This window comes from Mesoplodon bidens (assembly GCF_964165515.1).
Source record: "Mesoplodon bidens genome assembly, chromosome: 13".
Taxonomy (NCBI): Eukaryota; Metazoa; Chordata; class Mammalia; order Artiodactyla; family Ziphiidae; genus Mesoplodon; species Mesoplodon bidens.
Genome location: NC_138169.1, coordinates 87557414 through 87629502, shown reverse-complemented (window position 1 = coordinate 87629502; position 72089 = coordinate 87557414). Strand labels below are relative to the sequence as shown.

Genomic DNA, 72089 nt, shown 5'->3' with positions numbered 1-72089 from the left:
GTGCTCTGCAATGGGAGAGGCCACAGCAGTGAGGGGCCCATGTACTGCAAAAAAAAAAAAAAAAAAAGTGTTTTCTTAAATATAAACTTCTTTTCTTCAAAAAATAATTTCCTCAGCTGCTTTTGCTTGGAATTTAAATTTTTCTGTTTATGCCCTTGTCATGATTATCCTATTATTTACTCGTTCTCATTTGTACCCCTGGTTAAAGGGGAGCCATCCTGTGGAATAAAAATAGAGGTATCTCCTCTGCTATCTCTCCTCTGTCCAGATGCTCATTTCAAATCTCAGCTCTGCCTGGAACCAGAAAGTGACCTTCCTCAACTTTCTGAATTTTCCTATTCCCAGGGGTTTTCTCAGGGAAATTGGGATTGTGACACAGCACGTAGCACATAGAGCTGTTATGAGAATGAAATAAGATACGTAAACTGCTTTCAGAAAGCACCTGGCACCAGCCAACCCCAGTGGCTGCGGCACAGCATCAGCAGAGAGAGGCCAAACGACAGAGGATCACCTGGAAATTAAGTTTCCAGAGACCTGGAGTGAAATGCCCTGCAGATGCATGAGAAGGTCCACCCAGTCTAGTGGGGACACCGGGGGCGGGGGGTTCAGGGGAGACGGTGACGGCCACCGGGCCTCTCACGGAAAAGGGCAGCAAAGATGTCCCAAGGAATCCAGGCGCGGGGAGCAGGGGGACAGACCTGCCTCCTACGCCCACCGTTCTGGCCGTGGTAGAGAGTGTGGTCCTGCTGAGGACACGGCTGGCAGGAGGCAGTCAGGTTGAAGGCTGTTTGCCCATTTGTTAGATAATTATTGATCATCTGCTTTGTGATAGGATGGACAGAGCAGGAGACAGGAGAGACTCCCTCCCACGGGCCGTTTCCATGGATTGTGATAAATTCTCCAAAGGAAAAGTACAAGTTGTCACAAGACCACGAAACAGAGGGACGCTGCTGAGAAGACATCAGGAAACCATTCCCTGCGGAAATCATCTTTCACCTGAGACCTGCATTTCTGTGGTCCGTCCAGGGGTGTGGGCTGGAGAGGGGCTGGTCCCTGCAAGAGAAGAGGGGTGCAGGGTCCTAGGCAGGAAGAGTAACACGTGAAGAATAGCACGTGCAAAGGACAAGAGGAGTGGGATTTGAGAAAGGGGGAAGCAGTGAAGGAAGAAGGACAGTCCCAGGGAGCGTTGAGGAGCTGATGGCCTCTGCAGGGACCAAGGTTCCACCACGCACGGCCCTCCGAGGAGCCGTGAGCTAGTATGTCAGTCTGGCTCTCCCCTGGCAGTTTTCCGCAGGCTTCTGGTCTCCACGGACAAGATGTTAATAATAGGATGAACTGCAGGGCCAGGGGAGGGTGAGCATGGGAACTTGGCACTTTCTGCACAATTTGTCAGTAAAAGCAAAACAGCTCTGAAAAATAAAGTCTATTAGAAATTTTAAAAAATTTTAAATGCAGGTTAACAATAAAAAAAAATTTAAAGTGCATTTTACGTTCTGTCTTGGGAATTTTAACTTCCATTTTGATGCCTCCCACCTAAATCAGGACTCCATGGAGGAAACAGGATGGAATGTGAGAATGAGAGAAAATAAATTTTGTTTTGAGCGCGTCAAGTTTAGTTTCCATGACTATGTGAAACAATCCACAATAATGGTTTAATTCCCATTTGCCTCTCACACTTCCAGCAATTCTCTCTGATCAGGGCACCAATGTGACTCAGCAAAATGATATATTGTAGTAGAACCACACTATTTCATTATATTGAAAGAACCAATAAATGCTAAGCAATGTTAATCCATTTATCACATAAGTTATAAAGTATATATGAATCCCATCTTATGGCATCCTTTATAAGTAAGCTCGATAACTCACAAAAGCCCTTGGATATTTTTAGAATAAGATCTACTGGTCTGGCATTTAAAATTGTCTAAGTCCCTGAATTATTACGCAAACATCATCTTTGCTTTGGCAACGTGGATAGCCAGATTTATGGATTAATCCTTGCAGAGTTTTGGATTTTCACCAAATAATTGGATGAAGCAGAAACAAATCCAGGACTCAGTCAGCATATTTAAGGAAATGTTTAAACATAGAATGCCTGTAAGAGGGGGAAAGCGGCTCTTTTTTTTTTAAGAGATATGGTGTTCAGTATAGCTGGCACAGTTGATTCTGACACAAATGGAAAAGCATTATGTTCCTGTCTCCACTGTATACCTGCATGGAAGTGCACTATCCAGTTAGTGCAAGTACAAATGAAAAGACTTAATGACTTTTCTGGTCATAAATACTGTTAGGTGATTTATAATATCTCTGTGTATTATAGAATTACATGATGACCCAATGCAGCCCAGATCACCAAGCCATCTTTCTGCCACTGCTGCGGCTCACTGCTCATTTTGATTAATTTAATTGGAGACAGCCTAAGTCAATTGGTCTATAAGGGCAATTAGTTCTCAGATTAATTATTTTTTCAGGGAAGAGCTAAATCTAATAAACTAGAACATTTTAGGAAATAAGACTTCGCTTGGATTAATTAAAACCTGATTAGCTGTGAGTTGCAACTTTTCTTATACTACCTCTCTTTTACCAATTCATGGTGGCCTGACCTGGAGTTTGCTGTTTTCAAAGACAGGTGGTGATTTGAGGAGTAGGCTGTGAATTAGTGACCATACGACTATCCTGGGAGTGCTTTTCTCCTAGGACTCTGGTTTAGGGCTTCGAGGACACACATGCTGCTTTCAGAAATCATTTTCTGATTCTGCAACAAGGAACATCGACCCGGTGCCTTTACCCAATAAGAAAATAGTGCACTGTCTTAGAAGTAATAATAATAGGACGAGCATTGAATACTCTTAAGGGGGATGGGAATATATTAGTTCATCCAGGGCTTCATTGTTTATATAATAATTGCCACATCAATTTTAAAATGAAATTTAGTGCAATTATAGAAATTTTATAATAAGCTGTAATAAAGCAAAAAGCATTAGAATATAATTCTAAAGACAGGAAAGATTTACGTTTAATACATTCATAAAATAAATACACAAGAGGACAGAAATTATTTAAACAGTACCAAACCTCAAGGTATTTTACAGAATTCTCTGTGTCATCATGGAATTTTACATAAGTCCAGTTGATTCTGCCAGCAGACCAGACAGTTTTGCCCTTTCCCAGTAGACACATATTAAATCCCCAGTGATGGATAATCATCTTTAAAATGGGTGATGCTCACTACAGAAGATGACAGAAGAGCTTCAGTGGGTCAAAACTAATGTGTCCCTTTTGGGCAATCAACTAAAAGTGTCATGCCTAACCAGTCGTATTTTGAGGATTTAGATGGAGGTATCTGCAGTGATTATTATATCCAAAGAGTAGGTCTCAGTTAACTGAGACTGAGCAAAAGTTGTTCAAATGAATAATTATTGGTACTAAGTAAAGTGCTACATGCAGATAACAATGTTAAAAATACATTTTAAGAGCCTTAAATAACCCTTATTTTTAACATCAAAGGGCCTGTAGAGAAAGAAAACATAACAGCTACACTTGGGTAGAAAAGCATGGCCTCTAAAACAGACAAGTCTGTTTGCTAAGAGAAAAAAAAAATTGATTTTCAACTCCTTACTAAACAAAATTTAGTTCTTAATTTACTAAATCTGAAGACCTAAGGCAAGTGACCCAGGAAGGCCTGTTGATATAACAGAGCCCAGAAAGCCAGGACAGAACCTTTACTTGAGACCCAAATTGTCCCTGAACTTTCCAAGTGGGACAGGGCGACCACATGAATGCTTACTTATTTATTTTTAAATTTTTAAATTTTTTAATATTTATTTATTTATTTATTGGCTGTGTTGGGTCTTCATTGCTGGTAGAGCAACGGTAGAGCCAAACGGATATAAACAAACCCACAGTTGTACCTGGGGACTTCCGCAACCCCCCACCCCTCAGTAACTGATAGAACTACCGGACAAAAATTCAATGAGTGCTGAAAAGATATGAACAACACATCAACCAACAGGACCCATCAAAACCTCAACTTGTGCAACTGTCTGGAGGGGACACCTCCAGATCCCCAGGTCTGGAGGCCCCAGGCATTATGATTGCAGCCCCACAAAACTGTATCCTTCTACCCACTTTTTAATTTAATTTAATTTTATTTTTATTTATTGGCTGAGTTGGATCTTTTTTGCTGTGCGCGGGCTTTCTCTAGCTGTGGCGAGCAGGGGCTACTCTTTGTTGCAGTGCACGGACTTCTCATTGCAGTGGATTTTCTTGTTGCGGAGCGTGGGGTCTAGGTGCACAAGCTTCAGTAGTTGTGGTGCTTAGGCTTCAGCAGTTGTGGCTCGCGGGCTCTAGAGTACAGGCTCAGTAGTTGTGGCTCACAAGCTCTAGAGTGCAGGCTCAGTAGTCATGGCACACAGGCTTAGTTGCTCCACCGCATGTGGGATCTTCCTGGACCAGGGCTCGAACCTGGGTCCCCTGCATTGGCAGGTGGATTCTCAACCACTGCGTCACCAGGGAAGCCCCCATCTACCTACTTTAAAAGCTGCTGCCGGGCTTCCCTGGTGGCGCAGTGGTTGAGAGTCCGCCTGCCGATGCAGGGGACACAGGTTCGTGCCCTGGTCTGTGAAGATCCCACATGCCACGGAGCGGCTGGGCCCGTGAGCCATGGTCACTGAGCCTGCGCGTCCAGAGCCTGTGCTCTTCAATGGGAGAGGCCACAACAGTGAGAGGTCCGTGTACCGCAAAAAAAAAAAAAAAAAAAAAAAAAAATCGAAATAAGTCCAAAATAATTTATTAAACATTCATTTGTACCCAACATGATCTGACTAGAGTTAAATTAGTAACTGTCCAGCTTTGGACATTTGTAGTCTAATACAAATGATGATGAAAAAAATGATGAATAGGAAACATAGTTAAGTAATAAGCTTAGTTCATAAATAAGCCAAATGCATATTATGGTACTAGTTCAAAGTTTAGACCAAAGAATGGATTCAGAAGACCTCACGGAGAAGACAGTCTAAGAGCCTAGCAAACTGACACAATTCAGTCCCATTCTGAAATGCTTGAAGACCGCAACTCTAATTAAAGCACAGTGTGGATAATTAATGACTTGCTGTCTCTCTTCACTTCTACACTGTAAGCTTAATTAACGAGTGCAAGAATCTGATCGCTCTCGTTATTTTCTGTATCTGCAGAAGGCAGCCCGATGTGCCATGCAGAGCACGCACCAGGCAGAAGCAGAAAGGATGGAACATAAGAAGCACAGCACAGGTGCCTCAGGTGCAATGGGAGTCCATCCAAGAGAAAGCTGGCTCAGCTTCTCTCCAACATCAGACCCAGCTTCTCCCCTCCCTGTCAAACTAGGGCCCTGACAGCACCTGTGCAAATGATTACTCTGTGTGCATTTACTCAGCAGATGTGTGCCACGTCCAACACAGGCCATACAGCGCTCGCCAGTGTCCCCACGCACCCTGGCCCAGAGCCCTTGCCGCCATCCCCAAAGCATCCGAACTGCAGCCCCAGCGGGAGCCTCCTGCCCTTTGTTAATCTGGGGAGAAGTCCGGATATCACACTTGCTGGCACTCTCCATCGCGCAGACACATGCAGCCCCTCAGCCAGAGTTAAGGATGTGAAGCTCTTTACCTCTGACCAGACCTCATGTCTCTATTTCTGTGCCCATGAATATTGGGAACTCCCCCTTAACTAAACCCCCAGCCTCTTATCCTTCTATGGATCTATACTTTCTCATTCCTGGTTCTTCTCAAAATCAACACACACACCCCAGTGACACCTCCCAGTATCATCCTTACATTGTAAACAAATGCCACTTTTGTCCTCGAACTTTTGCAGAAGAATCTCTCCATTTCTTGCCTTGACTGAAACCTGGCATTTACCTGAAGCCTTGCTTCCTTACAGCCCTTGGACATGGAAGCTTCTAATCCTTCCAGACCCTACATCCCCCAAGGTCAGAGAGGACTATGGGAGAAGGAGGGAGCTGGCATGTTCCCAACCTCCCAGCCACCCCAAGCCCACCTCAGACTCACTTCATTCATGCCCGATCCACTGGAGACTGAAACCCCCTTCTGTACCCAACTCCTGTAATGAATGGGGACATCTCAGGGGTCTGTGAAGCCTCACGATTCCCAGATTATGTTAGTTTAAAGAATTTCATCTCCATCAGACTTTACTAGTCCCATTGCCCAAACCTGGGTCATCCTTCCCCTGCCAATATGCCCCAAAATGCTAAGCTCCAATGCTTATTCTCGACTATAACTTTGTTTTCTTGTAACCCTCTCTGATCTTCATTACTTATGAAGTCTCCAGCACCTTGAGCCTTCTGTTTTTCTCAGACTCTCAGCCCACAACTGTCACTCCATCTTCCTAACTCAGTCTCCTCAATCATCTTAACTGCTCTTAAACGTGCTAAAATAACCCAATTTCTTCACCACACCTGCCCAGGAAAAAAATGATCCCCAATTAATGTTGAAACTTACCCTTTATGGATTCTACAACTAGATATTCAGTAAAACAAACAAACGAACAAAAAAAAACCACACCTGCATCAAAATGTTGTCAATAAACACAGAGAGACGGACCCCACAATATTCCTGGCACCGTAGGTACTATGAAAAACCTGGTGACAAAAAACATAATCCACAACCTCATAAAACTTATAGTTGGGGGACAAGATAACTATAAAGCAAATAATTATAAAATATGAATTCAATGACTATAAGTCAAAGTGCTACAGATGAGAACCTGGTAGTACGTTGGAACTGTATCACTTTGTTTTCAAACTTAACTTCAAGGTCAGGAAGGTTTGCTTTATGAGTAACTTTTTAAGTTGAGAACTGAAGATGTATTAAAAGTAAACCAGGCAAATATACGACAAACCCACAGCAAATATCAATCTCAATGGTGAAAAACTGAAAGCATTTCCTCTAAGATCAGGAACAAGACAAGGATGTCCACTCTCACCACTATTATTCAACATAGTTTTGGAAGTCCTAGCCACGGCAATCAGAGAAGAAAAAGAAATAAAAGGAATACAAACTGGAAGAGAAGAAGTAAAATTGTCACTGTTTGCAGATGACATGATACTATACAGAGAGAATCCTAAAGACGCCACCAGAAAACTACTAGAGCTAATCAATGAATTTGGTAAAGTTGCAGGATACAAAATTAATGCACAGAAATCTCTTACATTCCTATACACTAATGATGAAAAATTTGAAAGAGAAATTAAAGAAACACTCCCATTTACTATTGCAACAAAAAGAATAAAATACCTAGGAATAAACCTACCTAAGGAGACAAAAGACCTGTATGCAGAAAACTATAAGACACTGATGAAAGAAATTAAAGATAATACCAACAGATGGAGAGATATACCGTGTTCTTGGATTAGAAGAATCAATATTGTGAAAATGACTGTACTACCCAAAGCAATCTACAGATTCAATACAATCCCTATCAAATGACCAATGGAATTTTTTACGGAGCTAAAAAAAAAAATCTTAAAATTTGTATGGAGACACAAAAGACCCCGAATAACCAAAGCAGTCTTGAGGGAAAAAAACAGAGCTGGAGGAATCAGAATCCCTGACTTCAGACTGTGCTACAAAGCTACAATCAAGACAATATGGTACTGGCACAAAAATGGAAACATAGATCAATGGAACAAGATAGAAAGCCCAGAGATAAACCCATGCACCTATTGTCAACTAATCTATGACAAAGGAGGCAAGGATATACAATGAAGAAAAGACAGTCTCTTCAATAAGTGGTGCTGGGAAAACTGGACAGCTACATGAAAAAGAATGAAATTAGAACACTCCCTAACACCATACACAAAAATAAACTTATAATGGATTAGAGACCTAAATGTAAGACCAGACACTATAAAACTCTTAGAGGAAAACATAGGCAGAACACTCTTTGACATAAATCACAGCAAGATCTTTTTAGATCCACCTCCTAGAGAAATGGAAATAAAAACAAAAATAAACAAATGGGACCTAATGAAACCTCAAAGTTTTTGCACAGCAAAGGAAACCATAAACAAGATGAAAAGACAACCCTCAGAATGGGAGAAAATATTTGCAAACAAATCACCGGACAAAGGATTAATCTCCAAAATATATAAACAGCTCATGCAACTCAATATTAAAAAAACAAACAACCCAATACAAAAATGGGCAGAAGAACTTAATAGACATTTCTCCAAAGAAGACATACAGATGGCCAAGAAGCATATGAAAAGCTGCTCAACATCACTCATTATTAGAGAAATGCAAATCAAAACTACAATGAGGTATCACCTCACACCAGTTAGAATGGGCATCATCAGAAAATCTACAAACAACAAATGCTGGAGAGGGTGTGGAGAAAAGGGAACCCTCCTACACTGTTGGTGAGAATGTAAATTGATACAGCCACTATGGAGAACAGTATGGAGGTTCCTTAAAAAACTAAATATAGAATTACCATATGACCCAGCAATCCCACTACTGGGCATATTCCCAGAGAAAACCATAATTCAAAAAGACACATGCACCCCAATGTTCATTGCAGCACTATTTACAATAGCCAGGACATGGAAGCAACCTAAGTGTCCATTGACAGGCGAATGGATAAAGAAGAAGTGGTACATATATACAATGGAATATTACTCAGCCATAAAAGGGAACGAAATTGGGTCATTCATAGAGATGTGGATGGATCTAGAGACTGTCATACAGAGTGAAGTAAGTCAGAAAGAGAAAAACAAATATCATATATTAACACATATATGTGTAACCTAGAAAAATGGTACAGATGAACCAGTCTGCAGGGCAGAAATAGAGACACAGATGTAGAGAACAAACGTATTGACACCAAGGGGGGAAAGTGGTGTGTGTGTGGGGGGGGGTTGGTGTGATGAATTGGGCGATTGGGATTGACATGTATACACTGATGTGTATAAAATTGATGACTAATAAAAAAAAAAGACTGAAACAAGCAAAAACCTTAAAAAAACAAAAAAAAAGTTAACCAGGCAAAAATAAGATAGAATAGCTTTTCAGTCATAGGGAAGAGGATGCATGAAGATCCAGGGTGGAGAAACGCAAGGCAAGTGCAACCAGGTGAACACAGCACAGCACGTAGCTAGTCAGGCAGGTAGTCAGTTCCAAGGATGCTCACAGGAGGAGCCGGGTGAAGGGTAAATCAGTGACTGGACCTGGGCTCACCGCGGAGTCCCGGGTGTGGGAGAGATTGCAAGAGGAATGATGATCACGCTTATTTTCAGAGTCAGTGAATTCTCCAAACGGAGATGTCACGTCGAGAAAGCAGGTGGAGTAAGGGGCTCAGGAGAGGGGGGCAAAGTAGAGACGTGGACACCCGGGTGCTACGGAGCAAGTAGACTGGATGGGGAAGTGCAGGAGGGTAGAGAAGGCGACCACTGCTGGGGAGGAGATGTCACGTGACAAGGAAGCAACTGGAGAGGCGGAGCACAGCCCACAGCCATTGGCTCACATCACGCCATCCAGAGCCTTGGAAGAGGGGGGCGTGAGGGAAGCAAAGGAGGACAGTCCAGGAGGGAAGGGATCTGCTCACAGGACAACGCAAGCACATTTCTACCTAAAATACTAAAAGTATTGAACACCTTGATGGTGCAGTGGAGGGATGAAGGAAGATACAGAATGGAGTAAACATAGAAGAGAGAGAGAGAAGGAGGGAGAGAGAGGAAGAGACATGAGGAAATGACGCAGATGACAGACAATATTTTGGTTTGAAGAAATGGCAAAAGACAAAAGATAAAAAGCATGAGAGCCGAGAAGACGAGAAAAGTAAAAGGAGGACTTTGTTTAAATACAGGAAGCGCTTAAATGTGGACGAAGAGCTAACAGAAAAGGAGAGGAGACGGAGGTCCCTAAGATGAAATGCCCTCGGAATGGAGGGAGGGATCACTTCCCCACCCTGAACAAAGCAGAAAAGATGCAGAGATGCTTATAGATATTTCGGAAAGAGGCCGAGGTATCTCTTATGTGATATTTTTAATTTATTAATGAAACAGGAGACGGATTCCTCTGCTAAGCGTGACGGGGAAGGTTTGAGTGAGGGTTACGGAGTCTGGAGGGGGCTCAGGAGGGACACAGAGCCCGGACGTGAGGACAGCGGCCTTTCTTAGATTCTGGTTGAATTCAATTCCATAAACAAGGAGAGAGAGCTCTGTGACTCTGGAAACTGTTAACCTGGAAATGGAGTGTATCTTGGCCTTGGAGGAACGCACTCGGCTTGCACGGCAAAGTCACGGGGAAAGATGTTCATCTAAGAAGCCGTCCTCCTAGAGCACCTTCACATTAAATGCACCCATTTGGGTCAGAACACTGGGCACCCACATCCTTGCTCACCTTTCTCAGGCCCTCAGCACCGCTGTCATCTGTCATCTTGGCTTCTCAAACGCTGTGAATCACTTTTATGTCTTGCTCCAGACCATCACGGGAAAGGGACTATGATCTCAACCCTCCTGGCTTCGCGTCTCAACTAGGAGGAGAAATTAGGGTTTCTTTGTGGGCAGAGTCCTTTGTGTTTTCATTAATAATGTCCTGGGGCGATTAGTGGAAACATCACGCCCGCATTGAGTGTTTGCGGCTGAAATCCAAGAATAGCAATCACAAGCCTCTTTGGTCCACACTCCTGGCTCCCACTAATTGGTATTTATCAGACGAGAGCATCTTTTTCTGACTGATTCTGAGAACTGCGGCATCGCGTCTGCTCTCCTGCCAGGCGCCCATCGCCCACGGGCTCCCCCTGCAGCCTGTGATTCCTGGACCCGAACCAACCACGGTCCTCCTGCTCCTCGTGGGAGACGGACCCCTCACATACCGTGGCTATGCTGAGAGCTGTCCTCACCCATCCCCCCACGTAGTTGTGTTAAGTCATCAGGGCTCAGAGGCTAATGACATCACGGGGCATTTGCAGCACTGGGGGTAACAAGGCACATGCAAATACGTCAGATCACAACACAAAGATCTATGAATGAATAAAAGTCACCTTTTTCTTTTTTTTTTTTTAAAGAGAAAGACAAGAGCAGGAGACTTTCTGTACCTTTTTAGTTATCACTCCTGCAGAGAACAGACAGGAAAGTCTATAGACAAACAGTGACTCTCTGGTCATTTAATTCACCCATGACGTTTGACAGCCAGAGGGTCTCCCAGGCTTGGATTAGCCTCCAGCCTCTATCCCTAATACCCCCTCCCACAGACTGTGCTCCAAATTAAATGGCTCAAGGCTGAGAAGGGGCGGGGGATTCAAGCCACACCTTCCCCTGGACCAGTGGAGGAAGGGGGAGGGGACCTCCGCTCTCCACAGGCTGCAGGGATGGGAGGACACAAAATGAGGGGACCAGTGACAGTCCTGGAGCCCAGAGCCCTAGACCTGGCACTGGGCGCTAAGGTGGAGGAGGCTGCCCTAGAGGAGAAGGTGCAGGGCAAACGATGAACCCGCAGAAACCTCACTGCGGGCAGCTCTGAGCCAGGGGTCGTGTACGTGCAGCCCCGGGAACCTCGCCACAACCCCACGGGGTGGTTACTGTCCCTGTCACCTTTTACAAACCACAGCAGTGAAGCCACATCATCACTGGTAAATGGTGAAAACAGGACTCAACCTCGCAGCCGGGCTGCACCTGCATCCCTACATGCTGCACTGTGCCAGCTTCCTGTCCCCAGGTGATATGTGTGATATATGTGGATCTACTGGTCCCAGAGCCCAGTGCTGTTTTCTGGGGACCCCGGATCCACAAGGGCCTTTTCTGCCTGGAACCCCTGGGCTGACACATCAAAGGCATACAAAGTATTTTCCACTCACACAGTAAGGAGACCCCAAGACAAAGAGCTTCGGGGGGGTGAGTGACGTGGAGGAGAAACACATGCTTCAGCCCTTCCCCAGCCCCCAGCCCCCAGGCTTCGCCCCTAGTCGGGCCCACCTTAGCTCATAATCGGCTTTCTAGGTAAGACGGCAAAGAACCTGGAGTCAAGTGGGAGAACACTGTCCGAGCATCACACCAACAGCACTGGAGAGACTGCACAGAAGGCAAATCCCTACGACAAAAAAAAAAAAATTAAAATAAAATAGGGCATTTCACAGGGAACTCAGAGCTTTTATGACAAAATCCCACCTTCACGCCTCCACCCACAGTGACTGGCTCTTTACTGTCGCATTTAGAGCTTCTCTGCGAAGTTACAAGGGCAGCCGTGAACGCCCTCCATCCAGAAGTTGCTGTGTCCATCAACCTTCCCTGCTTGGGGAGGAGACCGGCATACGTGGCCAACTGAAAATTGTCACTCACCACCTGCGTCTACAAGGGTGAAGTCACCAGCCACTGCCGTCACTGACATTCAACATCCCCTGAGAGGAGTTCAGAGCTGAGATCAGGAATGAGGCCCTCTGTGCTCTGTGAAAACCGGCAGAGCAGGGCTGCAGATAGTTAGGTGTTTCCAGAAGAGTTTATGACCCCAGTTTCTTGCATTTTCTGGTATCTAGAGAAGCACTAAAATCCTTCACAGAGACGCCTGCTCCTCGTGACTGGCAGCGATATTCTGCCAAAATGTGAGCTTGACCTCACGTCCCCCCTTCACTAAAATCACATCTATACGGACCTTCCCCCGACGTCTTCAGAGCAGTTCCTCAGAGCCATCTGAGACGCTGTCTCCAGGGCTATAGTCCTCATTTTGCCCCCAACGAAACTTAACTCATAAATTCTCATGTGGTGCTTTTTTTTTCAGTCAACAGATCAAAGTGCTAGTAAGTGGTGCACCAGAGATCTGAATACTGACATTTCTGACTTCTAACTGCAATACTTTACTGCCTTTGCCTCATCCTCCAAAACGAAACGATGTATAAGAGGATGTGTGCATACGGCACACGGAAGAGTTTCCCAGCCTCAGCACCACAGACACGGTGGCTGGATAATGGTAAGTGGTTGGGCCGTTCTGCTCATTGCAGCATGTTGAGCAGAGTCCCTGGGTCCCACCCACTCCCTGCAGTAGCACTGCCTTCTCCCAGCCATAACAATCAAGAACGTCTCCAGACCTTGACGTTCAGATGCCCCTATATGGCTGAAAACATGGGAACCAGCAACACTAGAGAGAATATCGGCCTCTAAGAGAAACCGGACCTTCACCCTCACACCTCTCAGGGCAGCGATGTGGATCGTGGGTTAGAAGAATGGCCATGTGAAGCTGTCCATTATTACAGTGATCTGGGGAAAACCATGATGCTCCACGGCATGTCCTGCTCTGTGATTTTCCCTTCCCACTGAGTCTTTTTAGTACATTCTAAGTTCAATCAACCGGTGTGATGTTGGCCACCCCGGGGCCTGCCTCTGTGGAAGGGAGTGTTGACCTCCTCCCCCTAGGAAGCCCCATGACAGCCGTGTGGACGTGAAGGGGACAGCCTTCTGGTGAAAATGGCATTAGTCTCACTGCCTTAGGTCTTAGGGAGAAATAGTTTGTCTTTCCGTCAATCCCAAAGTGGTTCAATATAAAAGAATTACAATCACCTTCTAGTAAATAAAATGCGTGTGCGTAGTTATCCCGTGGCTGCTGCTGATTTCCCTGGAGAAACAATTCTTCTCAGGAAGACATCCAGGCCGCCCACACATGCTGCCTGTGAGCGCGAAGAGAACTGAACCAGTAACAGGTCAAAAGGGCCAACCGGCAGAGAAAACACAGCATTTTTATCCGTGTCTGGTCTTCTGGGCAGATATCATGCAAGAATCAAGGGGCTGGCAGTAGCGAAGACCATTCATTGGAGACTGAGTGGTTTGGTGGTCCAGCCATCTCTCTAGAAAGCTCTGCCCTGGATATGATTAATAAATATGTGAATATGCTTAATATTAACATCATAGTATATGAATGATTAAATCCTGGAGTCCAGTTTAATGGTCATGCCATACTCTAGGTACAGGATGGGAAAAAAAAAGGATGTTGTCGGCAGGCCTGGAGATTAACCATGATAGGATGTTTTTTCCTGTGGGAGATAACAGCCAAAATCACACAGTTCACTTGCTCAGGGGCTTTTAGATCCCAGCTCACATGCAGATCATGTGCTGCCTGCCAGTCATTTTCTGGAAATTGTAAGCACTTCAAATTTGGCCTAAATGATGGGCAGATAATTGATATAATTAGAAAAGTAATGCAGCTTAGAAAACCTACACATAAACATGCAATAAAATAATCTCCGTATTGAGCGACAAGGACATAGATACAGTTCAAATTCAGTTCTAGTTTTTGAAGCCTTTGGAAGAATGGGCTGGGGAAGGTGGCACCATTAACTACACCATCTGCTTTATGCTGATAGTTAAGACTTTACGTATATGCATAGATACTGGGTTAAGGTAAAATTTTCTTTCTAGAAAGGAAATCTGAGATAATTTGAGTAAATCATTTTACCCTTTTATGCCAAATTTATGAAACCCATGTGGTTGTTTTTCCTTTAAACTACAATATCACACCATTATTATTTTTTTATAAATTTATTTTATTTATTTATTTTTGGCTATGTTGGGTCTTCATTGCTGCGTGCAGGCTTTCTCTAGTTGTGGTATGCAGGCTTCTCATCGCGGTGGCTTCTCTTGTTGCAGAGCATGGGCTCTAGGCACGCGGGCTTCAGTAGTTGTGGCGCACGGGCTTCGTTGCTCCATGGCATGTGGGATCTTCCAGTGAACAAAAGCAGCAGAAAGCAAAGGTTCAAGTAAAACAAACAGATCCAACATGTAGTCCGATTTGATTCTTGCCTGTTACATTCCCATTAATACTAATTTACTAGGCATCATAATAAGCTGGGATGATTTCCGTAGATTTGACAGACTTAAAGTCACACAAATTTGAACAATATCTTCCCTAGCTGAGACCCACGAGTCAACAGGGAAGATTTATAAAACTCAATTTAGATTTTCTCCTTGGTTTTACCATCTTAATGTCAAGAAAGTTCAAAAGCCCAGGTTCATATTGCAAGAGGCAATGCTGTCAAAGATTATTTGTTGGCATCACCTAAAATAACACAAAGATATGACCTTCCTCTTGAAACCTTAGGATCCAGGAAAAGGTGGTGCAATCAGTCAACAGTTTTTTTTTCAAAGGATTCTCTGCATCCATAAAACACCTGTTAAACAAAAGTGTCAAAATACTCCGAAATCACTATTCCCAGAACCCAAAAAAAGGGACTGGAATATTCTTTATAATTTGGACTAGGTTATTCCAGGAAACAAGTTAATTTCTGTTGGAACGTCAGGTTCTAAACGTTTATTGTATTGACTTCTTGGTAAATCCCAGCTGACGTCCTCTGCTCTGCCCAGCATCAGGCCACGAGTGGGAACTCAAAGAACATGAAAGTTCTTCACTGTCACCCACGGAAAATGTAGAAAAGCTATAAAATCATAGAACGTTAGAGCCTTAAAAACGTTACTGACCTGCAGACCAACTGTCTAATTTTTCCAAAGAACCTGCTAAATCCTAGAACAGAGAAGTAATTAGTCAAACGCACCCAGCAGGTTAAAAACTAAATTTGGGCAAGAACCTAAGGGGCCAAGACTCTGATTTCTTATTTTCCATCCTGATGTTTCTGGCTTAATAAAGAGCATCTCACCACGAATTTCAAGGTTTTTAGATTCAAATTACCTTTATTCTTTCTTCCTAAATTTAACAGAAATACTCATGGTAAGAGTTCACAGATAGGACAGAAAGTCTCTCTTCAAATATTTCTTCTAGGCTATTTCTGTAACATTAAAATCAGGGGTAATTACAACAGAGAAGCAACTGGTAATTGAGCTTTTCTTGCACAAACAAGATAGAAATTTGAATCCTTTTGCCTTTGCTTCATCAAGAGTATTTTCTCATGTTTTGAAAAGGCAAGAGAAAGAAATGCATAATGCCCCATAATTATGGTCAGAAATGGAAGGTTCACCCTTGTAGTGGATAGTGAAGCTGAATCCTGCCTCCGTACCCCGACACTGAACTAAATCTCAGAGACAGAGTTTTGGGTGAAGTAGAAAAGAATAGCTTTATTGCTTTGCCAGGCAAAGGGGACCACAGCGGGCTCATGCCCTCAAAACTGTGTGTCCCGACCTGGAGGGGGTAGTGAGGAGTTTTATAGCCATGGTTCAAAGAGGGCGTGGTCAGCCTGTGGACATTCTCCTGACTGACTGGTAGTGAGGTAATTGGGAGTTGGCACCATCAACCTTCTGGTTCCACTAGTCTCAGGTCTATGTGCATGTGGGCAGCAAACAGTTAATTTCTCCCACCTGGTGGGGGTTTCAGTAGCTGCAAAACAGCTCGAAGATATTGTTCTGTGTATCCCTTGAGGGGAGACCAGGACCCTCCCCAAGGCTGCGTTATTGTTTCTCTTGACTGTTCCTCCTGGGTCTCTGCATCCGCTCCCTTCCCTAATTAGCAACTGTTTGGACCTGCCCATTGGAACTCAGGAAAGGTCTTGGAGGCTGAATGAAGCCTATTTCCTGTAATCAAAGAAATGGGGGAAACAGAAAGGCTTTTGTGCCCAGGAGCCCTATGGGGCCCTGCTCAGTTTCAATAGCAAGGGGTGTGGCTGCCTCACTCACTGTCAATGTCTCTCTACAGAGTGGACACCAGCTGACCACATCTGTGATCTGTGCTACAGTATCCTCTCCAACTGACTTGATCGTCAAAACTGAGTTGACCAGATGTTCTCTCCCAGTAAACTAAAATTTAGAATAAAAGGACTCAGAGACTGAGCATCTTTGGGGGTGCACCGCGTTTGTGGCAGCATCTTAGAGATCAATTATAAATGGATTAAAGAATTCAAGGCGAAAGAAGCAAAACCAACTCTAAAAGCACGGGAGAAAATAACACAGAAAAGGCTGACCGATTCAACCACAGAAAAATGTAAAACTTCTCTACTACAGGAGATGGCACGAAAACATGACAACATGAGGAATAGAATGGATGGAAATAGATACTATACACATATCGGATAATAGATCAATATAAAACACAACCTAAAAACCCCTACTAAAATACATATTGAAAATGGCCAAAAGGTATGAATTGTCCATTTCCACATGTGAATTACAAATGGAAGAACAGATGGCATGAACAAGTAAGGCTCTTGCGGTCTCTGGAGAGGACAGCTTGGACCAGGCTGACAACAAGGCAGGAGGAATACTGAGGAATGTTCAAGAAATATTGTAGAAGATAACCAACAGTAGTTGAGGGTTAAATATCTAAGGGTGGAGGGGAAAAGTGGTCTTATCAAGGATAATGCCAGTTCAGCATGAGCAACTAGGTAGATGATGGCACATTTCCTGAGCACATGGCAGGGAAGCAATATGGTCTTGGCAGTACTGCTGGAGTTTATTTTTAAATACTTAGCAGAGATGGCTTGGTAAATATGTATGTGAGTCTTAGTTTTAGTCTGCATACCCTAGAAGTGTTAGTAAATATTTGAGTTATTCTAATCCAGAATACACACTCCAAAACCACACTGGAGAGCCTGCAAACACTTTGTTTGACCAGGGTTTGTGAATCAGCACAATAAATGTTAGAAGTAAGTTTTCACGGGTGAAGCTGAGGAGTATTCAAGATTTAGGAATGGGACAGACACACTGCATGATCACTTCCGCCCATGCTCAGATAGGAAGGAACACTCTGGCAGGAGGCTGCACATGCAGAATAGCTCCCTGGGCTCACGATTCCTTGTCATCCAGTATTTGTTACTCACAGGAAATTCATCCCTCTGGCCCTGATTAGATGTCACTAAATCCTGGGGCTTCCCTGGTTGTTCAGTGGTTTAGACTTCACCCTCCAATGCAGAGGGTGTGGGTTCAATCTCTGGTCGGGGAGCTAGTATCCCACATGCCTTGGGGCCAAAAACCCAAAACATAAAACAGAAGCAATATTGTAACAAATTCAATAAAGACTTTAAAAATGGCCCACATCAAAAAAAATCTTAGAAAAGAAGTCACCAAATCCTGCCCCTAATATGGCTACTTTTATCTTAAGAAAACCCTTGTCAACGAGACTAAAAGGACAGCGGAAAGTTTGGGCTTCATCAAGCACAGGTTGGAAAACCCTTTGTGACTTGCTGCTCACAATGTTCCCACTTGAGGCAGAATTGAGTTTGAGTCTCACTCGCATTACAACAGGCCACATGGTAGCTACGTTCTGGAAGAAACCTAGAGCCTCCATCTACTTCTGAGGATCAGAAGCTATCAACCTTTGTGATAGAAAGGTAATAAAAGTGAGCAAAGGATGCGTGAAGTTTGAGATGCTGGTAAGGCTTCCAGGTGGCAACTGAAATAGGCAGTTGGATACAAGGATCTGAAGTTCAGAGCCATATAAGTGGGGTCCTAAGGATACAGCTGATATTGAGAACCATGGCATTGGTGAGTCAACCCAGAGGCAAGCACAGAGAGAGGGGGTGGGTGAGCAGTGAGTCCTCAGGAGCTCGAGTATTTGAAGATGTCTTGGAAGGAAGAATCAGAGGAGCAATGGGCAGGGCCACTGGAGAATTAGTAGAAGCCCAGGAAAACATAACGTTCTGGAAGCCAGAGGAAGAGAAAAGTTTCAAAAGACAGAGAGTGGCCAACCGTGCCCACCACTAGCTCTGGTTTGTATAAGGGACAAGTCGTAAGAGAGAACATTTCTGCAACCCCGTGTCCTCGGCTCATCTCTCATCCCATCAGCTGTCTTACTGCCTGTCGCATGATAGGTGATCAGTAGGTTATAATTGAATCATAGCAACATTTTACAATCGTAGAAATGGACTTCTAAATAAATATCCTGAGTTCGATGTATGAAAAGATCCTGTCACAGGTCACACTTACCATACTTATATATTAGCTGCATGAATGGATCATGCTAAATTGTTCATAAGCAAAGATCAAGCTTGCCATGTCAAAAAGAAAAGATAAAATAAGTTCAACTACATGGCATGGCATGAAAATATCTCCAGGGTATTTGAGAAAACAAGATGTGAGACAGCATGATATCAACCACATTAAAAAATAAGTAACCAAAACTAGAGTTATTTGGTTTTGTTTTTAATGTGCATAGTTGCATAAAAAATGTTGGGAGAGAGGATGTATATTTAGCTGTAAAAGTAATAATTCCGAGAAGAGGATGGAATTTGAAGTTTATATGATTTAAGAATACATGTATATTTTAAATAAGCCTTATGCATATTCATTGGGGAAAATGTGTAAATAAGTATAAATAAGAGATTAAAGACATCCATAATTCCACAACCTAGAGATAACTGTTGCCAACATTTCTACATCGTTTACTTCAGACTTTTTAAAATGCATATCTTTACACGTAACTGAATCATACTATATAATCAACTTTTTTTCTTTTTTGAACTTAATTTTTCACAAGACGTTTTAAAATGTTCTTTCACTGGTTATAAATAATCCGTTGTAAGGACATCCCAAAACGTATTGTATTTAAGTAGTCCTCACTATTAGCTATATTGTTACAAGTTTTCAACATAATTAGTATCACTGGAATAAAAATCTTCATGCATAAATTATTGTCTGCATCTTGAATTGTTTCCTTAAGTTGTGTTTTTGGAAGTGCAATTATTCAGTCAAAGGCTGTGGAGATGTCTATGCATCTTGGCACTATTTAAACAGCTTTCCAAGGCAGTTGTACCAATTTGTTCCTCCAAGTGCAGTGAGAAGAGGAGTTGTATATCCACACCCGGATCAATGCTGAATATTATCCTGGATTTTACCTCCATCAATTTACAGCTGACCGATATTCCCTTGGCATTACTGAAAGGAAACCTTGCTGGCCCTTTTTTACACATTTCCATTTCCCGTGAATCACTGATGTAGAACCTTCCCTGCCAAGTGGTACAGACTCTTGTAGTTCAAGGAAATGAATCCAAAATGTCTGTTACAGTTCTGTCAATTTTTCTCTAGCTTGTTTGGCTTTTGGCTTTGTTTATAAAACTTTTGACAATATTGGTCTTTTATGTCATCAAATAAGCAAAGAAGCAATAGAACAGTCACAACCAATAGGTGTGCCTCCTGAGAGCTGGCAGTCCCTTGCAATGGGTGGGTGGGTGGGTGGGGGCCGTCCCAAGAGAGGCAGGAGAAGTAAGGCCAGGCCAGGCAAGAAGATAGCTCCTTGAGACATGAATTTATCTTGTTTTCCCCATTTTCCCCATTTTTCAACCCAAATAATTTGTAGGTTCTGTGCTCCCTTGCCTGGCAGAAGTTCTTTTCTAAAACCTTATAACACTCAGGAAGAAAGAAATGCATCTGGAAAACATACCAGAGAAGCTAGCAGAGACTTACTGGTTGAAGTGAAAAGAATGGTCTCCTGGTCCCATGAGCACAGAGGCTGAATCCAGCTTCCTGGAAGGGATGGTGGCCGAAATTTGAAGGAAAGGCAACACCCTGCTCTCCCAGCGCCTCGGTGAGGGGCCCAGATGCATGGAGACACAGCCCCTCCTCAGGCTGGGTTTGCATCAACTAGAATCAAAGCTTCCTGATCAACCAGGAGCCTGACCGCGTCCTGAGCCCACTTCATCACCCCCGGGGCTGCGTCAACGTCCTCAGTCACTGAAACTCGACCAGGAGCCTCAGGCGGAGGGCAGCTGAGCGGAGCTGGGAGGCCCCCCATCAGCAGACTCTGGGTAGAGCCCACCTCACTCTGCTGGCCCCTCCCTGACACCTGCCAGCCTCGACCCGGCCTCTGACCCTGCAGGGCCGGCGCTGGTTCTGGACACAGGCTTCAGGTAGACTCTGCCCTGCGTGGTCACTCCGGCTCCGCAAGGGCTCCCACAACTGCTACATGACCTTCCCAAGGCCGGTGTCCCTTCCTGGTCTCCCTGGGTTTTGGTGCCAGAGCTCACGGGCCTGTGTCCTCCAAGGCCCCGGTCTAGAATCTAAGCTTGACTGGAACTGGCTAGACATCTGTGTAGTTCCGGCCGCTGAGGACACCCAGAGTGTCCCTCCGGGGGTTCCACTGAGTCGGTTGTACAACAGCCTGAGGGCTGGTCCATCCTCCTGCCCATCCGCCTCTTGGTCTAAAGACACAAGCTAAAACAATGGTGGCTCGTAAAAACCTTCATCTCTTGAGCACCAGGATATAATACTGCCCACAAACTGAATTCCTCCACTCTATGTATTTTTAAATATAACATAGGAATTCAGGCATTGAAAAAAATTACTATTAAAGAAAACTTCTTAAGAATCGTTTTTCCTGAGATGGTTTTACAGGGATCTTGGATCTTTCCAGAACTGTTCAATTCTTGCACAGTCTCTTCCTTCCCCTGAAGCAGCCTCCCGCCCATCACGTGGATCTTTAGTACATGCTCTGCTTGTCCTTTAGTGTGATTTCCACACAGACCCTTCAATTTCATTGTCTCAACCATGAACTCCTGCAAAGTTGACAGGCTTCTTCCAGATAAAGGAAACATTACTGTGAATAATCAATAAACTTCCAAACCCCCGGCATATTCAGCCTTATTCAACCTGCTTTCCTTCTCCCAGCTAACATAACATATAAAACTTCTCAATACATAAAACTTCCAGGCGCTGCTGATGTATTTTTCATCTTGAGACACTTTCACACACTCTTTATTACCACTCACATATTGCTTGCTGTGTAGGCTCCATCCAAGAAAGAATATATTCCAGAGACTTTGGTTTTCATTATTTGCTTTACCTGAGGGCCCAGCAACTAATAAGAGTTCAACAGAAAGGCTCTCCGGATTAGCTGACTCTTTTTCCTTCAGATCACTCTATACCAGTAACGTTTGCTTCCAGGGCTCCCTTCCTGTCACAAGAGGGGCCACCAAAGCCGCAGAACCCGGGATCCACAAGGACTGACCTTTCAAACACCTGTCATCTGCTGGCTCCTCAAATCCAGACAGCCTGGCCCCGGGGAACCTGAAGGTGCCCCCAACGAGGGTGCTTTCTCACCCGCAGGTCTGGTCCTTCCCCTGGCATCACACCCTCCCTCGGTGCCTGCCCACCCCTGCAAGCTCCACTGAAGGAGATGGAGGGTAAGGACCCCGGGTTTCTCTTGATGCCTCTTGGCCTAATTAAATTCCCCCCCAAAGACCTGTTCCTCTAGCCTCACCACAGGTTTTTGCAGACTTCGCCCCACAGACTGCAGTTCAGGCGGTGAGCCTCCAGCTCATCCTGGCAGAGAGCGTTCGCCACAGGGACTCCACCCCACGTGACAGCTACAGGGCCGCTAATCAGACACCCCGAGATACAGAGCATGGCAGGAAACGTGTGAAAACACCACCCGCCCCAGATACATGCAGAGCCCTGCTGGGCCCAGAGCCCCTTGGAGAAGGAAGGGCCCCTGAGGCCGGGTCCTGCTGACCCTCTGAATTTCTATCTGCTCCAAACACTCCCCTTTCTGAGGCCCCCTGACTGTATGGACCCTGAGGAACACAACCACTAGTTTGTGGCTTCCTGAAGGGCCAGAGTACTGAAACCCCTGTGGTTAAGGACATTTTTCAGGGAAAGAGGCGTTGGACGGAGAGCCAAGTGTGGCTTCAGGGACTTTTTTTTGCCTTTTTGCTTTGTTTTGTTTCCATGGTTGAGTCACTTAATCTCTCTGAATCTCAGCTCCTGATCTAAAAGACAAATATCCTCTTTCTGCCACCGCTGTCTATTAAGAAATCCAAATTCCATCCAAACAGATCCTGCAGCCTGGACCACAGGACTTAGGAAATCCTATGGCGGTTCAGGGCAGTTCTCGTGGGTGTCAGCACGCTCTGCCCTCGGACCGGGCATCCTTGCCCAGCCAGCTCCCAACCCCACGCCTCTGCTGGACCCGGTCACGGGGCGCTGCTTTTCTGACATACAAAACACACCTTCGGAAATCGGTGCCTCTTTAAATCCTTTCCAGCTCTAGAATTCAATTAATTCTGTGCCACCAAAATTAAGTGTCTGAGAGGCCAAAAATGATTTAAATTGTTATTAATGCTGTTGTGGCCAAGTTAGCAGGCCATCTTGCCTTCCAGAGGTGTGATCAGATTTTCCACAGCAGAATCCCCTGCAGCTGTCCCCCAGGGGCTGGGATCTGAGCATCATTAGCATTTTAATAGGAAGCTTGTGAAATCAGGAGACCTCAGGACTCCAGGAGAGCCTCTCAGGGGTGTTCCTGGGCTGATGTTTGGTGAAGGGGGGGACTCCAGGCTCCCTCCGAGGAGACCACCTGTTCCCCAGGTCAGTGCTGCAACCAGAAGGTCATGACTGCCCCAGGGTCTGCACTTTGTCCTGCGGAAGCAGCGTTAACCCTGGGCCCTGGGGCTGGCGATGCTCCTTGCTGGTGACTCCAGAGCCCACCCTGCCCTGAAGACATCACTCTGCCCTGGAAACTCACCTCCCTGCCTCTCTTTGCCCTCCACCACCACTCAAGTGCATTACTGGTCCACTGGGCCAGGCAGTCCGGCCTCTGGACAAAAGCCCTGAGCATTCGAGTTACTTCATTCTCTCACCAAGTGCATGGCTTATCTAAGCAGAAGGCCAACATTTTATCTTTTTCAAGAAAGGAAACAAAATGAAGAATCATGTGATGTGTGATGGCATTCTGCTATGTTCTTGGCATTATTTGGAAACTAAACATTATCTCGTTTTCAATTTTCTAAGTCTTTTGCATACTTTCTATAGCTTCTTGTTATTTCCTCTCGCTCTTCCTCTGCCTCTTTTATGAAATAAAATCCCTGTCCCAACTTTCACCGGTGATTTTTTGCATCTATTGGACACATTTCCAGTTTGCTGGTGCCCGTCTGTGGTTAATCACAGGATTCACCAAGGAGTTATTTCATCACATTCGTCAGCTAAGCATGGCTGTTCTCACTGAGTTGATAACATCATTTTAATCACGTCCATCGGGCATTCAGACTTTCACCGAAGACACAGCTAGGACCCTCGCCATGTTGAGAAGTCAGTGTGCCAGTTTTGACTAAATGGATTGCGTGTGGTTTAAAGGCACTGAAATAGCTGTTCGCTTCCTTGTTAGAAAGTAGAATGTAGAATAAATAAAGGTGGAAGTTCGCACTGTGCTGGGCAGAGCAGTTTTTTCTTTTTTTAAAATTTTTATTGGGGTATAGTTGATTTTACTATGTTGTGCTAGTTTCAGGTGTACAGCACAGTAAGTCAGTTATGCATATGTGTATATATCTATATATATATATATCAATTCTTTTTCAGATTCTTTCCCCATAAAGGTTATTACAGAGTACTGAGCAGAGTTCCCTGTGTTGGTCCATAGGTCCAAGCTGGAGAAAATCCAGGACTTTTAAAGCCTTGAGTAAGTGCTGAACATCCCTGCTCACCTGCCAGGGGAGTACAGAGTCTCTGAAGGTTGTGGCTTTTGTCTCTGCCCAGCAGAAAGGCAGGATGTGCTGCATTCTCCCTTCTGGAAACACAAAATTCTGCAATTTGGCTATTACACTGTAAGTCAGAGCCACGTTTTCTAAGTCGAGCATTTAGTCTGTTCATACCTGACTGACGAGGTCACTTTGTTCCCTGATGAACAATCGCCTCTAAACCAACAAAGAGAAAAGAAAAAAGGTTTCGCCCAGATCAGAGCACAAGATGGAAAGCCAGGCTCACCCTCTGCGCTGTTGGATCAGAACCAGGAAGCAGGACACAGGGTCTGGGTGCAGCCCTGCTTCCAAGGGACCGTGTCCTTGGAGCTCAGTGGGGTCTTAGTGTGAAGAGCGCTTAGGTCAGCTCCCCGTGACTAAGAAGGTCCCCGTGCCTGCTGATGTGCTCTAGTTGCTTCTACAGACGACTCTGCTGGTCTCCTCCCCGATCTGTGGTCACGTGTCCTTCCCGGCACACGTCCCTCAAATGCCGCATCCCCAGCCTCCAGGACGTCTTCAGAAGAAAGCCACCTCCGGTTAACTCACACACACAGGCACTCAGAGTGGTAATGATGATGCACGGCCTATTAATTCCTGAATTAGTGAGTATGACACTCCTTGATCTGTATACACCCTAAAGGAATGCTCTGCTACAGGGCAGTTCCAGTAAAGACGTCAGTGGCCTGGCGCTCGGGACAGAACACATCCAAGCTAATGGGATTCTGACAGCCTGAAGGCCACACATGAGTTACCTATGACTGTGTAATGAGTTACCCCAAACACTATGGCTTACACTGTCACCAGTGAATCACTGTCACTGAGCTGAGGGGAAGGGGTCGGAGGGCAGGCAGCTTCTGGAGCCTCTGGCACTTTCCGGGGTCCAGAGGCTGCCGGCATCTTTGGTCCACAGAGATGCAGACGGTCTTCCTCCATCTCCAAAGCCAGCCCGGCAGCACCTGCCAAACCCCGTCTCCGTCTGCTTCCATCACCACCTCCCCTCCTCTGACTCTACCCCTCCTGCGTTCATTTCGTAACTAACCTAACCCTTGGGGTTACACTGGGTCCCCGTGATCATTGGGATAATCTTCCTATTTTAAGATCTTTAATGTAATCACATACAAAGTACCTGCTTCCCCGGGAGGCATCACTACTTCCTGTGCTGACAGCACGCCGCCTCCTCTACCTGCAAGCACCTCCCAATATCATGTCTTGTTGGACTATTGCAAGGTCTGCTGACGAATCTCCCAAACTCTATTCTCCGTCCTCCCAGTCGTCCTCTGTCTTCCTGCTTCCAAGTTACAAGTCTGACAGGTAACAAGTCACACGGAGGGTAAGTCACTCCTCTGGGGTCTCATGGGCCCGATTGCTTCATTCTACTCATTTCGCCTGTGTTTACACATGCAATCCCCCAGTTAAATGATGAAGCGATTGAGGGTGACTATATTGCACAACTTTGGCCCAGCTGTTCCCTCTGGAGTGACACTGGCTGAGCGTCACCAGCAGCAGGGTCCATGTTGGAACTCAGTGCCAAGGATGAGGCTCTGCAAAGCGGTGGCCAGCTCACGGGGTGTCTGCGCGGCTCCTGGCCCTCTCCTCCGGGACCATCCTCTACCCCAGGTGCTGCTGCGCACGTTTCCTCAGTATCAGGACATCTAGGGTCTTCTGCCCCCTGACAGCCCCCAGCGCAGGGTCTGCACATAGTTTTTCTAATTGGGAGCCCAAGTCACGTCATCCTGATTGAAATACAGCCTCTAAAAATTTCCTTTCATTCTCATTTTCGTTGTGACTTTTTAAATTACAAAATTTATATCTTCTTGTGGTTTAAAAACAGTACAGAAGGACTTCCCTGATGGCGCAGTGGTTAAGAATCCACCTGCCAATGCAGGGGACACAGGTTCAAGCCCTGGTCTGGGAAGATCCCACATGCCGCGGAGCAAACTAAACCCGTGTGCCACAAATACTGAGCCTGCACTCTAGAGCTCGCGAGCCGCAACTACTGAAGCCCGCACGCCACAACTACTGAAGCCCTCGCTCCTAGAACCCGTGCTCCGCAACAAGAGAGGCCACTGCAGTGAGAAGGCTGCGCGCCGCAATGAAGAGTAGCCCCCGCTCGCCGCAACTGGAGAAAAGCCCGCACGCAACAACGAAGACCCAACGGAGCCAAAAATAAATAAATTAATTAATTAAAAAAAAATTAAAAAAACAAAAATAAAAACAGCACAGGGATTTTAGAATAATAGTCAAAGCCCCCATTTACCTTCTTTTCATCTCCGTGACCCTACCCTGGAGATAATCACTGTTGTCTATTGAGAACTTATCTTTATACATCATTTCTGCATATTTCCAACTCAAATAGAGTTCTAATATGCATTTCCAAATATGCCATCTTCGCTGCCTCTGGAAGCCCTAAGGTCACAGTTACTAATGGGTTAAGAAGAAAGAAAGGAGCGTTATCTCCCTGGATCCATCCAAAGTCTACTAATGACATAAAAGATGTTGTAGATGTCACGGGTGGGGAGGTATAGGCAGAGATTCCTTCTCTCTCGTCCCATCAACGCACCGACGAGTGTCTTGGATGAGCAGAGATGGTTCTGAATTCACCCAGTTGCTGTGCTGGACCTCAAGCTGGGGGACCGAGGATAGATGAGCAGGCAAACTGCACCTGGGGCAATTGCAAGGGGGTGAGTGTAAAATTGTGATAGGAGAGCCTCTGATCATCATCTATTCCCCCCAAAATTACTTTGTTGAAACCTAATCCCCAGTGGGATGGTATTGAGAGGTGGGGTCTTTGGGAGGTCATCCCGTCGTGAGGGCAGAGCTTTTAGGAATGGGATAAGCATCCTTATAAAAGAGGCTCCAGAGGGTTCCTTCCCTCTGCCATGTGAGGGCACAGCAAGAAGACAGCTATCAGCCAGGAAGCAGGCCCACACCAGACACCGGATCTATTGGCATCTTAACCTGGGATTTCCAGCCTCCAGAACTGTGAGGGACAAAGCTCTGTAGTTTATAGGCCACTCAGTCTATGGGTTTTGTTATAGCAGAGAAACAGACTAAGAGGCTGACTAATGAAAAGAACCCAGTGGAGTCCTGGGAGATACAGAGGATACAGTCAAGTGGGATAAAAGGGTAGGAAGCCAGAAAAATGCAACCATGAAGACACACAGTGCTGCAATGGAATCTTACTGATGGGTGCTCCAAAATATATCATTAGCTCCTTATATCCTCATATTTATGTATTTACAGCATGTCACTACCACTGGAATTTTTTACATTTTTAAGTGACATTTTACTGTATCATTGAATAGTACCTATACCTGGGGAAAATGCATTTTAAAATGACATTCATTGAAGACATAATTTTCTCTTAACTACCCAGTCTATTAATTTTTCAAATATTTTTCACTTAAAGGAAGCATAAATGACTCACTTGTGTTATTTATACCATACATCATAATTACAGTAATTGTCATGTTTATTGTAAAAATTATCTTGACCATGGACGACAACATCTATGGATCAAGATCTTTTCTCTCGTATGTTTAAGGAAAATCCTATCAAATTTGCGTATGTATGCCAAAGGAAAATACGGAGCTTCCTCTTACTAACTGAAAAAATAAAAATGACAGGAAGTGGAAAGGAAAATTAAGGTACTACTCAACCCTCTGCAGCAGCACAGATGTGGACACAAGGATTTACTATAAGAGCAGAAAATATTAAAAAGCATTATTGCTAATTAATTATCTCAAAATAGAGTTCATTTCAGGGTCCCTCAAAATTATAATTATGATAAGAAAGTGCAAAGGAAACATGAAAGAAAGAGGGGACTAGAGTGGATGAATCTGGGCACCCAGCTCTGACATTCCAAAGCCCCATGACCATGGCCAAGATCCTCATCTTAGGGGTATGAAGAAGCCCCATGGTTTGATATAGGGCGTTCTGAAGTTTCATCAATGATCAAGTTAAGTTTGCAAGTAGCATTGTCTGTATGTAGACTGAATCAATTAGTCTCACTGTGTGTCTTACTAGTTTTAAAGCATGTAGATTGTTGTGATTAATAAAATATGAACCATTTAATTGTGTAATTGATTTACTGTGGCATTTTTTCCATTTTGTATTTGGTGTGTTGATCTTGTATCCCGTGACCTTGCTGAAATCCCCTTTTAGTTCAAGGAGTTTTTGGTAGATTCACTGGGGTTTCCTATGTAGACAATCATATCAGCTACAAATACAGTTTGATCCTTTGTGATTTTATGCCTTTTATTTCTTTTTCTTGCTTTTTGCAGTGGCTAGAAGTTCTATGCTACGTTGAATAAAGGTAGACATCCTTGCCTTTCTCCTGATCCAAGGGGAAAAGTCTTTCACAATTAAAGGTGATATTTGCTCTACAGTTTTCTGTAGATGCTCTTTATCAAGTTGAGAAAGATTTCCTAGTTTCTGAGTTTATTGAGAGTTTTTAATCATAAGTGGGTGTTGGATTTTGTCAAATACTTCTTTGTCAATTATGATTCTTTGATTTTTTTTTTCACTAGCTGGTTAATATGGTGGATTACATTGACTTATTTTTGATCCAGCCTTGCCTTTCTGTAATAAACCCTACTGGTCATAGTGCATAATTCTTTTTAAACATTGCTGGATGTTATTTGCCAATATCTTATTGAGGACTTTTATGTCTATGTTGATGAGAGATATTGCTTTTCTTCATTTTACATTTTATATATTAATATATACTAAAAGTACAATTACTCTTATATAAACATGTGGTAATCATTTAATCATGATTCTTTAAAAAGAATCTTTACACTCCATATGGTCGAAAATCACTGGGTTGCATAATCACAAATATCCCTCTTACTTTTGTGGAAACATAATTCAATATGTGAAGAATACTCAGGCATTAGAGAGTGATGAAAAGCCCCATATCCTGGTGAAAATACCAGGCATCAATAATAATTTTAAAAAGCAAGTGGGCATCCAAGGGGGAAAAAAAAAGCTGGTTACCTAAAATGCAGAAAATCAGTTTACCTTCAGACTTCTTCCCGATAACATTCAAAATTCTGAGCAGAGTCTAACATGCAATAACTAACTCAGGAATATAGTGCATTTGAGAACTTTGGGGAAATGAAATATTACTTGGTTAGATGAATCCAAATAAAGAGCTCATAAAAGGAGAGAAATTTTTTAACAAAAACTATTGGTAAGCAATGTCTAAATTTAAATATAGAATGAAGAGTTTTGAAAGCTAATTTTCCATGAGATGAAAAAACAGATGCTGTCTAAACCTAAAATGTGTTTATAGTTATAAACATAATGACTCCAATTCCCTTCAACATTTCACAATCATTGTTTGTAACTTATGGTGATCAACTATTTTTAAAATTTAGCAGTTCTTCCCATTTCACCTCGTTTGGTTTTTTGTGGATTAAATTCAAGTAAAATTTAAGTTAATAGTTTTGTTTATAAATAATATGCATTGTATGCGGCAATTTTTCTAAAATTCCTTCTTTCTACCTCTATCACTTCCACCCATATTTATATTCATTGGAGAGAGGTCTAGATTGATATTCAGAAGATATTGGCAATGGCTATTTTTTTGATAATAAAATTTTGGATGAATGCTTATTTCTTTCTAATTTCTTGTAATTTTGTGACATTTTTATAAAAACAAGAGACATGTATTCTTTTTAAAAACAGAGAAGGAGGAATGGGAAAGGAAGGAGGAGAAAACATTTGCGAACATAGGTGTCAGCTTTCCACCGATGGGATCCACCCATATTTCCCATGAGAGCTCCCAGTGTGAGTGAAATGAATTTAATCCGACAACTTTGCACTGTGTTCCTATACTTAGGGAAATACCTTAGAAAATGGTGCAATTATGCTTCATTTGAAAATAACATACTTGTAGATAAGAACACTTTGAGGAACAACTTTTATTTTCACTTCAAGAAAATTGATCCAAATTATAGATTCCAGCTACATTTCATGCAGAACACAGAGGTGATTTAGAATGACTACATTTGCTACGAAGTAAATTAACATCACCTCTTTATTTAGGGGTTTTGGCTTTGCAAGTTTAGTGTTATTCATGCTATGTTTATACATAATATTCATGCTAAATTTATAGATGGTGAGACAAATTTTAGAGAAACAAACTTTAGAGAAGAGTTATAACATCATCGGGTGTAAGAAGATCCATACTCAGCATTATTTATGTAGCAGTGTTTAAGCAATCACATTGGTAAATAAAAACACAATATACATCGATTTTCTTCCTTATCCATACTACTATGTTATCAGGCAATATTGAACTGAAAAACTTTAAACACAAAGTAAGCTACACTTATCTCTTAGAGATAATAATGTAGTTAAAAATTAGCAGCCACACATATAGACATGCACATATTTAATTTAAACATTGAGTTCAAAAATTCACATGTAACGATTCTGAATACTGTATTTATGCCTCTATATTTTAGGGGAACAAAGTGAGCCTATAGGTGCTCTTTTCCACCGAGTTATTTTATTTCATTCTCTTGAAGGAAAAATGATGATAACCTCTGAAACCCCTACCTGTAAGTTATCAACCTCCTTCACAGTCTTGAAAACTGACAAATTTCTATAGCTATGGTCATGTAATTGTTGAACAGATATTTTATGAATTTGTTCAAAGTAAGCAATAAAAATCAGAATGATTTAGGTCCCATGGAAGCGCTTTTTCTTTTTTTCCACAGAACTGCAGAGGTTTAGACTTACAAAGAGCCATCTACTCAGCCTGATGGCTCACAACACCTGCGGTACACCTGGAAGCCTTAAAGAACTGTCTGTACTCCACCTCTAAACCAACCAAATCAGGTGGTCGTTCTGAAAATGTGGTCCCTAGACCAGCAGCATCCATGTTACCACAGAGCTTGTTAGATATGTAAATTGGGGACCCCACCCTGAATCTACTGAATCAGATGCTGTGGAGGTGAAGCTCCAGAATCCGAGTTTCAGATGCTCGGAAAAGTTTGAGAACCACTGCTCGAAGCTAAGAGCAGGGCATCTGGACCTTCTGGATCTCCCCAGATCATCTGAATGTGCCATCAGTTTGGGGACTCACTCAACCTCTCCATATTCTTCTTTCATGTGAGGATACCAAAGACCGCATTTCCCACAGCAATTTACCAGCAGAATTCAACCAAATCTCAAGCTCCCTAATGTCCACTACCTTTTCTAGAAAGCTCCACGACTCTCTTCCTCACTTAGGCAGATGTAAGGTGAGAAATTAAAAGATTTGGTCAACCATATTCAAGAAATCTTTGGATTTCTATCCCCCATTGTCAAATCTTCAATCGTTATAAAATATACGGCAGTGACACATGTCTCTTGGAGAATCAACATATGGAAAATAACATTTATGTATCCCCTGCTGACTCATAAATATTCCTAAATTATAAGCAGATTTAATTTTGAGAGAAGTATGAAGTGTACTTCTTTATCCATGCTAGCCCTATTTTGAAAACATCACAAACCCACGAGTCTGCTCATTCACTGTATTCTGGCTAAGGTTCCTCTGCGGGGCCCATGAGGCTGCAAAGGTAAACAGGACAGGGATGCCTGAGATACCCCTGGTCTCATTTCATGTTTGCTGACCTGAGCTGCAGCACTGCAATCGATTTTTTAGCCAGTTCCACGTACCAACAACAGTCTCTTTAGAAGAAAAATGACACACTTTCCATTTTAAACAATATTTTCTCATAGTCAAAGCTAGGTGGCACTGACAAAATGTACCAAAACAGCCTGCTTGTGCCGATTTTTTTTCTTTGTAACAAGATGCGGAGATTTCCACTGGAAATCAACGTGATCCCCATCCACCTCTGCTTTCTTGGATCTTTGCTGTTTCTAAATGGAGGTCTTGCTCAACAAGTGGTACCTATGATGCCAAGTGAAGGACAAGACACCTGTTTATGTTCTGATTCTGAGCCTCGCACTTAGGGTTCTTCTGTGTCCCGAAGTCCCACCCATACTTCGTCTTCACTCACGACAGACCAGAAAGTTTTAGCCCAGGGATGGTGGAATCTCCTTAGAGAAATGGATGTGATTAGCATCTGGAGAAGGTCAGGGAAGAGGACCATCACAGCCTGATGAAGCGAGCCCCGGGGACCCACTGCAGCCACAGGCACAGCCTAGCCACCTGAGCCCTCCCCCCGTCCACTGAGTCAGAACCTCTCAGCAGTGACCAAGGCCACTCCCAGAAGCTTAGCTCGTATAGGTGTGGCCTCACTGAGCCAACCCCCCAAAGAGGGCCCCATGATGGACTGTGCCAGTGGACCTGCTCTACTGCCTTCCGACCCTATGCAGAAATTGGTCATTTGCGTTCCCTTAGAAAAGTGACTTGCTCTGAACGCTTGCATTTCCGACACTTCACTGTTAAAGGGAGGAGTGGTGCCAGGGTCATCAGGAAAAAGTTATCAGCTCAGAAAAAAAAAAAAAATGAAGATATGGGATATGTAGGGCGCAGGCTATTCATGAACCCCTCAAAGAGGACAATATTCAGATCTCAAGCATAGAAACAATGGTCGACCTTAAGGAAGCAGCAGGGAGAATGAAAAAGGCCATCTAGGAGTCGTAGAAGCAGGGAATGAAGGGGTCATCAGGAAGAGTCAACCCGGACAATGGGAGATAGAGTCCTTGGATGAGTGGTCTTTACTCTTCGGTGAAGTGTTACATGGAAAGCGGAAGGCAGCCTAGAGCAGAGTGCCTCTGGCTGGACGGAAGAGGGGGGACCGGAGCCTGCGCCCCACCAGACCCCGTCCCGACTCACCTCCCCAGCCGGCGGTCCTGAAGGGGACCCGCAGATGGCCCAGGGCTCCAAGGGACAGGATCTGAGGCTCTGTGATTTCCCGAACAATCCAGCGATCCTTTAAGGGCCCTGGCATAGCCCACTCCGTCCTGAAGGTCTTGCCTGTTCCTCACGTCCCACACAGAAGCAGGGAATTTACATGTTTTCCTAGAGTCTGACACTTACTCCCAGTCATGACCAAGCCCCAGGCTCCCTTTGCTACATCAGCTCCATAGGTCACGGGGGCCCCTCACCACACAGACGCAAACTGTTCCCTCCAGGTTTGCCTTTACTGCCTTTGCAGGCCTGGAGGTCTGTCCTCCACTGGCTCTGATGCTGAAAGGCCGTGAAGGACACTCATGTCAGGCTCAGCTCCTTCTCTGCCAGCACCAGGACCATCCGCCTTTCCATACACCGTAGGGCACGCTAGCGTGATTGCCCCAAACAAGCTCATCAAATGGGGAAAATGAGCTTAAGGGACACACTATGGTCTTTAGAACACATAAAGAGTTCCCATTTCAATAGGCGCTATCCCATCTTCTGAAATAAGGTTCTGTAGTACATGATGTCCCAAAGAAAACTTACAGCAGACCACAAAATTCATCCCAAATTCTAAATTACCTTACAAATCACCACTACCTAAGAGTTTAAAGAATCTGAATGGTGGATTCCAGTTCTAATCTATTCCAGCAGCCAGTGGCCTGTGACTTCTCTAAATGCTGAGAATTGGGGGCTGTGCAATATACCTTGAGATTTCCAGAAAAATGTTCCCCAGCAAAAAGGATGGGGCTTGCGTATGATCTAGCAATCCCACCCCTTGGCATATATCCAGAGACAACTCTAATTCGAAAAGATACATGCACCCCCATGTTCATAGCAGCACTATTCACAAGAGCCAAGACATGGAAGCAACTTAAATGTCCATCGACAGATGAATGGATAAAGAAGATATGGTACATATATACAACGGAATATTACTCAGCCACAAAAAAGAATGAAATAATGCCATCTGCAGCAACACGGATGGACCTAGAGATTATCATACTAAGTGAAGTAAGTCAGACAGAGAAAGACGAATATCTTATGATATCAGTTAAATATGGAATCAAATATGACACAAAGGAGCTTATTTGTGAAACGGAAACAGACTCACAGACATAGAAAACAAACGTATGGTTACCAAAGGGGAAAGTGGGGAGGGATAAATTAGGAGTTTGGGATTAACATATACATACCACTATATATAAAATAGATAAACAACAAGGTCCTACTGTATAGCACAGGGAGCTATACTCAATATCTTGTAATAAACCATAATGGAAAAGAATCTGAAAAGCATATATATATATATATATATATATATATATATATATATATATATATATATATATATATATCTGAATCGCTTTGCTGTTCACCAGAAAGTAACACAACATTGCAAATCGACTATACTTCAATTTTTAAAAAAAGACAGAAAAGGATGGGGCTTTCCACCCCAAAGTGACACCAAAAGCTTTAGCTACAGGATCGGCTCTTCGCACAACTGTCTGAATACAGCAAACTTGGCCAATGTTCAAACAGACTGGGAGAGAAAGCCCAGCTGAGGGTATTTCACCAGGTGTATAAAAGTAGAGCGCTTACTCGCCACCTTCCCCTCCCACTCTCCATCCCTGAGATGTCCCCACCACCACTGCCGCCCCCAGGACAGAACCCAAACTCTCAGGGCAGCAGGAGGTGCCCTGAGCATGAGTGCAGGACCCAGCAGAGGGGGGCAGTGTCCAGAGCCTGTGAACGTCCTGAAGATCTTCCCACACTGAGCAGACCTGCCCACCTCCGAATCCCAGGGTGGCAGTCCAGGTGCAGGAGGCGGGTGTGCGTGCACCTGCCACTCACACTCACGTAGGAAAAGAAATCACCATCTGGACCATCTGTGGTGCTTTCATGAGTAAAGAAACAGAATCCTGAGTGATGCAGATGATGCACAGCACACTCCCCTAGACACGCTTGCCTGACGTACACATAGCCCACATCAAGGATACTGAAGCTTTTAAAATCATTCTGCAGGCTCAATTTTCCACTTCTAAAAGAGAAAATATTAAAATACAGCACAAATTAAATCCATTTTGCAATTTTTTTCTTTCCAAGACAAATCACCATCAGCATTTAAAGCCACCTACCCTAACTACAGAGACTTTTAAAATCAACACATCCTTAGACAAACAAGTCATTAACATCTGCTTGACAAATAACTTAACATGCAATGTCTTTTAATGGCCAAGAAGAACATGATTACCTTAAAAAGAAAGTCATTTACAAATTTAAAACCAGGAAGATATTTGTAATCAGTGCAGTTGGAAATTGACAAATCTTAGATGGTAAGTCTCCAGAAGGAGCCACCTTGATCTCTTGACTCAACTTACGTGACCACGTGGTTTATATACATGTTTAATAACTTTTTAAGCAAGAACATGACGAAGCTGAACAGTACCTTGCTTTACTCAATGCAAGGCTGCTTGAACACAAGCACTTGGGATCGTACAGGTATCTGTGGCATCTGTGGAAAGGGAATGGATTCTCTCCTGCCCAGAAGCCTGACCTTGGGTTTCAGCTAACGTCTTGGAATCATTTCTGCACCATCTCAATGCATCTGAGACACTGAGCAAATGCAGTCATCCGCAGGATCCCAACTGGAAGTTGAGTCACGGAAGCTTTTAGCCTTGCACGGCTCACGCAGTCCAGATATCCCTGCACTGGTACGCCTGGGATGAAGGAGGAATTTTACTATGGTATATGTCAGAGTGAGGAAGTCTGCCTAGAAGCAAGTTAGGATAGAAGCACAGGGGTTGGGAAAGCCGGAGGAGGGGAAGACAATGGTTTGATTCCTGATGTGTGCAGTAGAACGATCCCATTTACAGCAAAAGTATTTCCCTAAGATATTCAGAAAATGGCCTCAGCCCTCACCTTGCTGAGCACATGCGTGATCAGAACAGCAGAGACTATCTAAACTCTTCCTGGGAACACAAGACAAGACAGTCTCCTCATCCGAGTCCCTATCTTCATCAGCAGGGAACTGAAACTGTTGCTTATGCATATGAAACAGCCAGCATGCCTGCCCGCTATGTAAATATTCCAGAGCCACCGCCCCATGGGGAAGGAAAAGGCCCAGAAAAATAACAGCTGCCCTGGGGCACTAAGGCAGCCACATCTAAGGAGAAAGCAACAATTTTCTTTGAAATTCACTGCAAAACAAGGTTTATCCAGCAGCCGTACTTAAAAGATGCACTGGGTGTCTCTCCTTTAGCCTGGCGCTGGGAGGAAGGCAGGGGGCTGGGTTATACAGTGAACAAGGGGCGGGGCCTCTGAATGGGTCCCTTTAATTACACATGAGGACATCGGAGCCCCAGGAAGCAGCTGGTCGGCAGATGCAATAAAAGTTCTTCTGCAACCCCTCGCTCAGGAAACTTTACAGGGTTTTACATCTTTGCAGACTCACGTTATCATCAGCAACAAAACCCGTTAGAGGAAGAGATGACCTCAACTCTGAACAAGAGGAAGTGATTAAAATGACGATGGCAGGAAGAATATCCTATCTGACTATAAAATGAAGCGATCTGCTTTTACACTCGGCACACTTGGGTTTTGCAAGTCCGTGATCACGTCATCTGGGAGGGACCAAGGCATTACAAGGGTAAATACATCGTGTCGAAGCCCATTCTCAACACTTCTTAGAAAAGAGCAGCATTGGCTACTGTATTTGTTTTAATACTTCATTTGAGTGCGTGGAAAACAGAAGAGGAAAACAAGAGAACAGCCATGGTGCAGGGAATCGCCGTCATCCACGCCAAGTCCAAAGGCAACCAGGAGGCAGCTCTTTTGTGCAGCTGTGTGCGTTCACACACCCAGAAGTTGTCCCGGCATTTACAATGGCAGTTTCAAGTTCCGCAAAGCACATGAGGTATCATCATCAGGATAAAATGTATCTGCTGCTACATTTGAATAAAGTGCAAAAAAATTTTCCGTGCAAAGGACTTACGTTGTTCTTAAAAATACTCACATACACATACACATAATTTTTCCCCTGGCCATCCAACATTAAAGCTCGTGCTTTCCCACCCTCTCTGATAAGTTTCTCCTATTCTGTCCAGAGAACTATTTATACCATTGCAAATGTAAACACTTTCTGGAGGAATATAATTTTGAAAGTAAATTCATGAACTAGAGAAGTTAACATGCAAAGACTTACATCGAGTTGGGTTTTTTGATCTAAAATTTGGTATTTCACATGAAGTCCTGATTTGACACAGGTGTACATTACACAAATTTCTTTTTTAAAACACCTTCTTACTTTTGTATCGTCCTAAAATATATCAAAGTCTTACAGTCTGAAAATTATTTTCTAATATAGGATCATTTAATCTTTTCATACTATTTTCTCATTGTAAATATGAAATCATCACAAAAACTACATTTGAAACTCAAGTCATGATGATTTGAACCCCAAATTAACATTTCCAGAGGGAATGATGTTTGGGGTAAATGTGCATTAGAAATCATTACAAATTTAATGAAAAAAGCATTTGTTTGTACAAGATATGATATCCCTAGGTATAGCCATTCATAAGATTTGTTTTCTTCAAAATTTATCTGAACCAAACATTTAGTATACTTTCCTCACATGGCATGACAATTATCTCATATGACTTGCTAAGTTTTGAATTTATGGAAATTATTTTCTGTATATCATCTTCACTGACATTTTAAAAATTCTCTCTTTTGGGTAGATTACATTCAAGGCATAGCTAATACATTGCTATATATATATGTATATATATATATATATATATATATAATTTTAATGTCCAGTTTCATTCTCAGAATCTCATTCACAGCTTCCACTATTAGAATAGTTGCAGGTGGTGATTCTCCCTGATTTTTTTAGTCAACTCAATAAAGACTAAGTTCACAGGATAGCTTTTAATTGACATCCCGATGGCTGACACCCAGGGTCATGGCCGCAACACCTGCTGACCTCCTGAGATAAACTTAATGGACCTCATGATTGCAGACATATGCAGCACAACTCAGAAGCCCTGTATACTATTTACAACTGGGAGCAAATGTGACATGTGCACTAAACTTATTTCCATCAAATAGCAGTGTCTCTATATAAACGGTCGCAAAAATAAAACTCAGGGAACACTTTCATGTGTCCATGATCGTATTTTAAAACACACAGTTTTAATATTACCCCTTATCTTAAAATTGAAGAACTAAAGCACAAACACATTTTCTAAATAAATTTGCTTCAAAATGTAGATCACAAATATTCCTGGCCATCTTTCTAGGTCCTTATTCCTTATCCTATGAAGAACTGAACAAACCTAGGGAATTCTATTAAACTTCCATTTCTTAAGAGGTATAAAACTATTTTATTCTCTTCTGCTTATGGAATAGAATTTAGAAAGAAAATAAAATTTAGAAATAATCTTCACTAGACCTAGGGATTTTCCAGGTAGATCAAAGTACTTTTTACACACAAGTGGAATTTAATTAATATAATATGAATTGTTGTTACGATAACAAGTTGCTGCCTTGCTTAACACCTCATTGTATTTTTTATGTGTCTAGTCCCCAAGTATGGAAACGCCGCACGAAGAACACGCTGATCTTTTTTCACATGTGAGTGCAATTGGTTGATGGTGGGGTGTCTATTCGACTTTTATTTTCTTTAGTGTCATTAAGAGGTGACTTATTGCGAACGTGGCACTTGAACACCTGCTTATAAGCCTTCCTGAAATTTTCAGAGAGAAACGCGTAAATGATGGGATTCACGGAGGAATTACTGTACGCCAGGCAGTGGGCGGTGATCCGGAAGAGGAAGGAGGTGGGTGTCAGTGGGAAGACCCCAAACTCCGCCCAGAGGTGGATGACGTGGTGAGGCAGCCAGGAGACCCCGAAAACCACGACCACCACCAGCACCGTCTGCGCGGTCTAGGAGAAGGAAAAGAAAGGCGATGCATCGATTACAGCAGGAAAGGAACCCAGCCTTTCACAGCATGCCCTGAGAGAATTTTCTGTGTATTCTCACAGGATCAAGTACGTACTCAATCTGCCTTAGGTGTTAACCTTCACTTCGTGCAGCAGTTTTGTTCAAAACTTCCCCGGGACCGGCCTTGACCCTCCATAGGGAATAATTCTAGCAGGTATGTGAAACGCATGTGGATAACAGGAAGCGTGCTTTGGGTCACGGCAACAGGAACACACAGATTGAACACGGTAACTTTACAACCCAATGCACGGCACATAGTGGGACTGAGCCCAGGGAGGCCGCTCAGCTGAGCTCGTGAACGCTGCTTCCAAGAGTTGCCTCAACAAACAAGAAGAGATGTTTATTTCTCCTTGTTGAAGTTGGACAAACTTAGAGACCCCCAACACATGCAGTGGGTCCAGAGAGCCATGTCAGGGCCTGTCTCCCTGTTTGCTTGTGTCTCAACCCTTCCCTGGCGCTCCTACATCTGAAACACCTAGAAATCAGAGGCAGGGTCCACACGCGTCCTTTGAGATTTCTGCTGAGAAGATGATGGGAGAAGATCTTCCCTGAACAAGAACCTCAGCACGAGAGGAGCCGTCCGGCCCGCGCACCACGCGTGTGCCCCCGTCTCCCCGCTGCATCTGTTCTGAGTGCCCGCCACGGGCTGCAAACCTAAAGGGCTGGGATTAAATCTTGGGACGCTCTTCCTGTGCTCCATCACCACCAAATCAGGACACGTTGAAAAGCCAACAGTGCAACTAACTGAAAACTCCATCTCCAGGGATTCGAACAAAAGACAGTGGGCTGTTAACATTTTTTAAACTATAAAATAGAAAGCCATCGGCTGGTTTCTTCCTTAAAAGGTTGTAAGCTGGGCTCAGCCGCCTGACGGCTGAGGGCGTCAGGTCTGGGGGCGGGGGGCACCGAGAGGCGACCTCGGTGACTGCTGGCTGTGCATTCTTCACTCGCTGCCACCAATCCGGGCAGACGGCATCATGACCCGCGGTGTAGGTGAGGACACCGAGACCTCGCCTGGCTAGGACAGTGCCTGGTGCCCCCCGGCAGGAGGCGGAGTTACACCTGGAGGCCGGTCTATGGGATCCCAAACCGTGCTCTGAACAGCTGGCGCCCGGGGAGAGAACATCCCACAAGATCTACCTGGTAACGGCAGCCGCATCCCTGTCTCTGAGCACCCAGGGCTGTCTGGACTGCAGAGCCTTAGGGCAGGTCTGTGGGCTCAGTCCTGTAACTGAATCACAGCGGGGACGTTTGCCGGCTCGCTGTCCTGCTCCAGCGCCCACCCCACTCCATTCTCTTCTAGGGCGTTTGCTCCTCGAAGGTGAAAGGAATTAAGGACACGAGAGAGAAAGATGCTTTCAGTCTCTCCCCTGAGGTCGGGAATCCAGTAGCCTCTCTTCCTCCTCAGATCAAGCCCAGGCTGTGATGCTCTAAGAGACTGTGTTGAATATACAGAGTGGAAATGTGGCCATCTGAAGCCCTGGTCGTCAGGACACCTCCCAGAGCAGGAGAGCGTGGGTGCACATCATCCCCTCCCAGTCACGACCCTAAATCGACTGTAAGCACTACCTGGTGGTCCCCTGCCCACCTTCCCCCCTAGAGAGACTGGGATCGCGACTGGGATCCACGAGTGTGTGTGTGTGGGGGGAGGTTGAGGGGAAGGAGAGAGAAAGAAGGAAGGAGGCTTCTTTCTCCTACAGCCTCACAGGGTGGAGCAAAGTGATTCCACAACGAGGAAACCACTGTGGACCCACACACTCTTCCCCGGGGGGATGCTCAGACCCGGGCCACGCAGGAATGTTCCCACCTGACAAAATGACTTTCCTATTAATTCCCATGAATTAGAATCCTGCTGTTAAGGACAACATCACCCCGAAGGTAAGGCCTAAAACTCCTCCAGGAGGGACACGAGGTAGCAGACTGACTCAGAGAAGAAGTCTGTCCAAGACACGGGCTGGAAGCCAGGAAACCCAGGCAGAAATGGGAGAGGAGACGCTCAGACCTCAGGTCAAGGTCAAGGTCAAGGCAAACGTGGTGGTCAGGGGGGCTGGAGATGAGAGCTAAGCTTACCATGAGAAGGTGCACGGATCGTGCAAAAGCCAAGGACCGACATCAGCCATAAACGGGTTAACGACCTTTGAAAAATGATGTCACCTCCCTGGGATTCACTTTCCTGGCCTGTGAAGAGCGTGACCCAACCTGATGATTCCCTGACTGGGCCTGGTGCATTTCAACACTTCAAACAACTCAGGTACAAACCTGATGACAGGTTTTTATAGGGTGGCACGTATACAGATTGAAGCCACCGACCACGTGACACACAAAGCAAACAAGCAATCTGCTCACATGTATTAAGGGATTGTCTGCTGTCAATCTGTTTATCCATTAGTGTGTGGGATACATTCCCAGATGATTTAATAAAAACCATCTAGACATAATTACACCTACAAATAGAACGGAACACATCTGTTCTTTCTAAGACAATAAGAAGATCTCTGTGCTTCACAAAATACTCTCTGGATATTCTGTTTCATTGTTCCTTTTAGGAAGTTCTTACGAAGTACCAAGCTTAGGGCAGAAATATACCCCAGCAGCTTATTGATAAGAGCCATATTGTATCTTTGCATCATTGTAGAGCAATGGGCAGTATGGTATGTTTTCTTTGGGGTGTTTGTTACTGTCTGTTTACCCAAGTCCATTCAAAATCTACCTTTTATTTTTAGCAGTTCCACTGGTCTTTTCAGAACCATGAACGAGGTTCTCTTTCTTGGTCTACCTGTAGCTTTGAAATGTGACTGGATTACAATTACAATATAAATCAGGAAAGAATACTCAATCAGTACTCATATAAACTATATCATTAATCGAAGCCTGTTCCCAAAAGAGTTTAATAGAATGTTTGTGTTCCCAGCTTACTGTCAGCAAGGGTTCACTATTTATTTTCGGGCTGTTTCACAGGCATTCAGCCCGTCAGAGCTGGTACAGCAGTGGGCACCCTGCACACGGGCCCTGGCGCTCAGCCCTGCAGCCCTGGAGGCGTCCACGAGGCCATGGCATCACGTTAGGTGAGCACATCCCTGCATGGAGGCAGAGGCGGTACATGGCTTCTTCCTCTGTCTCCTTTGCAGCAGAGGCTTGCTAGATGCCTCTGGGTCCAGGGAACTGGGAAGACATGGGAGGGAATGCAGGAAAGAAATCCTGAAGAACAGGGTCTGCAGCCACCACTGCTTCTAACACCCGACTCAGGCGCCTGGAATACGCCAGCTCCAGGTCAAGACCTGGTCAAAATAAGGCATTGTACTAACAACCACAAACCCGGGTTTCCAGCAAATGAGCACACCATCATCACGTAGGGCAGAGCTTTGCGAAAATTCTGGTATCTAGGCCTCATGCCTGATGGCTCTGCTTCCAGAGGTCACGGGGATTAGGTAGCTGCCCAGGAACCTGCCTTTCTAAACATCTCAATCGGGTGTTTGAAGAACCGGTGAAGAATTCCACAAAGGCCACAACAAAAGCAAATCATCTCATCCACCCCAAGTGAAAGACTCAAGTATTTCCTCCATGTTGACAGTGCCTAGGCTGACCCACCCCGTCTCCTCAGTAGGATTCGCAAAAGCTGCTTCCTCTCTTCTCCTTTGAAATGTCAGCAGGTAAGAAGACAAGTCCCCTCTGTGGGGAATGAGGCTATTTTCATTTCTTACAGTATCATTGGCCTCAATCACAGATGGATGTGCATCCGATGCACCTCCTACTTTCCCCACGTGTCTGTGCAGAGTACAGAACCACCATATCATCGTCTGATAGAGAAGAAGTCATCTTTTAAGGTCATGTGCTAAATCTCTGTACTAATTCCTATACTTGAGGTTGGGTCCTTTATTAGCCTGCCTTCTTTTACTCCTCATTCTGAAAGTATCTGGAAAATACTAATTTCTCCCCCTCCTCTGAGATGCTCCTTTTCAAGCCATCTGAGACATCCGTTTTTTTTCTTCGAAGAAGTTTATTCATAATCCGTCTAATGGAACTTGGCAGAGAAGAAAAAAGTGACTAAAAGATGAGAGTGATGAAAAACATTTTGTAAATTGTATAAATGACAGCCAAAAAGCTTGCTGAATTACTTCAAGCCAGAGGGGAAAAAAAGAGCAGCTGTTGAAAGAACCTCGTGGTTGAGAGGGTACCAAAAGGGCCTCACATCTACTTCCTTATTAGAAGGAACCATCCGGTGGGGAGGTCTGTCCCACTGGGAGGTCTCCCGGAAATTGTTTAAGAATCTCGTTTTAGTGTCTAATCAGCCTTGTGCCAGAAAACGTGTCTTTATGTCCAGCAGAGCCTGGTATTAATCAAGCACAGGGCTCTGTACTATGATTACTACTATTTTGGCAACGGAAATCACACTCTTCCTTTGTATTTTCCTCCAAACATGCAGGATAACTGGTCGGCACGTTTGTGATGAAAGACCTAACTCTCTGCCCCGTGAGCGCTACCAGCCTTAACACTAAGGGCTCCCTAGGTGGGTGGATATGGCACAGAGGAAGGTGCCCTTCTCAGCCACTGAGAGGGGAGCTGGAAACGGGCGCAGCTGAAATGAATGAACTATCAAAATCTTAGCACATCACCCCGTCATCCGCCAGCAACTGAACATGTATACACACCAGGAACACTTTTCTGTGCGAAGACCCGGGGGGGCATCATCATGGGCCCGTCTCTGCCTTCAGGGTTGACAGTCAAGCTGGCTTTCCGTCCTGGACCCTCTGTCTCCCGTCTGCTCGTCCTCGTTCTCATCTCTCTCTCCCATTCCCTCTTCCCCACCCACCCCTGCACCTGTGCGCTATCCCTTGCCTAGACGCAGGTGCACACACACACACACACAGGCCCCAGCACCACACTCTATTTGTTCTGTGCAAAAAAAGAGGCAATTAAATATATCAAAAGAGATCTGCCATCTGTTCAGTGGTTATTAAGGGTCAGAGGTTGTGAGCATCGAAGAGAAAAGCTTCCCTCCTCCAAACGCTGAGAACTTCTCCCATGGTAAGAATTACATGTACACATACGTATACAATATATACCCACACATATATATGTACACACACACACACCCCATACACACACGTATACACATAAAACCAAACGATGTAAATGTTAAACTCATTACTAATCTTTAGATCATTTTACTGTAAAACAGAAGCTTTTCTAATCATTTCTTCCAAGATCTATTTTCATTCTTTTTTTTTTTTTTTTTTGCTGTACGCGGGCCTCTCACTGTTGTGGCCTCTCTCGTTGTGGAGCACAGGCTCCGAACGCGCAGGCCCAGTGGCCATGGCTCACGGGCCCAGCCGCTCCATGGCATGTGGGATCCTCCCGGACTGGGGCACGAACCCGCGTCCCCTGCATCAGCAGGCGGACTCTCAACCACTGCACCACCAGGGAAGCCCTATTTTCATTCTTTTAATCACTTTTTCTCCTCTGGAACCTCCACAATTTCTCTCCAACAGTTTTCAAATATAGAGACTAAAACTAACTGTAGCATGCAAATAAGATCCAGCCAATGCTAAAGAAAAGTTTTATTTCCTTCCTGTCAAGAGGCAGAAAATCTTTGGCATCAACCATAAGCAGGTACCGCGTTCCAAGGGCAAAACCTCTGCGGAAGTTCAGCAAGCCCCACCCTCCCCAAGGGTGTTAACTGCTTCAAATACAAGCTAAACTTTGTGCTTTTTAACCAACTGTCTGCTATTTCTTTTCACGGACTCTGAGAACAGGTGTGTTTTTAGCCACATTATTGTTTATAAACAAGGAAAAGTCAGGAAGAGCTGTACTTTATTTATGCAGAAGTTTTTAAAGCAAATATGATTAAACTATAATTTCTGCAAATTATGTGTCCTTGATCATAATAAATATTTAGAAGGAAAAACAAGGTATTTTAAGATGTTATGAGTGATATTTGCGGGTAAAGATTCTGGTTATAATCTCCTCCTCCCTAATCACATGGTCTAATAATCTCATCAATTTTCATTCTACTTTCTAAAAATCAGAGATGATACCGATATTATCTGAATGAGAGGTAACTTAATCCTGCTTTGTAAAATAGTTTTTCCTCAAAATGTGAAGCGTGATAAACTGCAGGATGTTAGGTGCTGTCATACATACTCTTCAGGAGAAGCTTCTGGAATTCAGACTTCACGGGATGAGAAAGACAATTAAAAATGGGCTGAATTCCCTTGAGGCCCCTCCCATCTTTAGTTCTCTCCCCTTGGGGCCAAAGTCAGCACAAGTCTGGAAGGAAGAGAGAACAGTGCATCTGCTTCTGAGGCTTCAACAACACTCTCTCGAAAGATTATTAAGACAGGGCCTTCTGGAATCACATCAGACATGGTAAATACACAATAAAATGACTGTAGTTTCATGCAAAGTATGGATCCAGCCACTCGACACCCTGTCCCAACCAACCTAGAACATACCTTCTCAAGAGGCTCAGAATCCATAAAATGCACCTTTCCTCCCCTCCCGAGACTTCCATCCACATTTTCATGCAGCATGGTCACCTGGCCACCCTCAGCAGCTGACTTCCCATTTCTACCCTCTGCCTAATGGTAAGAGGCTCATTTCAAATCTCTGTACCCAGGAACCAAAACGTCACAGGCACGGGGTGAATGCAAGGAGAGCTAAGAGTATACATAAACTGAGCTCTAGAAAGGGCGCATAGGCTGTAAATCCATGAATATTACCTTTTTCTTCGATGCCTCTGACTTCTTTGACACGTTCTTCAACTTTTTATGCAAATGATTAAGGACCTGAAAAACACAGACTAATAAAATCGGTTTGTCTCAGACCCCACAAATCACTGTCCATTTTGCATCGACACTTCTTGACGTTCTGAAATGGGACCACCATCATTTACAACGTCATTCAAACTTAAATTCACATGAGGTGGTGGAGTAATGATGACTAAGAATTGCCAAGGACACCTGTTCCTCTAACCCTGAGGGGTGCCCAGGTGCCATCTGCGGCCGGAGCACCTGCTGGCAGAGAGTTCTGGTGCAGGGAGCTCTGCAGTTTCGTCCAGAAAGAGCCACACCGCTACCCATATGTACATCCTTGTTGGTCTCCCTTCCACCTTGGTTTCCCCCAAGATTCTACATTTTAACAACCCCCAGGTCCCTGCCGTATGTTAAATCCTAGATACATGGAAAAACTACAGACTGCCCTCCAGCATCACTGATGACTGGCAGACCATTCATCAAGGTTCTACAATTAATGGTCCTGATGGGACCATCAGGAAGCCTTCCAGGGAGACACTGATTTCCTTCCTTAGAGAAACTAGCTTTGTCTTCTCTCACCAATGTAATACTCAGGAGAAATGATGTGAGTCACTTTGGTTCTACGTAAGAATTTACAATATAAGCTATACAACAGGGCCAAGACGGCTGTACATATGCCACACTGGTGTTGAGTTCTTTCTTATGTCCCATCTGAGTGAAAAATCTAAGGAAAATTAGCTCTGGGTGACTAAGGGCTTTAGACTGTCCACCGGTTACTCAATGAGTCTCTCCAAAAACTGGAAGCAGTGTTCCAGCCACCTCTCTGTCTCCCTGAAGCACCGCAGCATGGAAATAATTTAATGGAACTGGATTTATTGTGAAAGCCTGCTCCGTTCAGCTGGATGCAGCCCTTCTGGAGGGCCCTTCCCTGATTGTGAAGCCACGGGACTTATTCACACCCTCACAATTCCTATGCAGGTCAAGCAGCCATCATGGGGGGCGTGAATTTCCGACCCCAAATTCCCAGCTCTACTGAGATACTTCTCACTTCCTACAGAGGCTTAGCATCCTCTACAAGACAAGCCTTTCACTTGCTACAGGGACATTTGGGATCACTCAGCACATTGACAATGGGTTAGTTTACTGTCCTGCCAACAGAAACTGGGGTATAAAAAATCAAATCTAAGGCAAAGATAGAAGAGAGGCTTTGGCAGCAACAAATGAGGAGAACTTTCAAGGGGAAGGAAAGGGCTGGACAGGACCCTGCCTGGAGAGGACCGGCCTGGCAAGGTTCTTTGGGGACCGCCGTCCCAGAAGACCACAGGAGGACACTGGTCACCGAAAGCAAGGGACAAGAGGAGACGCAGCAAAACAAAACCAGAGAGGGCCACCTGGAGAGGACTCCATATGGAAAAGTCAAATGTTACCTGCTCCATAACACTAACTGGGGGTTACTGATTCCTTCCTCAAACTCTGGGGGATCACGTGGGTAACTGCAAACCGCCTAAGGAATGCTGCTGAGTGGTCAATGGAGAAAACACCCAAGTAGGTTTGGAATGAATATGCAAATATTACCTTGAATTCCAAAGAAATTTCCAGTTATGCTTAAAAGCAAACTATTTCCATATAAAAAATATCCCAATGATCATGTATTTTTTGAATTTTTGAAAAATTTTAAATTTTGCCCTATGTGTGACTTGTATAAATGACAGAAATGTAACCGAATTTATTCCTAGACATTTATCTTGTTGTCTCCATCAAGAAGACCTGAATTATGTTCCCCAAAGACTTTCGGGAAATGAAGGAAGAATATGCTTCAAGTCTAATCCATGTCATGATGAATGAAGAAGCAAATATTGTAAGAATCACTCTAGACCCAAGGTCCATGCCCTACAGGCCCTCAGCAGTTGCCCCTCTCTTGGGGGGCTGGGAATCCCTGCACTGAAATCCTCCCTGTGGGTCAGCTGCTTCACTCCTCCAGAACCCTCTTTCCTTATCAATAAAATATGCACACTAGCTCCAACCCACTGGGTGGCCTGCAGATTAAGTGAGATAGCGCACATTGGAGACCACTGGGCTGTGCAAACCAAGCTTTGATTTGCATTTGCAGAAGATGAAATGAATAAAACAGCCATTTACCAAAGAGCTAAGCTGCAGTGATCTCCCAACTGCCCCATCTTTCCCGCATCTCTTTATATAGAACCCTTTGACGCAGGACATTCTTTCAGATTACATCCAGAAATATTACCATTCAAAACAGACATAACTCAACACAGATGATGTGGGGGGAGGGGACAAACAAAACCAGGTGGCTTTTAGTCAAGATTTCCGCCGGGGGAAAACAAAAAACAAAAAACTCTATGAATTGAATATAAGAAATGACTGCCGTTCTACCTCATCTGATTATTCAGAGTCCTAGAGTCCCGGCCTTATGAGAAATGGAATGAGAGATACAGAGAGAGAGAGATGAAGATAAAATGGTGGAAATTTCAGAATGTGGTTACAGCAGTATTTTTCTCATGGTGATGGGTCTGGGGAGGGTGTGTCAGGGAGAGCGGAGCTCACCCCGTGAATCACGTCTCATGACTACCCAGCATATACTTTTACTCCAGTATAAACAAGACCTTCAGATCAGTATAAAATCTTCAGACTCATGTGTTATTAACAAAAGAGAATGTGATTGTGCTGAGCTCCGAGGGGGAGGCTGGCACCAGGAAGGTAACAGCCATTTTCCCAGTAAGGAGGTGCAGGGTTAGGGGACCAGAGGTGTGTCAACAGTGTGTCTCTCAGCGGTAGGGCTTTAGACCTGCCACCTGAGTCACTTCATATTCCTTACCCCTTCCTAAAAGGACTGAAACGGGGAAACAGCAGCTAGAAGCCCATCCATCCCAAGTTCTCTGGAGACTCCCTCAAGACTCGGTGAAGAAATACTGTCTAACCACTTGGACTTGTAACACCCAACTTGTGTATAAGACGAAACTCAAAGCTCTGTCGCCAGAAGCAGTGTCTTCACAGAGCCGGTCCCCGCCCACCCCCCCGACCCCGTGCACCCCGCGGGCAGGGAAATCTCCCCATCGGGCCCTGCTGAGGGCTGAGGAGGGGCGCGGACCCTCCACCCGGCAAGCTCGCCGTGACCCTGCGGCCACGTGGGGTGGCCCTCGCGCGGGCTGTAGGGGAGGCGCGGCTTTCACCTACTGAGAAGTGGGCGTTGACGCCGCCTTCCGCCGGGACAACCTCAGGGCCCCGGGCCGGGGCGAGAGGACGCGGGCGCCCGGGAAGTGACCTGCTGCAAACTTTCCCTGGCGTTGCCCAAACTCCGAGTAACTTCCGCGCAACGTCAGACCCCCGAGGCCGGGGGAGCAGGGAAGGGTCACCGCGCGGTCCCCGCAGAAAACTCTGGGGAATGAGGGCAAAGGGGCGGGGCCGATGCGGGTCCCGGGAAGGGGTGCGGGGCCGCAGGAGCCGCCTCGGGGCCCTCGGACCCGCCCCGCGCCCACCTTGGCGTAGCAGAAGCAGATGAGTAGGAGCGGCAGCAGGTAGCCGAAGACGAAGGTGCACACCACGTAGGCCTTCTTGTGGCGCTGGCTGGACCACTGCTCCCAGCAGAAGGTCTGGTTGCTGACGCCCCGGTGGAAGAGGCGCTGGTGGTAGGCCACCGGCGAGGCCATGGCGATGGACAGCGCCCAGATGACGCCCACGCCCAGCAGCGCGTTGCGGGACACCCGCAGGGCGGAGGAGCGCCGCGAGTGCACGATGGCCACGTAGCGGTCCACCGACATCGCGGCCAGGGTGAAGATGCTGACCAGCATGGACACGGTGAAGAAGTAGTGGACGAACTTGCAGATGAAGGCGCCCAGCACCCAGGTGGGCAGGGCGTACACCGTGGCCTGGAAGGGGATGCAGAAGAGCAGGTAGGCCAGGTCGGCGATGCTCAGGTTGAGGATGAACAGGTGTGTGGTGCTGCGCGGCTTCCCCGGCTTGCTGCGCGCCAGCACCGTGATCACCAGGCTGTTGCCCAGCACGCCGAGCGCGAAGATCAGGCCGAACACCACCAGCGTGATGAAGTTCTCCACGCCGATGCCGAAAAGGGGCCTGGGCTCCGGGGCGGGGGGCTCGGGCCCGCTCGCGTTCCCCTCACTGAGGTTCCCGGCCGCCAGCTCCATGGCGCGTGGGGGGCGCCCGGGTCGCGCCGGCGAAGGGTGCTGGCCAGGGAAGGAAGGCGCCGCGGGGCGCCGGGGGACCCAGCCCCTGGCACGCAGAGCGCGAGTTTCTGAGCCTGAGCCTCCCTGATGGGCACGCGCCCGGGCGCCCGTGCCTAGTGGCACCGTCTTTTTGCACGGGGCCGCCCGAGAGAGGACACGGACCGGAGCCGGAGCTGGACCTTCCCGGACCGGGCCGGCTGTCCGGAGAACGCAGGGCTCCCCTTGTCCAGGCACCACCGCCCCCTGATCCGCCCGCACCCGGGAGGAGGGACCTGCCGGTGCAGCCCTGGGGGTGGACAGAGCCCTCTCCGCTCCTTACCGACTCCGAGCCCCTGCAGGTCGTCTCCCACGTCCCGGGAGTGGCTGCGGGCTGCACCTGTTGCTCTGCGCCGCTCCCTGCCCGCGGCGCTCCGGGGACACAGCCGCGCGCGCGGCCACGTACCGCCCGGTTCGCGGAGCGGGCTCCCCTCGCCTCGCAGCCGGCCGGCGCCTCTCTCCGCTCGCGGATTTTGGTCAAACGGGAGAGTGCTCTGTGCCTTTGTGGGCATTGGCCGGGGGCCACTCCGTCGCCACTGAGACGCAGGCAGGACTCAGCCCCGCGGAAATCCGCGCCCGCCGGGGGCCTCCCCGCGCGGAGAGACTGGACGAATCCCAGTGGGATGGGTCGCCGCCCACCTCCTCGCCACGATCGGCCGCGTGCGCTCTCCTCTGCGCGGTGCGGACCTGCCTGCGTCCAGCGAAGGCGACAAACGCCGCGTGCAGCCCCGACCCCGGCAAGGGAAGCTGAGCGCTCTCCGTGCGCGCTGGGCGGGGAGGCGGCGGCACGCAGGCCTCGGTATCCGTCAGCGCCGTTCATCCTCGCCCTCCGGGGGCGGGGCGGGGGCGGTCGGGGAGAGCCCTCCCTGCCCCAGGAATAAAGCCCAAGAAGTCGGTGATTGGCCCTGAGGCAACCTGGAGTTTTTGTAAAGTCCCTAATCCCAACCGCCCCTCCCTGCCCGCTGCTAGGGAGCAAATAAGCAGGAAAGAAAAAGGAGTGGCCTGTTTGAGTTTTCTTGACAAATGTGGATAAGATGGAAGGGGAAGGTGTCGTGCTTACACCGTCCAACTTGAGATCAGTTTTGCCTTATGTTACTCATCTGAGTGACATAAACAGAAGATGTGAAATATTCGTGAAGTGAAAAGAACACGTTTAATACCACTGTTGTAAAATGTGGATCTGCCCCCGCCAAAAAAAGAGCTGTTTAAGTGTACAGTAGTCGTGTTAGTAAATATTATCCTTGTTTACAATCTTGCTGGTTCACAACTAGAGAGGTGAAACTGATTCCTTTATTTGCAGTGTTTATATGATTTGTCCATAAGAATCCTGGTACCTTTCAGCATTCTCCAGATGCCTGAGTGTCCATTATGCGCCAGACACAGTGCTTGAGAGCGCTGGGAATACAAAGATGAACGGGATGCAGCGTTCCCTCGGGCAGGTGCTGACTTTGCCTGGGGAAGTCTGGGAAGTAAGTAGTATCTAATTTCTCTTTGACTCTAACTTGCTAGTTCTATTCTGCTTCATTTCCAGAAAGATTTTGATGCAGTTCATTGAACACCTACTATGTACCAAGCACTTAACGTGCATTCACTGTTTCATTTAATACTCACAATTCCCTTGTTGTATCCACACACATTTCCCGAGGATGAGATTCAGTTTAAGTAACTGGCTGACCCAAGAACGCCCTTGCCTTCCCTAAGAGGATGCTTGGAAAGCTCATTCAGTTGTCCTGCCCATCGGTGTCGCTTTTCTTCCCAAGGGGCTCTCTGACCTACACTTTCAGGGTACCCTGTGTTGGACAGCCTGTTGCATCAAAAGTTGTTTGTAATTAGATTTGGGGAAGAGCTTTCTTATTATTATTAACTATTTTCAACATGGAACAGCTATGATAAAACTTTATGAAATACTCATGTATCCACCATGCAGGTTAGAATAATAAAAGAAATTATCAGTAGAGTTGAAACCACTTTTATATATTTCCCCAATCACAACCTCCACCACTGCCCCCCCATCTCCAGGTAACCTAAATGCATCCTCTATCAGTCATTTATTTATACACTTATGGCATATGCATATGTTCTTAAATAATATACTGTGGGGTTTTTGCCTTATTTGAATATTATATGGTTAGGATTGTATTTCCCTTAAGGTGAACTTTGTCTCTTATTACTGTAGATATACCAACATTCTTTGCATTTCATTGGCCGGTTCTATCTTTTGCAGTCTTCCAACGTCCTGTGATTTCCTGATATCTCTTGGATACAGCACATAACTGAATTACTTTAAAATCCAACTTGACCATCTCTAATTTTTTAACTGATGAGTTTAGTCTGCTTACATGTATTGTTATAATAAATTATAAGTCTAATCTGTATGGACTTATTTTTAACATTTTATTTTATACCTCCTATTTGTTTTTTATTTCCATGCTTCTTTCCCCCACCCTTTTTTTTTTTTTTTTGACATCTTGAGGGTTGCACTTGAAGGTGGCTTTTCCCCTCTTTTTGGAAGGAGAAGGAATGTGGTCTGTTCTTATTCTTTTACTAGTTACCCTTGAGTGTCTGCTATGTGCCTGAAATTATTTTAGGTTCTGAAAATACAGCAACGAACAAAACCAAGTCCCTTATTTCATGGATCTTATCTTTTATTATGGAAAGAAGATATTAAAATAAATAAAGCTATAATATGCCATATAAATGCTATGAAGGAGGAGAAGGCAGGATAGGATACAGTGACTGGAGAGTGTAATTATACGGCAGTCAGGGAAAGCGGGAACCTGAGGAGGTAAAGGGGAAAGCCTTTTGTCTTAGTCTGTTTGGGAGGCTATAACAAAATACTATAGACCAGCTGGCTTACAAGCAACAGAAACTTATTTTTCACAGTTCTGGAAGCTAGAAGCCCAAGATCCAGGCACCCGCAGAGTCAGTGCCTGCTTCCTGGTTCATAGGTGGCTGCCTTCTTGCTGTGACCCCACATGGAGAAGGTTCAGAGAAATTCTGTGGGGTCTTTTTTATGAAGGCACTCATCTCATTCCTGGGGTTCCACCCTCCTAACCTAACCACCTCCCAAAGTCCTCACCTCCTAATGCCAGCATGCTGGGACTTAGGATTTCAACATATGAACATATGTCATTCAGATCATAACACCTTTTGCATATTGAGTGTAGAGCATCCTAGTGAGAGGGAAAGAAACCAGGCAAGGTCATGCTTGGCATGTTTGCTTCTTAGGCCTTTGGGGGAGATCATTTTCCTTCTTCTTAAAGAATTCATTTCAAATTTTCCTTTAGTAGGTGTCAACAATAAAAATTGCTCATTTATTCTCAAAACTGTAGTTAGTTCAACCATCAGCCGGTGGTCGACCAGATGGACAGCTCTTGGCTCTCAGTGACTTGAAGACATTATTCAACTTTCCAGAGCTTTTATTTTTGCTCTTGAGAAGTCAGGCCATGCTATTGTCATTCCTTTGTACATAATTTGACTGTTTCCTCAATTTTTAGTATCTTTACCTTCAGTGTTTTATAATTTCACTTCGTTGTGTTTGATTGTTTTCATTTTCCATCCTTCTTGAGGTTTGTTGAGCTTCTGAGGCTGAGGATTAATATTTTCCATCAATATTGGGAAATTCTCAGCCGTTATCTCTTTAAATATATATATATTTTTTGGCTGCGTTGGGTCTTCATTGCTGCACACAGGTTTCTCTAGCTGTGGTGAGCAGGGGCTACTCTTTGTTGCGGTGTGCGGGCTTCTCATTGCGGTGGCTTCTCTTGTTGCAGAGCACGGGCTCTAGGCGCGTGGGCTTCAGTAGTTGTGGCACTCAGGCTCAGTAGTTGTGGCACATGGGCTTAGTTGTTCCATGGCATGTGAGATTTTCCTGGACCAGGGATCGAACCCGTGTCCCCTGCACTGGCAGGTGGATTCTTAACAACTGCGCCACCGGGGAAGCCCTCTCTTTAAATATTGACTTTCCCCATTGTTGGCATTCTTGTCCTGGAATTCTGAGAGACACGAGTGAGGCCTTTTCACTCTCTGCCTCAGTGTCTCTTTTTCTTTTTTAATTTTATTGAAGTATAGTTGATTTACGATGTTGTGTTAATTTCTGCTGTACAGCAAAGTGATTCCGTTATACACATATATATTCTTTTCCATTATGGTTCATCACAGGATGCTGAATATGGTTCCCTGTGCTCTACAGTATCTGCCTCGGTGTCTCTTAATCACTTTTTCATAATTTTAATTCCTTACTCTGGGCCAATTTGTCGGTTTTCCTTCAATTCTACAGCCCCCATTTCACTGTTCTCTCTTGATCTGTAATAGATTTTTTTTTTCAAATTCACCAGGACTAGTTTTATTAATTTTTTCTTTCTCATTGGTCATGTCTCTAATGACCTCTCTGATTCCTTCAGGTGTCTTAAATGTGCTGATTTTATGTTCTGGAAATTCTGAACCCCTTGCAGCCCAGTGCTGCTGCTCACTGTTTCCTGGGCACCTATTCCTGTGGCTTCTTCTCAGTTGCTTGTGTAGCATCATCCTTTCGATTTCTACTTGGGCAGAATGCATCTGTGGGAATTTTACAAGACGTGAACTAAGAGGACGTTCTTACAAAAGTATTTGCCTTTGCTTCTGCCATTTTCCCCCATGGCTCCATCAACTCGGGGACTTTTTAAGTTAATCTCTCAGCTTGATAAGCCTCAGAACACACGTATGTAGATTCAAACCCCGTGGGAGGCGGGTGATGTGGGCCTAAGTTCTCAGGGAAGCCCTTTCCTCCCTCCTGGCCCTGAGGCTGGCCCGGTGCTTTCTAGACCTTTCTTCTGGCAGATGGCTTTGCTCTTCCCCTTCCTGTTGGCAGATCACACCACCTGCCTTTACCTTGTGACTGTCTATGCTGCTCTCAGCTACAGAAATGAGTCCCAGGGGCTTCCCTGGTGGCGCAGTGGTTGAGAGTCCGCCTGCCGATGCAGGGGACATGGGTTCATGCCCCTGTCCGGGAAGATCCCACATGCTGCAGAACAGGCTCAGCCAGTGAGCCTGGCTGCTGAGCCTGCACATCCAGAGCCTGTGCTCTGCAATGCTACCACAAAAAAAAAAAAAAAAAAGGTGTCATTGATTTCATCTATCCAGTTGTATTCATCAGTCTAGTCTACTGCTTTAGCCTTTCTGTTCTATTCTAAGCTTTTTGTTAAAGCAACTGGGGAGAACTCTGTCCTTCATATCAGGAAAAACATGACACCCCAGCACTGAGGAGAAACGTCCTCCCCTGGCCTGGATTTCTGTCCGTTTCTCTAACACTTACCTACTCCAGGGTCAGGGGTCGGGGTCAGAGAGCCCGTCCACGCCTTGAGAAGTGGGTCAGCTGAGAGCACCAACGACACCCACTCTGATGGTGACGGGTTATGCCTGCCATGGACTCGGCACAGGGTAACGATTTCTGGAAGCTCCTAAGCTTTGGTACGTTGCCAAATGTTTACAGCGTAGCTGTGGCTGTTGACTGATCCGAAGTGCAGAGGGGCAGAGTCTGCAAAAGAGAGACTATTTCATATATTCAAGCTCTTGCTAATGTGTGTTCTCCTGATCTGTTTGTTGATCAAGTTGGATCTGTCAGTCATGATTTTATTTTCCTAAAGGATGGAATGGATTAAGAATTTTGAGTTACAGGGACTACGGTGAAATGTTATCCAGAACTAGCTAAGGTAATTCAGGAAGGTGGCTACACCAAATGACAGCTTTTCAGTGTAGATGAAACAGCCTTCTACTGGAAGAAGATGCAATCCAGGACTTTCATTGCTAGAGAGGAGATGTCAATGCCTAGCTTCAAAGCTTCAAAGGTCAGGCTGACTCTGTTGTTAGGGGCAACTGCAGCTGGTGACTTGAAGTTGAAGCCAATGCTCATCCGCCATTCCAGTAACCCGAGGACCCTTAAGAATTATTCTCAACCTACTCCGCCTGTGCTCTATAAATGGAACCACAAAGCCTGATGACCACACATCCACTTACGACATGGTTTACTGAATATTTTAAGCCCACTGTTAAGACCTACTGCTCAGAAGAAAAGACTCCTTTCAAAGTATGACTGCTCATTGACAAGGCACCTGGTCACCCAAGAGCTCTGATGCAGATAGACAATGAGATGAATGTTGTTTTCACGCCTCCTAACACAACGTCCATTCTGCAGCCCAGGGACCAAGGGGTAATTTCAACTTGCAAGTATAATTATGTAAGACATACATTTTGTAAGGCTATAGCTGCCATAGATAGCAATTCTTCTGATGGATCTGGACAAAATAAATGGAAAGCTTTCTGGAAAGGATTCACTATTAAGAATATTCGTGATTCATGGGAAGAGGTCCAAATAGCAACATTAACAGGAGTTTGGAAGAAGTTGATTCCAACCCTCATGGAGGACTTTGAGGGATTCAAGACTTCAGTGGAGGAAGTAACTGCAGATGTGGTGGAAACAGCAAGAGAACTAGAAATAGAAGCGGAGCCTGAAGATGGGACTGAATTTCTGCCATCTCATGATAAAACTTTAACAGATGAGGAGTTGCTTCTTATGGGCGAGCAAAGTGATTTCCTGAGGTGGAGTCTCTGCTGGTGAAGATGCCGTGAAGATTGTTGAAATGACAGCAAAGGATTTAGAATATTCCACACACTTAGCTGATAAAACAGTGGCAGGGCTTGAGAGGATTGACTCCAATTTGGAAAGGACTTCTGTGGATAGAATGCTATCAAACAGCATTGCCTGCTACAGAGAAATCGTTTGTAAAAGGAAGAGTCCATCAAACTTCACTGTTGCCTTTTTTTAGAAATTGCCACACCCAGCCCAGCCTTCAGCCACCACCATCCTGATCACTCAGCAGTCAGCGACATCCAGGCAAGACCCTCCACCAGCCAAAATAGTACCACTCGCTGAAGACTCAGATGATGGTTAGCATTTTTTAGCAATAAAGGTAAATTTTAATTAAGGCATGTACATTATTTTCTAGACATAATGCTCTTGCTCACTTAGCAGGCAACCGTATATATAGTGTACACACAACTTTTATATGCACTGGGAAACCAGAACATTCATGTGACACACTTTCTTGTGATATTTGCTTTATTGCGGTGGTACCTCTGAGGCGTGCCTGTATTATCATTGTATGCACACAGGACTATAACTTACAAAAGAAATTGTGGAAATGCTAATAGATGATGGAGTCACTAGAGCACAGAGTAAAGAGCGTGAATGCGGCAGCGTACTCGCTGAGCGGTCTAGAGCAACTGACTCAATCTTTCTAGGCCTCAGTTAATGAATCTGTAAAATAGGTTTGTTTCCATCACTACGGGAGATAATGTACATAAAACCCCTTGAGTGTGGCACAGAGTAACGTTTAGCAACAGAGGTGGCAATTTTCCTCAGAGTGCGACCGCCACTCTGGACAGCACGTACCAGTCAACTGAGTGCTGAGGCCAGCACCAACTCTGCAAGACAGCGGAGAAGCACGTGGCTAAGGAAGTGAGCAAGATGCGGAGCTCACCCTCAGCAGGCCTCCTAGCAGGGGGTGCACGTGGGAACACAAGTTCAGCACCTCGACCTGTAAAGGTGAGGTCCTTGTTTCCAAAGAGAGACTAAAACCCGCGTCTGCATGTGAATCCAGAGGTCGTAGCTGTGTGTGAGATTCCAGGGTGCAGAATTAATAGACACACCCCACTCATTAAGGGAGATCAGCTCGGTGCCTTGTGACCACCTAGAGGGGTGGGATAGGGAGGGTGGGAGGGAAGTAGACGCAAGAGGGAGGAGATATGGGGATATATGTATATGTATAGCTGATTCACTTTGTTATACAGCAGAAACTAGCACGCCATTGTAAAGCAATTATACTCCAATAAAGATGTAAAAAAAAAAAAGAGCAGACAGACCCTCTGCCAGACTCCACTTGGTGGAATTAACGACCCAGAAAGTAGGTATATATGGGCCTCTGGGAAAGTGCCTTCAACTTTGTCCCCAGGATCTGTAGAAAGTTAACTTCACCAAGGGAATCCTGAAACCTTACACTTAAACCCTTAAATCCTTAAATCAGATGTTTCCTGCTTGATTGTTTCCAACTGGGCCCTGAAAATGAGTTCTGTTAAGCATTAACCAGAAAAAGAGACTGTTTACTGTCACTAAAGCTTTTGGCAATAAACCTGTTGAAAACTACACTCTAGCCCAACAAAGCGTGCCTTATGCATGGATAAACAGTAACTGCCAAAGTGGAACAAAATTTCTGTCACATAAGACAGGAAGCAAGTTTCCTGCCTCTGAAACTTGCCCATCATGCAATATTGCTTGAAATTTTAACTAGTCACTTCATTCTTTGGGTGTGAGGTCTTGATCCATTTTAAATGGATCTGGGAGAGAAAGAAAGAAAAAGGGGGGGAGGAAGGAAGAGGAGGGAGAGGATGAAGGAGGGGGGAGGGGGAGGGACGGGGGGAGGGGGAATAAGGGGAAGCAATAAAATCAACTCGGGACCGAATTGTAACTCAGAGTGTAAAGCAAACATCCCAGAGTCCAGGCTGATGTAAACACATGATTAAATAAACGGGAAGGAAGACAGAGGTTCCCATACAGAAGAATCCCAAATACTTAAGTGCATTCCACCCCCTCAGAGAGATGGATACAGCCCCCTCCCCTCAGATGTAGCCTTTTGTAGGAACTTCCTCCTTCCCTCCAAAGACCACAGTATGGAAAGGCGGCAGAGAGTAACTTTACATTCAAGAAACCTGACAGACGCCCCCTCAGACAGGTGACCAAGGTCAACATAAACCATGACGTCGTGTTGAAAGGATATGCCCTTAATTAGGATGCGATAAAAATGGCACTTCATCTCTAGGGCTTCTTCCCGAAACCCGTCTCCCCAGTGTAACCATGGAAAAAAAAAAAAAAAAACTCAAGTTGACAGACATTCTACAAAATATCCAACAGTCCTCCTCAAAACTGTCAATCATGAAAAACAAGAAGAATGTAAGAATTCCGGCACTGCCAGAAAAGCCTAAAGAGACATGAGGTTGAATGTCATGTGGTCCCTGCATGGAATCCTAAGACAGAAAGGAGACATTGGGGGAAACTAATGAAATCCAGAGTCAGTACAGAGAGTGGTTAGTAATGGTCTATCAGCATAGGTCCATTAACATGACAAGTGCACCATGGTGATACCGTAATATATCAACACCAGAAGGAACGGGGTGTAGGGTACACAGGAACCCTCTGGACTTTCTGTGCAAATTTGTAAATCAAAAACTTTTCTCAAATAAAATGTTTATTTGTTAAAAAGTAGGAAAGGAGTATGTCCCAGGAGGCCAATGTGACCCACTCTCAGTGTTCAGCTCTGAGCAGGTGGCGTGGACCCATCCCGGGCTGAGCGCAGCAGGAAGAGAAACGGTTAACAATGTGGGTGATACTAAGGAACACACAGCCTCATGGGGGAAAAAGACAAAAATCCATTATTTACGGGATGATAAGTTCGTTCCATGATGGAGACAGGGATTCCAAGGGGGTACAGACAAAGCAGAGAAAGAGAGAGTTAACACATTTGTACTTCAGACGGCCCAGGTTGATTTTGCTTATCCCACATTCATCAGCTCAAACTCAGACTCACACATATTGACAAGAGAAGTAAACATATTCATTCTAGTCTAAAAGAATGAAGGAAATTTTCCACGGCTCTTTTCTGGAAAAGTGTCATTGTTTCATCTCATAGGACTCAATAAAGTGAAAACTATAGGTAGAAATTCCTCTTTTACAAGAAAACCACTCAAAATGATCCAAATGAAAAGTCATTTAAAATGTCATCAAACCAGAACCCCAGACTCAGCACCAAATAGCGGGACCTGCTTATGGATCAGGTGTGCTTGGGGGCTGCCATGAGCCACTGACCCCGTCCACATGCCTGACCTCCACTCCCAGCTCAGGATGCAAAGCACAGAAATCCTGGGCACAAACTTGACTCAATGGAGCAGACAAACCGGTCCTCCTATCCCATCCACTTCACTTCCAAGTGCATCCGTGTCCTGTCAGGGCAGTGGGCACTCACCCTTCTCCCAAACTAACCTGACACTTGGTTCCTGTAGCTCCTGCATCCTCCGCCAGCAGGTCCCTCATCAGTGATGCCAACTCGTCCTGGAGCGGTCCACCTCTGCTTGCTTCCATTTCCTCAGTCTACAGATATGCTAAGACCAAGTCATCCTGGAAGAAACTCTAATTCTGCTTTCCCTCAAGCTCCTCCCCCTCCCCCCTCCACTGTCTGACTTCTCAGAGTGCCCTGAGCTACAGACTCCGTTTTATTCAACTGTTACCCATTGGAATTTTGCTCTCTCCCTCCAAGGAAACCAAGGCTTGCATCCCTAAAGACCCCTAGGAGAAGAGCTGCCCCACCGCCTTGAATGAAGACTCAGAATACTGAGTTCGGAACAGATCTCTATGTGACAGAGCCGTTGACATACCAGGGTCTGCTTGTCACTGCAGCCAGCCCAGCCTGAGGAACATAACTGGCAGAGGTGAGACCACATAGCGTGTGCAGAGCGACGAGAAACGAGGATGCATGACCAAACCTTGAGGAATCCTAAAATTCCAGGAGTAAGAATATGAGAAACCAAAAAAGAGAGGGGAGAAGGGATCACCCTAGTCATAGAAGGAGAACACGAGAGACAGACAGACAAAGAGACAGAGAGACAGAGAAAGCGGAGAACTTGGACACACAGACAATTGACAGCATTGTTCATATTTTCAACAGGCCAGGAAGAAATTAGATTAAGTAACTGTTGATTAACCAAATGTCAGTTTCAGTGGATTTTTTTTGAATAATTACAAATATAACATCCATCAAACGATGCTCCCGGCTTTTATTTGCTCAATCCTAAAAGAATTCCTGACATTGTTCTATGTTTTTATCAGCTCTCATTTTTAACCCACTAAGTAGACAGACAACAGTTTACTTAGTCCTCTTCCTATTGTTAAATATTTAGGTGGCTTATAATAATGAGATATGGAAAGCAAGGTCACAGTGAACCGTTGTGCTTACAGAAATTATTTCTTGTGACGGCTTACCTCCTTAAGATTAAATACCTAGAAGTGTGCTGATTTTATATGTGGTGCTTAGAACCAGTGGCAATTATGCCACCCAAAATTATCTATTATTTTCTTCTAATTTAGTATATCAAGTCTTTCAATTTCTTAAGGTAGTTTAACAATTTCATTGAAAGCTGTGCAAGAAATCTCTCACGTTTCATGGCCTAATGTTCTAATCAGCTTATTACGCTGAAGTTTAACTTAATTAATCGTTACATATTAATGCAATAATAACCCCTTTCCCTGATGTGCCCAGTAACCTGCCTAATAAAGCAACAGTATCACTGGGAATTACACAGAAATGAGTGTCTTCTTTTTATCTGAAAGCAATAGTACATTGGTTCATTCTCTGACCCAGGTATATTCAATTATCTTGTTCTCCATGAGATCATGTAAAAGAACATTTATTGGGATGATTTTAAAACAGAAAAGCATTGGTAAGAATTGAAAATGGCCTATAATCCTGTTGCCCTCATAATCCATATTGACATTTTGCAACAAATGGAAGTAGCACATGCAGATGGTTAGAAAATTCAAGTCATAATGAAAGGCATAAAATTGAATGTTCCTAAAACAGGCAAATTCCTAGAGACAGAAAGTACATCAGAGGTTACCAGGGGCTGGAGGGAGAGAAGGCTGGGTGATTAGTGTCTAATTGGTACAGACTTTCAGTTTGGGGCATCACAAAAGTTCTGGAAATGGAGAGTGGTGATAGCTGCACAGCATTGCCAGTGTGCTGAACGCCACTGAACAGTACACCTAGAATGCTCAGCATGGTAAAGTTTATGGTATGTATATTTAAGCAAAATAAAATAAACTTTAAAAATTGGCAACCTGTAGGGCTTCCCTGGTGGCGCAGTGGTTGAGAGTCCGCCTGCCGATGCAGGGGACACGGGTTCGTGCCCCAGTCCAGGAAGATCCCACATGCCGCAGAGCGGCTGGGCCTGTGAGCCATGGCCGCTGAGCCTGCGCGTCCGGAGCCTGTGCTCCGCAATGGGAGAGGCCACAGCAGTGAGAGGCCCGCGTACCGCAAAAAAGACAAAACAAAACAAAAAACAAAAGAAACCCTCCTCCCCTTTAGTCTTTGCCTTTCCCCCCAAACAATCACTGAAATGGTTTAACAAGTATCCTTTGAGAAAAAAAAAATAGATGTGTATCTAGAAATATAGAGCATAAACATTTTATTTACATGAATGGGGAGATAGCATATACAAGAAAGCTAGATTTTGCTTCTCTTCCTCTGAATATTTCTTGAAAATCTTTCACATCCACGAATGAAGATCTACCTTCTTCTTCTTCTCACCTGTGTCTTTACCCATTATATGAATTATCATAATTTATTTAACTAGTCTAGTCTACTGCCAATGGATATTTAGATTGGTTCCTTGTCTATATAGCAATAAGATCTAAGATAAAGATATTTCCGAGTTGCAGTTGTGAGGATTTTTAAATGATACTGATACCAAAGTGGGTACCATTTCCATCTCGATAATGTTGACACTCACTTCCTGCTGTTTTGATGGCCAAGATGTTATCTCAGTAAGTGGCTATTTAGCTCCTCATACAGCCTTGTATTAAAGAAGCAATCAGATGACATTCAAGGTTCCCTCTGGTTCTGTCTCAACTGAACACGAAATATTTACTGAGTGCCTAGCATGTGTCTGTCTCTGTCCTCATTATTGCAACTGCCGTATTTAAAATGATAAAGCCCCTGCCCCTAAGGGGTTTGTATTCTAAGGAGAGCAGACAGACAGTAAGCGTATGAACAGTGGTCACAGACGTGCTAAGTGGGTTGAGAGGCTTCTACTGCAGGTAGGACACCAGGGAAGTCTCTCTGAGGAGGTGACAGGTGATCTGAGACCTGCCTGAGGAGAAGACAACAGCCACACAAAGGTCTGGAAAGGACACAGCAAGCAGGAGACAGGGCAACCCACAGTTGACACATGCAAGGCGCAGAACGCCCTCCAGAAGCAAACAAGAGCCAGAGTGAGTGAAGGGAGGTGAGGCTGGCACGAGGCGAACCCGAGGAGGTTCCCGGTGGGTGTCAAGGCCCTGGTGAGGCTCCAGAGATTATTCTAGTTGCAATGGGATGCTTTTGTAAAATGTGAAGTAGGGGAGTAACAGGAAATGACGCGTATCTTCACAGGCACGTTCTAGTGATTCTGTGGACAGTGGACTGTAGGCGGCAGAAGTGGGTGGGCTCCCCAGGAAGGAGATTGTCCAGGAGACCTGAGGGGGGCTTGGCATCAGATTTTAAGGACAAAGATGATAAGAAATGGTCAGATTTAGAATATGATTAGGAAGCAAAAGCAGGACAATTCCTAGGTTTTGGCCTAAAGCGTTTGGACAGTGATGTCAATTCCTGAGATAGAAATGACTCCAGAAGGAGCCTATTTGAAGGAGAAAATCCGTTGTTCTGATTTGGGTGCGTTCAGTATCGGATGCTACTGGGCACGCAGCGAACATTCCAGGCAGTTCTGTGTTGGGTGGTGGGAAGTGGTGTCAGGGGGCATCATCACAGAGACGGTCAAGGTCACCCTAGGAAGGTGCCTGGAATGGAGGAATTGGCAGACTGCAAAGAAGGAAGGACTTACGAGATGGAGGAGGACTCGGTGAGGCCTCCTGTAATCCTGGAGGAGGGGATTCACGCAGAAGGGGCTGGTCTGCGGCTCCACCGCTTCCGAGTTCTTACTCCATGGTTCTTTTTTTTTTGCTCACGTGATGATGACTCTTCTCTTAATTCACTTAGATCAACCTTATTTAGCTTAATGTCCTCTTCTGCTAGTTCCTCATTCCAGATGATTCTGTGAAGAATAACAGCCTGGTTCTTTGGATCAGGTAATTTGTTCTTTTCTGATCAAGTCTTTTAAAAAGTGCTGTTGAAATCTCAGTATTGGTTAATACAGGACTTGGAGGCTGGTGCCTGAGACACCTCTGAATGTCACCTGTTGTGCATGTCTTGCCACGATCATGCCCCCTTAAACCGAGTGATATCTGGCAAGTCAAGTCACTTCAAAAATGGAAGCTCTTTGGGTTTCTACAAGGATAATATCTAGAGGGTGTGATTAATTAACAGAGGATGTAATAACAGTAATGCAGACTGACCGAATCTTCAGATTCACATTTTGTTAAAATTAAGTTTTGTTAAAATTAGGTCAATGGACCTAATTGACCTAATTGTGTCATTGTGCACTGTGGACTGTGTCCATTGTGTCAAATGTGGACTGACCAGATGATTAATTGTGGATGCTGGCTGCAACTGTTTGCTAAAACAATCACTGATCAATCATTAAATGCTTACTGAATGCTTGCTACTCATTAACAACGGGAGACATGTTTTATGTAATCTATTCTGTCTAAGGTTAGATGTAGGATCTCCTCTGCGAGAATCCACACATTTGTTTGTGATGTATCCATGATCGCCCTATTTAACCCTTTAATATCTTGACCTTTTTTTGTATATCAGTCAAAAAGCCAAGAAATATGCTAGCTCTTTCCATTAGCCTTTGTTTTTTTCAGTTTGAATTCTTCTCACTTATTTCTAGGAAATGTTCTGAGATTTATCTAGAAGCTAGTTACAGTTTTGTTGTTTTATTATTTTATGAAATTATTATTCAAGTTGACATTTTTAAAATACTGATATGTTTATTGATAAACACAGACATAAAAATTTTAATACATTTTAAAAGGACGTGTCATCTGGACCCCATGGACTCTCTGGCTACAGAGGGTGTCCACCCAGCTCGCACCACTCCCTGAGCCTGTTCCTCAATTCCCCCACCACAATAAGTGTTCCATTTCGAATTGCAGAGTGGGCCGCTGTCCATGGTATTAAACCCTGTGTCCTGGGAGCGTGATCCCAAGCCAGTCATCTCCCCGCTATCCAGGCAGCTGCAGAATCCCATCCCAAAAGTACACACCCATCTCCCACAGGTGCATTTTGGGCAAATCATACAGCTCCCTTGAGCTGAAGTCTCTTTCCTTCTGTGTTAGGACAGCGTGTCCCCAGATAGGTCATGTAGCACTCAGCCCCAGCAGGAGGAGAGCTGAGATGGGCTCTGCAAAGGAGAGGCCCTGCCTTTTCTTCCAGCAACATGGGGTGGGAGATCTCTAACACTTACAAGGCCATTTTTGCAGGTTCAGAAGGTTTAACAGAGTCTGGGGGCCAAAGGCTTCAGGGAACATCCAACCCAGATGTCAGGTCTGCAACCACATAACTTGTGGTCCTGTGGGTTCCAGGCAGGTTTCACAGATGGGCATCTTGCATCCATGAACCTCCTGAAACATTGTTCAAAATCCACGTGCCAGCCTCATTAGATGCTGCCCGAGGATGTCAATGAATTTGTGAAGTTAAGAGCCATTGAGTCCAGGAAGTCTAAACGCGCAATCCTGACGTGGTCAAAGTGCCCTTTTGAACTGGGCAAGGGAAGACAGGGGCTTCCTTTAATTACAGCAATGAGCTCAGTTTGAAAATGAACACAGTTTGGAATGGGGGTCATAAAGCTTCTGTGACTATTTTGACTCATCTAGGAGAGGACACCCCTAAAATAAGCCATGTGAGAAATAAGTCATTTGATCAAAATTTCATCACATCGATTATTGGCCACTTGGGAAAGGACCGAGAGAATCAAGTGCTGTAATATTTGAAATCTCGGTCTAATGACATTTATAATGGTGCGTAAAATAAAATACTCTTAGAAGAAAAATTTCTTCTTAATTACATGATTGAAAGTTGTCAATGAACAGTGCCTTAAACAGGAAGCTTTAAATCTCTATGTAACACAGTAATACCAGTGTGGGATTGAAACTGTCCAGGTTCAAATCCCAGCTTTGGGACTTCCCTGGTGGCTCAGTGGTTAGGAATCCGCCTGCCAATGCAGGGGACATGGGTTCAAGCCCTGGTCTGGGAGGATCCCACATGCCGCGGAACGGCTGGGCCCATGTGCCACAACTACTGAGCCTGCGCGCTAGACCCCGCGAGCCACAACTGCTGAGCCTGTGAGCCACAACTACTGAAGCCTGCACGACTAGAGCCCGTGCTCTGCAACAAGAGAAGCCACCGCAATGAGAAGCCCGCACACCGCAACGAAGACCCAATGCAGCCAAAAATAAAATATATATATATAATAAATAAACAAATAAATAAATCTTAAAAAAAATCCCAGCTTTGCCACTCAGTACGGTGTGACGTTAAACTTAATTCCAATTTGGCTAATAGGCACAATCATCTATGCCCAGGGGAGTGAAGTTGACGTGATGAGATAAGAACACAAAACCTCAACTGCCATAAAAAAGATGAAATTCTGCCATTTGCAGCAACATGGATGGACCTAGACATGATTATGCTTAGTAAAATAAGTCAGACCGAGAAAGACAAATACCGCATGAGATCATTTATATGTGGAATCTAAAAAATAATATAAACAAATGTATATGGAAAATAGAAACAGACTCACACATATAGAAAACAAATTAGTGGCTACCAAAGGGGAGAGGGAAGGGAGAGCGAAGGGGTATAGGATTCAGAAATGCAAACTACTGTGTGTAAAATAGGTAAGCAACAAGGATATATTGTGGAGCACAGGGAATTATTGTCATTATCTTGTAATAACTTTTAATGGAGTATAATCTGTAAAAACACTGAATCACTATGCTGTACACCTGAAACTAATATAATATTGTAAATCAACTATACTTCAATTTTTTAAAAAAACCTCAACAGAAGGAAAAAAAGAAACTTAATTCCTTTGTGTCCTAATGTTCTTATGTTAACCACAGCAGATAATGATGGTGATGTTGGTGATGATTATGACAGCAACGGTAATAATACCCAGCTCAAAGGAGACTGTGGAAATTAAATGGGCTGATACACAAAGCTGGGGAAGTGAGCCAGGGACCCCCCCCAGGGTCCATCAGTTTTGAGCTGTTCCACAGCCAAGCACACACAGGAGGCTGCAGTCTGGTCTTAGCGTGGCCACTACCTACGCAGGTGACTTTAATTGTGTTTCTTATACTCTCCATGCCATATCTTTGTTATTAGTTACTATAATTAATCATATAATTTTAAGATAGTCTAATAAATGGATGTCATTTTATCATACATAAGGTTAAATCGATTCACAATCTATTGAGCAATACAGCCCCGAGTCTCCCTTCTCTTCTCTTTCATTGAATCGCCTTAGTATTTTTATAAGCTGCATCAAACAATGCAATGTTTAAATGACTATAACCCTAATAGTGACTGACGTAACATTAATCCAGTACTGACCAATTAAAATATGTGTGTTTTTAAAAGCGGTTAAGTCACTGAAAATAATCAGTGGCTCCCAAATAGTCTAGAGCTGGGGAAAAGAAATAGGACTTCGGAAAAGAGATAAGCGCACTTTCAAAGAGCTGTACATGGTCTTCCCTGGTGGCGCAGTGGTTGGGAGTCCACCTGCTGATGCAGGGAACATGGGTTCGTGCCCCAGTCCGGGAGGATCCCACATGCTGCGGAGCAGCTGGGTCCGTGAGCCATAGCCGCTGAGCCTGTGCGTCCGGAGTCTGTGCTCCGCAACGGGAGAGGCCAAGACAGTGAAAGGTCCGTGTACTGAGAAAAAAAAAAAAAAAAAAGGCTACACATATAAATCACCTCCTAAGAGCTATGTTTTTACCATCTGCACCCTGGAACAAACTTTATTTTTCCAACTGCTTGATTGAGAAGATATTTCAAAGATGTTCACATTATTCAAAGTATCTAGTAACCTTATTCTGTGATGTTAGTCTTAGTTTTATGGGTGTAAGACAATACATCACTAGAAAAAAAAAAACCTTCAATAGGTTTAGTGTAATCCAATAAATCACTTCTTCACCCGACCATTATTAAAAAGTTTACCATCATATTTCATATATGGAGAGTATTGTATCCCAGATTTGGGATGATTCTTTCAAGTTAAACAAAAGTGGTTTATTAATAAAACATAAATATATACAGTGGAATATTACTCAGCCATAAAAAAGAATGAAATAATGCCATTTGCAGCAACATAGATGGATCTAGAGATTATCACACTAACTGAATTAAGTCATACAGAGAAAGACAAATATTAAACGACATCACTTATATATGGAATCTAAAAAAATGATACAAATGAACTTATTTACTAAACAGAAACAGACTCACAGACATAGAAAACAACCTTATGGTTACCAAAGGGGGACAGGAGGAGGGACAAATTAGGAGTTTGGGATTCACAAATACACACTACTATATATAAAAGAGATAAACAACAAGGACCTACGGTATAGCACAGGGAAATACAGTCAACATCTTGTAATAACCTGTAATGGAAAAGAATCTCAAAAAGAATAGATATATGTGTGTGTGTGTGTGTATACACACATATATATGTATAAGCATATACATAACTGAATCACTGTGCTGTACACCTGAAACTAACACAACATTGTAAATCAACTAGACTTCAATAAAAATAAATAAATAGATAAATAACAAACTTTGCAGGCGAAGCCACGTCCCAATGATTGTCAGGGATCTGAGCCGTGAAGATAACGGCTCCATATTGTGTTACTTTCTTGCCCCGCAGTTCATCTCTACCTGCTCCTTCCTTGCTCCTTCCTAGATTTGTTTCACAAGCCAGAGCTGGCAGCAGCAACAGTAGCATCTTAATTTCAGGACAAGTTCTGGTGTAATAATCTTATGAAGACAATGACGTGATTAGTCTTGACATTAAGGAACGTTCACTTCATTGGCAGCCTCAAATAAAGTGTCTCCCAAGTTGCTACAGAGTGTAAAACTTATTCACAACACCAAAACTGAAGACCCAATGAATATCAACATCTGGAGACAAAGGACAATAAGCAAAAATAAACCTCATGAAACACCCTCAAAAAATAAAGCTACCAGAAAAATTAAGTGGACTTGGCGGAGCCTTGATAAATCCCAACGCACGTCTCCTGGCATTAAGAAACAGGGGTGGCACAGACCAGAAATTTGGACAGGCATCCCTGTCCCTTAAGTGCTGAGCAGTGGTTTACCCTGAATGCCTGCTCTGGCCACTGCTTCTACCCATTAACCCTCCCTGTCTTCTCTATTCAGGTACAGCACATCCAGACTTAAAGGTCTAGAGAAGAAATGGGATAAACAGTGGGGCAGAACATGGATGAGTGAGGGGTCACAAATGGACAGGAGTCGCCTTCAAAGGGAGCTTAGGAGGGTGGCACCAGGCTCTGAAGTAACTTGTGGACAAGCAACCTGGAACTTTGAACCATCAAAATCTTCACACACTCGGTAGGAAAGACACAGAAATCAGGGCTTGAAAATGGTGCATCTCAGCAAATCTCAGAGGGAACAGCTAAGATCAATTCAGAACCAGAATAGCAGCTATGGGGATAAACCAGGAAGGAGACGTGACCACCCCTGGTAATGGTGATGGAGAGCAGGGCCCCCAAAGCAGTCACATCCACTGGCCGAGTGCATCTCAACTTGTTTAAGGAGAAAAAGTGTATAATGAGATTGAGGCTTTGGCACTGCTCTGCAGCATCAGACTCACACAGTCTAGAAAATCAATCCCTTAGAAATGGGTCATCAAAGACCATCAGGCGTGTAAAGAAAAGGGGTGACCTGGGAGAGAAGGATCGATAAACACTGACACAGGAAAAAGGCTGAGATATCTCAGGGAATAGAAAAATTTAACTAATATGATTCAAGATTCAAGAGATTCAAGAGATTCAAGATGTTACAATAGGGAATTACAATACAATAGGGAATTCCCTGGCGGTCCAGTGGTTAAGACTCTGCAGTTCCATTGCAGGGCGAACGTGGGTTCAATCCCTGGTTGGGGAACTAAGATCAAGGACTAAGATTCTGCATGCCACATGGTGTGGACAAAAAAAAAAAAACAAAAAAAAACTGGAGACAATATTTAAGTACTCTATAGTAATTCCCCCCAAAATTGATCTATAACTTCAGTGCACTTTCAATCAAAACTTAATTACTATTGTAATTAATTAATATTGTAATGTAATTAATATTGTAATTAATTACTATTGTAATTACTATTATAAGAGGGTGGTGGGGAATTTGACAAAAACAATTCATCTGGAAGAATAAATTGTAGGAAAGGCCATGACGTTTTCTGAAATAAACCACGTGAATAACCACAGTGAGAGCAATGATTAAAAGTGGGCTGTTCCTCTTTTAGGAGTCTTTCCTACAGAAATAACTAAATGTCATTGTCCTCATATGAAAGGATGCTTACTACTGTATTATATAATAGTAAGAAACTTGGAGATTATCCAAGTGCCCATCCAAATTACACTGGAAAAATGATGCATGCACTCTGTGGCCTTCCATTCATCCACTGGAAAGAATAGTATCTGTGAAGTGCGTTGAAAAATGCTGACTGACATATCTAAGCCTATGCTAACAGGGAAGCACAGCAAGAGACATACTTAGGAGTAAAAACATCACATTACTAAACAGTATGTGTGCCTGGTCACATTGTTTTAAACACTTGATGTGTGAACATAAATATCTCTACGTGCATTGATATATAGTGATGTCTGTACGTGAACTTAGAAGAACCCACCCCAAACTCCAGGGAGGGGAGAGAGTGACGGGCTGAAGGGGGTCCTCAGGGTTTCACTAAATACATTGTGTATTGTGTGATTTCGTTAATTGAGTGAATATTCTGTCATTTTTCTAATGATAAAACAGGAAATTTTCAATTATTCAGTAATTTAAAAATATTTTTCTGTGTACAAATATAATCAATTGCTATTAATCAGAGCGTTTGTCACTTAGTAACTTTTGCCTAATCTGGCAAAAAAACTCACCAACTTCAACAGATAAAATACCCCGCATCCATAGCCGATACAATAAAGCCAGCAGAGGATAATTCTGTTTTTCCAAAATACGCCTTTTATTACACACAAAAACACACAAACCAGACCATCCGGTTGCTCTTTTTCCATCATGGCTCTATTGCGCCCCCTTGAGTTCATTCTGAAGAAATCTCTAGAGATATGCAAACAACTTACTGAAACAGCTCTATTACTGATGACCTGGATGTTTCTGAAAACCGAAAGCCAATATTAATCGCTGAAAAAACTTTCTATCAAAAATACTTATCTGAAAGTCAGGAAAGGTTGTTCAAATAATATTAAAATTATTTAATTGAGAAGTTTATTTTGTGAAAGAAAAGTTTCAGGGCAATCATGACACAAAGCAGCTCATAAGACTCCCTGCGGTCGGGCCCTTGGCTGCCACTCCAGCCTTGCTTCTTGTTGAGATCTCTGTGCTCACCTGGCCTCTGACGAGCAAGCCCATCACTGGCTTGTTCTGAGTCGGGGTCCTCTCGCCCCCATTACAGCCAGAGAACCCGGTTCCACGTGGGTGCTGACAACAGCACCACTGGTCTTTATGGGGACGCTCCTGCCAGGTCAACCGAGCATCCCTTACACAGTTGGTACAACTTTGTTTGTAATTCGCTGTTTGTAATTAGATTTGGTAAGTTGGATTCTTAACCACCGCACCACCAGGAAAGCCCAGAACTGTATACTTTAAACTGATAAATTCTGTGGCTTGTGAAATATAACTCAATAAAGCTGTCATTTATAAAAAGATTCAGGGACCCAATACATCAATGAAGTTTGCAGCCCAGCAGACTGAGCGTCCCAGGACATCCCTGTCGCCGTGGCCAAACCCGATGAGAAAAGCCAAGGTGCCCATCATGTGGTCCCTGCCTGTGAGCCTGGCGTACAGGGCACAGAGCGCTGGGGAGAAGGA

General features: G+C 44.6%; 1 protein-coding gene across 1 annotated transcript; it reads right to left on the bottom strand.

Annotated features, from left to right (window-relative positions):
* Positions 1-38720: 38720 nt before the first annotated feature.
* GALR1 (galanin receptor 1) lies at positions 38721-50139 on the bottom strand (the record flags this gene model as incomplete). Its single annotated transcript, XM_081252896.1, has 3 exons — positions 38721-39166; positions 45944-46009; positions 49474-50139. 3 exons carry the CDS (start codon positions 50137-50139, stop codon positions 38849-38851), a joined length of 1050 nt encoding a protein of 349 aa, XP_081109022.1. The 3' UTR covers positions 38721-38848.
* Between the last annotated feature and the right edge of the window lie 21950 nt (positions 50140-72089).